This window comes from Podarcis muralis, chromosome 10 (genome assembly GCF_964188315.1).
Source record: "Podarcis muralis chromosome 10, rPodMur119.hap1.1, whole genome shotgun sequence".
Taxonomy (NCBI): domain Eukaryota; kingdom Metazoa; phylum Chordata; class Lepidosauria; order Squamata; family Lacertidae; genus Podarcis; species Podarcis muralis.
This window is the reverse complement of record NC_135664.1, coordinates 19,764,497-19,825,444: the sequence shown is the minus strand read 5'-3', so window position 1 is coordinate 19,825,444 and position 60,948 is coordinate 19,764,497. Positions and strand designations below refer to the sequence as shown.

At 42.4% G+C, this 60,948-nt stretch overlaps 1 protein-coding gene across 2 annotated transcripts; it reads right to left on the bottom strand.

Moving 5' to 3' along the window:
- Nucleotides 1-358: 358 nt before the first annotated feature.
- WASL (WASP like actin nucleation promoting factor) lies at nt 359-34,944 on the bottom strand. Of its 2 annotated transcripts, XM_028745727.2 has the most exons (12): nt 34,216-34,944; nt 20,296-20,430; nt 19,571-19,657; nt 18,988-19,084; nt 14,746-14,769; nt 12,173-12,341; nt 9,111-9,153; nt 8,628-8,781; nt 7,889-7,906; nt 4,927-5,450; nt 4,017-4,125; nt 359-3,263 (listed from the first exon to the last, which is right to left on the bottom strand). In XM_028745727.2, the coding sequence occupies exons 1-12, from the start codon at nt 34,327-34,329 to the stop codon at nt 3,202-3,204; spliced, it is 1,536 nt and encodes a 511-aa protein (XP_028601560.2). In that variant the 5' UTR covers nt 34,330-34,944; the 3' UTR covers nt 359-3,201. The 2 variants fall into 2 exon arrangements, with proteins under 2 accessions (XP_028601560.2, XP_028601561.2); XM_028745728.2 differs by lacking the exon at nt 7,889-7,906 and having other exon boundaries at nt 34,216-34,941.
- Nucleotides 34,945-60,948: the final 26,004 nt, after the last annotated feature.

The window sequence follows — 60,948 nt, the reverse complement described above, 5'->3', positions numbered from 1 at the left end:
CACCATAAAATATGTTAAGTTTTATGCAAAAGAGAGCAGGCAATACACACAGCAACTGCAAAGACAACAAGACTTTTAATGCACAGACCCCTTCCAACATTGCCTGACCTTGTAATATTAATGCATTATGCAATCTGTTGGTTTACAACAGCCATTGTTTCCATGGGAGCAGCAGGCTAGCTGTCATATTTGACCTATGGGCCAGGGCATTAGATTCCCTCCTGAAACTTATTTAAGAACACAATCCACTTTCCAATTTGAGCAAGTTATGGTAATGTTGGATTTTGCTATCCTGGCTGAAGCATAACCTGTGCATGAGTTAGCAGACAAGAAGAAAAAAAAATCACACCACACCGTGTTTTTGAGTCAAATTAATTTTATTATGCTCCATGATGAATTGCCACCAGTGCAACATCCTATTCACTGTACATTTAAAAAAAAAAGCAAAAGAGAAAGAAAATTCACATACCAAGAATTTCAGTTTGATGAAACGGAAAACTGAACGATTGAGATGCTTTCAGAGTACAAGCGGCTAGTTGATATTGTCTATGCGTAGTGCTGAGATATAGGCCTCAGGCTCATTTGCTAATTGCCAAGGCTACCAGGACAGTTAATTTAACTGGTGCATGAAGCTGCTTTGTTACAACAGTTAGCAGTAGTGATTCAATGACATGACACGTCGCCTCCAGCCCACATGGGAAAATGGGAAAATGCAGAAACATGCAGCTGTGACTTTGTAGCCTAACTGTAACTGCAGTCATGCCTTAAATTAAGACCGTACAATATGCTATTGAAAGCAAAACATCTGAACTTTTGTGCAATAATGTGGATACACTTTATAGGAAAACGAAACGAAACGAAAGCCTGTTGGGCAAGTGATTAATGGATTACACAAATATCTCAGCCATATAATATTAAATCTTTCCAAGTTCTCTCGACTCTAGAAGCATGTGCTTTGTTCATGCTAATAAGTAACATCTTTGGAGGCCACCTGAGCAAGATCTATTTGAAAAATGCCCTTTATGATTACAGAGCTGGAGAGACAGCACTAAACGCTGTCCCGAAGGCCATTAACACTCCCTCTCATGTGCACATTCTTAATCCTACTTCAGAGCATTCAAATCAGGCTTCAGCCAACCTGCCTGCAGTCCTCAAGCCATACTAGCAGCAACAGTGGCTGAAAGTCTTTCCAGCAGCAGGCAGTGCTGTGGCTACAACTGCAGGGAGAGGAGGAGACCTTTAAAATTCTCCTTTCCCAAGCCATGTGCTTAAAACAAAAGTTACCCTCATCGGAATAACGTAGCTTTGCTTCCAACACCTCCCTCTTCATCAACATAACCTTTAAAATCCTGTTTTCCTCGAGTATTAAAAATCCGGATGCTAGACATACGTTATAACTGCACTAAGATATCCAAGCCAGGTCATATTGCAGGTCCAGCCTGCCAAGATCAAGCCAACACTGGGTTTCAGCAAATACAAATTTCATCCAATATACCATGAATAGAGAAGATGGGGAGAGGGGAAAGAAGCATGTGTTAATTGTACGCCAGATATTCCTCCCTTGAAACACTGTGCATCAGCGAGGCAAGTTGATTATTCCTAGTGTTTTCTACTTCAGTGTTTCCTTGCTGCAAGTATGGGGTTAGCACTGCCAATGCCTATCTTAAATGCAGCACCCTGCATATAAAACAGGGAGATCATCCAAACGTTAAGTCCATTAGTAAATACGAAAATGAAGATGAGAACTCAACTTTCCCCGCCGTACGTCGGAACGCGATTTCCAAGCACGGAGCATCACATCCCTTGGCGTCATTTCTAAGCGTGAGGCAAATCAAACTGCAATATGCATGTTCAGTGCGTATAAAAAGCAGTGGTTTAAACCAACTTTGCAGTAGTGAGACCCTCCCAAAAGGCAAGCAGTTCAGTGAGCTCTACCTGGAGATTTAGCGTCCAAAGGAAACAGGGCAACATTAACCCATTATGCTTGAATAAACCCATAGGGGTGCATGCGAGGAGTGGATCTCTGAACATTAATAGGCTGACAGGCACAGAGCCCACCCAGTCTCAGCTTATCCAGCCAAAGGGAGTTGAAAGGAAACATCAGGGAAGAATTCATGCTCATATCCCTTCTCTCCCCCAGAAACGTTCCCCATCGCTTTAGGAAAGCCGGTCAGTCAGGAGAAGTATATATTTAAGGCATCCATCCATCCCTGTATAAATGCTTTCAATTTCTAGATCACAGATCTGGTGCCTAAACTGTGTTGGGTTTATACCGTAATCCATAAAGACTGCAGAGTGACACCACCTAAATTCATTTATTAGTATTCTCATGCCCTACACATTTTAAAATTAATTTAAACCCGCTATTATTCAGAGCAAACTTTATAACCACAGCCCTTTAGTAAAAAACAGCATATAAAAATAAATAAACGCCCGCAGCAGTTGCCATAAATGTAGACTCCTCCTCTTCATTGTGAAAGGTAGCTGGTAAAAATCAGAAGTGGCTTACATCAGAGATGTCACACTCTGAAACCAACAGGGATGTTCCTAAATTGAGCATTCAAGGTGTCAACGCTGCCCGACAGCAGGAAACACAGTGCTCCAGAATCAGGGGAAATTTTCACAACTGCTTTATTATTGTTATTATTATTTTACGATTGTTTTATGTCAGCTTAAATGCTAAATTTAAATCGCAGCGGTATGAACTGCAACGGTTCATTGTTTTATCAGCCTCACCCACGTGGCAGAGTTTCCAAGATGAAGGGGCTAAAACTAGGAGCTGCATTGCTTAAAGAATGTAGTGCTATACTAGGTTTTAATAAGAAAATTTAGATACAGAAAAAGTAGGGTATGAAAATAGTGTTTTCCTTCTTGCATTATAACTAAATACATTTAAGGTGTGTTTGTCAATCTCGCATATTACATTAAAACTCCCTTATTGATGGAATGGAAAGTGTTCACATGTACACTGAGCAACCTGGTGTAAACTTGTACACATTAATTTCGGGAGTAACTTTGTATAGGATTATGACAAACCTTTACAGATTAAATGAGGTATTGCACAGATTAATAAAAAAGCAAAAGGCAACAAAAATATACAGCAAATTGGTAGAACATTTACATGATAATTTTACAGAATCCATAGACAGAAAGTAGTTTAGTATTTCACCTTAAAAATATATATGATATATAATATACTGATCAGTCATCCCATTCATCATCATCCTCGAAATCTTCTTCATCTTCTTCATCCTCATCTTCATCTAATGATAAGAAAAAAATTAAGTTATTTTTGCAAGAACTAAACATTCAGTAAAAGCTAGTGTTGCCATTTCCGCCCCCAACCCCCATTTAGTTGGTATTGAATGGCATTTGCACAGTAAGAAATAATAACAATAATAGTAATAATATGCCTGGGCATGTATGTGAAAAATTGTGACTATTTAAGTACCCAGGTCCTAAGTCACATAGTGATTGTATATTACTTTCCTTAGGAGTACAGTGCATATTATTTATGCCTACCCCATGATTTTTGTAATAACAGCTGGCCAAAAGATGATTTTCTTGGTGGTGGCACAGTATTAAGATCTAAGTGACAGCTTCAAAATATTTGTAATATTCCTACTATTATCTATATACTTCCAAATAAATAAGCGATCTATCTGGTTCAGGAGAATAACCAAATAACCTATTCTTTTTCTAAATAAGGGGTGCTTATGGAAACAGAAACAAGCTTCCATAAATTACATCCATTGTGTGGGTTGTGACAAGCAGTTCTAGAATTGTATAAATTAGTAAACTGTTGATTAATATAATTTTTATGGTTGCTACAAGGCTATTTTTCAATACAGGTTTTTCTTAAAACTTCACACTGCTGATAAGCCTATAATCCCTTTCTGTTAAATATTATTATATCGGCAGATAGAATAGATGCCATAATCCATGTTATAAACGTGGGTATTAATTCAAAGAAACTAACTGCACATGGCCGTACAAAGACTGAGTTAATGCGCTACCTGAAGAATGAATGGCTTTGCTCCTTTTCTGCATAACTTCCATTAGCGCTCCCACAATACCCGAGGTGGGAGCAGGCGTAGGCGGTGCACTCTCTTGCCCATCAGATACCTGGGGTGGAGGAGATTGAATACAGTAATGTAGAAGCGTACATAGAACTTAGAACATTTAGCACTCAATTTCTGAGAAGCCAATGGCTAGAGCATACCTTCAAGTAAACAGAAACAAGGACAGACTGATTATTCTACACTTCGCACTTTTACTCGATCACCAAAAGTCTACTTAGACAGTTAATGAAATTCTTGTGACAAACATATATTAGTGTATTACAGAGGTTGTGGACTCTCCTTCCTTGGAGGTGTTTAATTAATTAATTAATTAATTATAATATTATTATTAATAATATTTTATTATTTATACCCCGCCCATCTGGCTGAGTTTCCCCAGCCACTCTGGGCGGCTCCCAATCAAGTGTTAAAAACAATACAGCATTAAATAGTAAAAACTTCCCTAAACAGTGCTGCCTTCAGATGTCTTTTAAAGATAGGATAGCTGCTTATTTCCTTCACATCTGAAGGGTGGGCGTTCCACTACCAAGAAGGCCCTCTGTCTGGTTCCCTGTAACCTCACTTCTCGCAGTGAAGGAACCGCCAGAAGGCCCTCGGTGCTGGATCTCTGTGTCCGGGCCGAACGATGGGGGTAAAGACGCTCCTTCAGGTATACAGGACCGAGGCCGTTTAAGCAGAGGCTGGATGGCCACCTGTCATGGATGCTTTAGTTGAGATTCCTGAACTGCAGGGGGTTGGGCAGAATGATCCTTGGGATCCCTTCCAACACGATTCTACGATACACACTACACAAAATTTTGCTAGTAACCAGAACTAAAGAACCAAAAAACCCAGTGATACTCACAGACTTCAGCTGTATACCCTGCCGTATCTGATCAAGTAGCGCGTCTCTTCCCGAGCTGGAGACCGGACGACTGCTCTGTTCTACTTTTTTCAACTGGGCCCCTTCTCTGATTTGATCTAAGAGAGCTGCTTTGTTTCCTGCAGGAACTGGAAGCTGATGGTCAACCTCGACTGGGACACTGGGCGGCGGCGGAGGACCAGGAGGGGGAGGGGGTGGGGGAGGCGGAGGAGGCACACAAGAACCACCCGAAGGTGGTGGAGGGGGAGGAGGGGGGCCGGAGGGGGCCGAGGAAGAATGAACCGGAGGAGGAGGAGGATACATCCTGTTGGGGGGCGGGGGCGGCACCGCACCGCCAGGTCTGGAAGGAGGCGGAGGGGGTGGCGCTGCGGTCGGAGCTCTTGAAGGAGGTGGCGGAGGTGCTCCCCTTCCCCTAATAGGAGGGGGAGGTGGCCCCGAGCTATGTGGTGGTGGGGGAGGAGGAGGAGGGGGAGGGCCGCCCCTGGATGGTGGAGGTGGTGGAGGAGCTGAGAACAAAAAACAAACAAGTGCTTAGTCACTTACAGAGGGATAGCTCCCCCCACTGACCAACAGCTGCACATCAAAAAGACTATTTTGATTTACAGAAGAGCTCAGTTCCTTTGCCTCCTCCCCAAGGAACCTCACTCAGTTTGTAGTCTGTCCTCCATCACAGATGTGGTAAGTTCAGGACATGCATATGCATCAATAAAGGGCAGTTCACAATGCTATATTTCTGCAGTGACAGCACAGTGGTACCTCGGTTTTCAAATGTCTCTGATGATGATGATGATGATGATGATGATGATAATAATAATAATAATAATAATAAATAAATAAATAAATAACAATAACAATAACAATAATTTATTTTTACCCCGCCCATATGGCTGGGCTTCCCCAGCCACTCTGGGCGGCTTCCAACAAAATATTAAAATACCGTAATGCATCAAACATTAAAAGCTTCCCTAAACAGGGCTGCCTTCAGATGCCTTCTAAATGTTAGGTAGTTGTTTATCTCTTTTGACATCTGATGGGAGGGCATTCCACAGGGTGGGCGCCACTACCGAGAAGGCCCTCTGCCTGGTTCCCTGTAACTTGGCTTCTCGCAGTAAGGGAACCGCCAGAAGGCCCTCGGCGCTGGACCTCAGTGTCCGGGCAGAACGATGGGGGTGGAGACGCTCCATCAGATATACTGGACAGAGGCTGATGAACATTTCGGTTTGTTGTAAACTTGTAAATGCTTAGGTTTTTGAACACGTCTCGGTTGCTGAACATGCCACGTGGATTCCGTAGAGTTTTCTGTATTGAGTTTTCGGACGTTTTGGAACTTGAACAGTCTTCCAGAACAGATTATGTTCGAAAACTGAGTTACCACTGTACTACCATTTTATCAGTTAAAAAAAATAATTGTTTCCAGTTGAGCATATCTGGTCTCTCACCCAGCTAGCATCACAACTGCAACAAACCACTCTCTGCACACCAAGCAAAAGGGAAAAAGTGGGGTGGGGGGAAGAATGCATGTTCTCAAATGTCTATACAGGTCAATGCCAATATTTACAAGTGACGGTCTATCTGCATGGCTTTCATAACACTGAAGTTTTATACTCACAGCCTTTAAGAGGATAATTTTAGCACAGAAGCAAAGCATTTCCAAAAGGAACCAACTCTCTCCATAGAAAGGTTAATACTCTGTGTTTTAGAATCACTGAAATTTGAAAATTTTCCGCCTCACACAAAGCTATTGCTCCCAATTGGCTGTGTTACCCAACTGTTACAAAAAAAATGAGTAAAACGTTTTCATACACTAGAAAGTGGGCAACATATCGTTTTGCCCAAGATAGCTCATTTGTCATTATAAAGCAAATCAAACATGGCTTTGTTGATTTAGGCACATTTTTACTGCAACAGGGAATCCAATACAGATGGCAGGCCTAATCCCCACTTCCATATAATAATCAATGGAAGGTTCTGAATAACTTTTTACCATAGCCCCACATCAAATCCAGCAAATCATCTCAATGTGGAGGCCACTGAGGCATAGGTATATGTGTAAAGGCATTCATTTTGGAAGAACTTTAAGTAGCCAAATGAACTAAGGCCTTAGCTCACCCTGATCTTGAGCACTAGCATATTTGAGTTAATCTTGACATATACATATAGGCCATCATTCTCTGTTTAAATTTCAAAATGGCAGCTCAACTCTTCCACCCATCCTTAACAGTGAGAGGAAGAAGAGGAAGGCTGGAATACGCATCACCATGCAATATTATTAAGTTCTCTCTAATATTATTTCCTGCTACTTGCAGTCACCATCGAAGAAATCACCTTGCTAGTGAATGGCCTCAGTGCTTCGCAAGATTGTGGCTGCAGTCTCATACCTATTCATCTCACAGAACTCAACTGAGCTTACTTCTGAGCGCAGACTTGCATAGGATCGCACTTTAAGACTCAAATCTTTCTCCATACACAACCTACAGAGCAGTTCATTCCCAAAACCCAATTAAGAGCTAGTAATTGGTAAAATGTGTTCTACTTAGCCATGATGAAGAAACCACTTGTAAGTACGGGGTCTCTTGTTATTAGAACAAGGAAGCCCTTTGTTCAAAATCACTAAATGAATATCTTAAAGCACACACACACACACACACACACACACACACACTTCAAACAATGATATATATTTTATAAGGCTTATTATACAATAGGTTGAAGCACCAAAGGGCAGCAGGTTAGTGACTTTAACAAAAATTAATTGCAGGGCACTGTTTACCAGTAATATCCAATGGGAAAAAAGCCACAACTTTTTACTATATAAAATGGTTACAAATTATGTATTGATGTATCCATTCCTAAATCTGGTATTTTTTCCACCCAAATGTGTAGGTATTGCGTATCACACACCACTGCAATGCAAAGAACTCTGAAGATTAGAATTCATACATACCACTCCAGAGTGGTGGACCTAGATCATAAATGTAACACATATTAACTTTCTCTGAAGCATCCTAGTCTCATTTACTTTCTTTAATCCACTGCCATGAAACTGTTGGTCTCCAGCATCTGCTGTCTACCCCATAATAATTATGCTACAGAGGCACATGCACCTATGTAGTAAATGGGTGGTACCATGTAAGTATTGAATCGTGACAGAAATTCTTGGTTCTCCAATTATGGCTGGCCATTGCAGCTACTTGCAAAAACAAACAAACCCAGAGAAGTCAATTTCTACAGAGTGATGCACTCCTGGGATACCCCCTGCTTGGGACTCAATTTTTAAACATTTTGGCTTAGATACAGGATGGTGTTTAAAACAGAAAAGTTTGTTGGCCACAGAGATTTCGTCAAAGCGAAGCGTATTCCATTTCAAATTAAGTGTGTTTAACAAAATGTGCAAATAGAAATCCATTTTAAAAAATCTGGAGAAGCACATCTCAACTTGATGTAATGGACTGGATTCATACCGTGGTCCCACCTACAGGATTATCCTGAGTTCTGCTCACGGGATGCTCCCACGGATTGGGGCAGCAGGGAGAAGAGAGTTTAGCTGATCCCCTTTCCTCAGCCCATCCTCTCAGGCCTCAGGAAGAGTGCAGAAGGTAGAACTTGGAGCTACAGTGAAGTCTGCTCAAACCCTGCATTTTTGTAGGCATTACAAAGCATGAGTGGATGGCACGAGGACTCACCTTGTCTACGCAACTCGTTTTTAACAGCTTCCACACCTCCTGTTTTTTCAATAAAATCATATATAACCTTGGATGTTTCTTTGTCTTTCAGCTGAGCCTCTGAAATTCCACACATGTCAAACAGGTTTTTCAGCTCTGGATCCAAATTGTTAACCTAATGGAAACATTAGAGCCATTAGAAGCTACTTTTTTTTGTTTTGTTCAGCAAACACAGATCCTTTTATTTGAAAAGTTTCTCCACACAAAACCTTGGGCTGTGTGGCAATGATGTAGCATAGTTTCTGGGAAGATTTCTGTTTTCAGGCATGAAGCTCAAAGCATTCTTAGTTAAATCGGCTTGCATGGCAAATTTAAAAACCTTCATGACAAAAAAAAGTATGAATTACAATTGCCCTCCTTTCAATTTTTGTTTCACATAAATATAGAATGACTGTAGAACGCTTGGGAGTTTTGGAACAGTTAACCACCCTCATTCTTGCTTACATCAAAACCTGTGTTCGGGTCCCAACCAACATGTCCAATGTGCCTAGAGGGGAAAAACGAAACGCAAAATTAGAATATATAAGGAGGATTACATATTTCAATATGTAATCTTCACAGTGATAAACTATTACATTAGAATTGATCAACTTATACAAATGGAAAATGGTTCGGATGAGACACAGCTGCATTCTGTGTCTAAATGATTCCACAGATTCCGCATACTCTCTGAAATAGCTGGTGCCAAGAGATCTACTGATAGCATTTTAATTTTAAACAGTATCAATCTCAACTAAGAGAGCTTTAGAGCATTTCAAAAACAGAGTCCCTGAAGTCTAGAAAATGGCCATACTATACTGATTAAGTCCATTTTTATTTTCAGTAGTTAAGATAATAATGGAGACAGCTTTTATTAAATAAGGAGCCGGGTTTTCATTAAATTGCATTTGCCAAGTACAAGTTTCACTACTGTGTTATTTCGTATTCCTATTCAGTAGTAAAAGATAAAAGGTAAAGGACCCCTGGACGGTTAAGCCCAGTCAATGGCGACTATGGGGTTGCTGTGTTCATCTCGCTTTCAGGCCAAGGGAGCCGGCATTTGTCCACAGACAGCTTTCCGGGTCATGTGACCAGAATGAATAAACCGCTTCTGGTGCAATGGAACACCATGACGGAAACCAGAGCGCACAGAAATGCCGTTTAGCTTCCCATCGCAGTGGTACATATTTATCTACGTGCACTGGTGTGCTTTAAACTACTAGGTTGGCAGGAGTTGGGACAGAGCAACGGGAACTCACCCTGTCGCAGGGATTCGAACCACCAACCTTCTGATCGGCAAACCCAAGAGGCTCAGTGGTTTAGACCACAGCACCACCCCTGTGTCCTTTACCATTTACCTTTACCATTCAGTAGTATAGCACTGTTAGAAATCATGTTTGCCACTGGATGCTCATCATCCTTCAGTGGCAATATAACAGTGGGCTTCAAACTTTCTACATGGAAAGGTGCTTCACCTTCTACACCAAAGTGTATGTCAAGGAATATTCAGCATTTTTTCGTGAATGCCCTGCATGGTGAAAACGGACTGAGATACTTTCTAGATGCACACTTGGGACAGCAGTAGGATTTCACTGTCATGTCATGAAAATCAAGAACGTGCCCAGTGCAGCCCTGTGTAACTGCAGGATAAGCTTAATAGTGGCAGAAAAGCTGATTGCCATGGAAGTCTGCCCACTGAGATATCTAAATAAAGGATCTCAGTGGAAACTTAATTACTCAGTATAAAAAGTCTGCTTGCATGCGACAACAAAAGCTAAGACACCATGCATACATGATGGAATACATAATGAAAGTTGCTTCTGTTATTAGTATTATGATTGGTTAAGGTCTTTAACCTAACCCGTATGTATTTTATTGAGACATCTGAAGTCCATGTACAATGAAACATGATCTGGCGCTTGTTTGTTTATTGCTGTTTTAACCATCACAGTCATATTAACCATTGAGGGAAAAACATTATACAATTTACAATATATACATAGATACAACATCAAAACATTGAGACACCAACACACACAAATACAAATCGATCTGGTACCTATCAATTGCAGTCACTAAATAAATCTTGGTGTTATTTTTCTAGAAAAAGAGGTGCTGAAACTCACTACTAACGCCTCTCTTAGAATGGCAATGGCACCCACCAGAGGTGACAGAACTGAGTTCTGACAAGTTCCATCTGAGAAAAAGCCCTGGTGCCTCTAATTTTCCAGTGCTAAAAAACACCTAGATCTTACCCTCAATGGCAACAATTATCTGTATTTGCTAATCCTTACCATAGAGGGTCCAATGAGATATTGGGAGATTTTTGATAGGCTTGAGAAGGTAGATGACCCACCCTGTAAGGTCAACCAACATCCACTTCAGAGAAGATGTTTTGATTGTTGGGAGCTAACCAAATACACAACTGAGAACTAGTGCCAGAGCGTGTCTTTTTCCTTCTCTCTCCCAACCTGTAAGTCTTTATCTGTATGGCTGAGGGAAGGGACTGTCTTGCAATTCTTCTTTGGAAGTCACTCAGCGAACTCTTTTCATCAGGGTAAAAATGCTTTACACAACCAAATGTCTAGATCAGATTCCTGCACATAGGCCAATACTTTTCACAAGTGCCAGTTAGTTAGCAGAAAACATAGCTAGGTTACTTAGAGGGAACACCATGGTGTTCGTGCAACTACACTGGGCTGTTGGTTCATTTTGGGACCAATTCAGAGTGCCCTAAATGGTTAGGGACCATGTATCTCAAGGACCACACCTTCTACCACGAGTGCCCAGCTACGCTCAGAAGCCATCCTCAAGAGTACTCCTACCCTTTGGGAGATCTATAGATCTCCTTTCCTAGGTTGGCTTGCTAGGTGACGTTTCAGTATCAGACTAAGACATGCTCGCTCACACTTTCCAGCATGCCACAGCTGCCAATTTTAACTGATGGTTTTGTTGGCTCTGCTGGATTTCATCATCCTACTTTGCTTCTCCTGCTTTTGGAGGATTTACATACTGAGTTTTACTGTATTGTTGTTTTATTGTGTAAGCCACCCTGGGCCTTTAAAAACACACACACAAAACCTAAAGGGTGGTCCATCTTAAACTAACTTAACTGAATACTGCCATTTCCAAAATGGCAAATTACCACGGAGAAAATATTTAAAAGGGCACCTATTTAGTATTACTCGTAAGCTGATTTTCTTCCCAAATGTAGTACCGTATTTTTTGCTCTATAAGGCTCACTTTTTCCCTCCTAAAAAGTAAGGGGAAATGTGTGTGCGTCTTATGGAGCAAATGCAGGCTGCACAGCTATTCCAGAAGCCAGAACAGCAAGAGGGATTGCTGCTTTCACTGCGCAGCGATCCCTCTTGCTGTTCTGGCTTCTGAGATTCAGAATTTTTTTGCTTTGTTTTCCTCCTCCAAAAACTAGGTGCGTCTTGTGGTCTGGTGCGTCTTATAGAGTGAAAAATACGGTAATTGAATTTTTGTGCCTGTCTGTAGTTATAAAAAAGAAACGGCGCTCTTACTGGAAGTTGCTTGGAGTTCCAATATCTGCCTTTGTTAACCTCTTCTTTTTTGCTTTTGCTTTTTTCTTCTCTTTGGTATATGAAATGTTGTTGACTTGTGAGCCATAAAATCTGTTAGTGGTGATTTCTGGATTTTTGATGTCAACAGTTGCCATTGGTAGACTTGGACCTGTAGGAGTGCAAATAGATTCAAATTAATTTGGTCTGCCATCTTGTTTCCTGGACTCCAAGTATTACAGAGTAAGGAGATATTAATGTTTTAAAAGCAAAATGATACCTAGGAAAACCTTTGTTGTTTTTTCACACAATACAGAGGGCCAGAAGATTTCAATCAGTATCAATTATTATTATCTCAAAACGGTTCATTTAAGCGTAGAAAAAGTAAATACATTTTCCCACTAGATTCTTTTTTTTTAACCCAATAGTACTCCCCCGCCATCTCAATCCAATATTCCCATCCCCCAATCTCATTTCAAAAACTGTTGCTTAACAGATTTCTAACAGTGACAGCTCTAGCTCTAAAATATTAAGACAAATCTTTCTATACCATTTTACAACAGAAATAAGTGGCTACATTTTAAGTGTCAAGATGTTTGAGAAGAATTTCTTACTCTTATAATTTCTTGAGAAATTGAGTAATTTCTTACTCAATATTTCTTACTCTTCTAAATATGTGAGCCTATCAGTATAATTATTTCTTATGTGCAAGAAATCTTTTAAAAATTCATGGTGCAAGTTGAATAATGTACATAAGTACATCTTCCATGGTGAGGCAGCTCTATGTAGCAGAAGGTCTTAGGGGACCACATATTTTAAAGACACTGTAATAGAGGTAAGCATTGGGTTATGCCTTTCTAGAGCGTTGCTAAGAAAGCAAGCTGCTGTCTTAACTGTATTCCACAAAGTTGCTACTAGAATACATGTTGGTAGTAAATCCATGTGTACCTGTCATGCACACCTGATGTTTGCCTATTTCTAGTAGCAAATATAATTAATATAAATATAATCAAACTAATTCTTGGAAATGTCACAATAAAATAAGAGTCTAATAATTTTGCTATTCTTGGTTACCATAATCTGCAAATTAGATTTTGATCTTTTGGTATCGTATCGAGGCAGCTAAAAATTGATGGTTTCCACAAGTAAAATTAAACAGAAATAAAAATAAAAACCACTGTTACAAAATATTCATAATGAGGTCTATATTTTCAGTGCTATAGATGGAGGATAATGCCTACTAGTTTGATTTGTAGAAGAAATAATCTTTTTCCATGTTGCATAAAAACCACTCAGTTTGTACATATATTTTTAATGCTGTTTTTTCCCCTTTAGCAGTGCCATCAAAAGCATGTTTGCTCAGAAATAAGTACCACCAGCCAATGAAAAGCATGCTTACCACTCTCATTAGGCTTGGGTTGTCCACGAGGAACACATGACTCTAAGGGACTTCCATTTTCTTCTAACACTGCCATATTTATATCCAACAAAATTTTCCCCATCATAACACAAGCACCTTCCCCATCAGCTGTCGAGAGCTCAATCAGTGAAGACGAAAGCGGCCTATAAAGTTCGTCATTTGGAAGAACTTGACAATATAGTGGTCTTAAGCATCCACTAATGTTGATATCTTTCACATCCTCAGAAGCGTTTTCCGAAAAGGTGGTACAAAACATGGCAATGTTTTGTGGAAATCCTTTATATTCCTCAGTTGCTGCCTGCTGGAGGGCAGCTTCCTGCAGACTAAATCAGATTCCAGCTCATGTGCTAAAATGAAAGTGGGCCACATGATTCCTGGCAAGCCTTTTTAAAACTAATTCTGATAAATCCCCATTTTCATCCTAACCATTATGATGGAAGGTCAGTAAATCTACAGCTCACTGCCTCAACATTGAATAGACTTTTCCATTACCAACATGAATAAAAACACAAATCCCAGGAAATTACAGGCTAATGCATTTTACATAACCAGCAATGCCAATTTGTTTAATCCTACAATTTTTATTCTGCGATGTTAACCAAGCCCTTCAACAATAGGGTGGTTTTTAGCTACTTTAAAACAAATCATATATTGCACCTTTGTGCAAATATTCTACAACTGTCGAGGTTTGTACCAATAAAGGAAGAACACTATTTCTAATCCCCCCTCAAAAATTAAAATGATTCTGGCTCATGACTTAGCAGCTAAAACATCTGAGTGAATTCTGCAGATGAAAAGCTAATGTCAGTATGTCAAATGGTTTAAAGCTGACTTCCTAAGTCATTCCCACATAATCAGCATTTGCTAAGAAGAGGAGTTTGCCACTACAACATCCACAGTTGTCAGTGGTCTTTATTCTCAGGCCTTCCTGCTTTCGCCTTCTACTGTACTGTTTGTATTGCAATTTTAAAGTACCACTAAGCAATCCCACAGCTAATCAAAGCATAACTGTCCACTTACAATTTTAAAAGATGCACTGATGTTCAGATAGGCAATTGCATTCATGAGTGATAAGCTAGGAGTAAGTGAGCTACGTTGAAACAATCAAACAATTTCATGGTTACTGCAAGCAAAAACAAACAAACAAACCACTTACCATTTGGTAGATCTCTCCTTTTCTCTGTTAAAAAGGAAAAAAAACACACACACTTTATACTATTTATGCACAAAATAGAATATTAGAACATTTTTCTTACCCTCCTGAGATTTATTATCCGTGAATTGTTTGCCTATTATTATTTCAAACTCTACTTCAGAAGGTTTATTGTCAGGAGAGAAAAAAGCTAACTAAACTTCCATTCATTTTAATAAACGGTTCACATTTCCCTCAAATGGCCTGGGGATGACCTTGAATCTCTCAAATACTCTTTCAGCAGGGCTGCCATTGCTCCACCTTGAAAAGAGGCTTAGAAAGTCCGGTTCTCTATTTAAATCACAATTAAAAGTGCTATTTCATAGACATGTCTTCAATCTTTTTTCAAAATCTCAGTGATCTAAGACAGATTGCTTATCCTCCAATACCACCCTGTCTGATCTTAGATATGCTCTCTCAGTATTTCAAGTGGACAAAAATAAAACCTGATCTTACATAATTATGACCAAGTATATAAAATGTCACTGAACTGGCACTGGCAAAAAAATTAGAGCTGAAAATTATACCTACAATTACCTAATCATCTAACTTAACATCTCAGCATTTTTAGACCTACTAAAGCTTACACATCTCTGTGTTAAAGGAGGCGAGAGTAAAATCTGTGAGGGTTTGTGATTAATCGAAAAGTGCTTTAAAATACAATTGATGCATTAAAAAAACCCAAGCTGAGATTCTGAAAAAAGCAAGCTGACCCAAAAGCAGTGATACTAACATAGTAATGCATGTGTTGTTGTGTTTAAATTTAAGTCTGGTATCATTACAGCACAAAAATGCATATATTGAATGTGTAGCAAAAATGTACAAGTAGTAACTGGTAACCAATAATGATTCTCAGCTGTTAAAAATACCTCCATAACTAGAATATGGAGATCAGTGATTTCTGCCCCCCCAACATTAGATCCAGAGGGTGGGAGGATCTTCCAGAGCAGATTACTTTTTTGAGGGGTGGAATAGCTGAAAATTGCTGAATACAGCCCACCACAATCTGTTTTCCTCTAACAAAAATGGTAAGATAAGCTTCCACAGGGTATAGTGCATGTGCATTTTTTAAAAAAATAAAAGGCATTAAACCTGAAAACCTAATTTGAATAAACTAAATTTTAAGAGGTTTTGTTTAAAAATAAAAAACTTGTTTAAATTGAGCACTGCAAGCACAGCAATCCTTCCACAAATTTTTAACTATAGAAAAGAGAAGCATCAGTTGTGCAACAAACTAGAAGTCATGGCTCACAACCGTTTGGTTTTCATTTCAGTTTGGCAACTATGCATTCCTGCCTTAAGTTCGAATCCCTCACTTTCAGAAAATGATATGCTAACATTGTTTTATACTTCTTGAAACATTTATGTCCCTTATTCAGTTATTTCCAACCAATTCTACAAACCCAAATTGTAAATCTGTTTGTGTGTGCTTTTAAAGTTGATGCATTTATTCACATTGTTATTGTCTTGTTTTTATTTCTTGCTGCCTCAATAGTTTTCATGCTTAAAGCTGGGGTATAGTACTTAATTATGACAGACGAAAGGCTGTCCTTCCTTGTTTACATTTAATAAGGTATTCTGGAGGTAAAAGGTTTGTGCTATTTAGAACTCTGTACAAAAGCTCCTGACATCCCCCAAGCACAACAGCAACGTGAAAGGGGAAAAATAGCTATGCCAGTTTCTGCTTTATTCTTGTTTCAGAACCCTTTCGCTCAAAAATCTACTGGGCCCAATTAAAGTGAAAAGTTGCATACAGGTCCTATATGTTCCCATCATAGAGGGAAGTAAGCAAGCAGAGAAGAAGGAGCTATTTTTGGACCTAGTTACTGAAAAAACAGGCTATGAGGCTATTTCTGGGCTATAACCACCTCCCATGATGGAATACTCTTTCCACACAAAAAACCTTCTGGCACTTTTTTTATTAAAAACCCCCCAGCATATTTAGAAGGTTTGTCTAGACAGGGGACAGCAAACCTTTTCAGCAGGGGGCTAGTCCACTGTCCCTCAGACCTTGTGGGGGGCCGGACTATATTTTGGAAAAAATAAAAAATGAATGAATTCCTATGCCCCACAAAAAACCCAGAGGTGCATTTTAAATAAAAGGGCACATTCTACTCATGTAAAAACATGCTGATTCCCGGACCGTCCACGGGCCGGATTTAGAAGGTGATTGGGCCGGATCCGGCCCCGGGCCTTAGTTTGCCTACCCACGTTCTAGAACCATTAGGGAGTCTGGAGGGTTTTTTGCACAGAGAAGCATCCAACATGGCAGTCCCCACCTGCAATCTGAAGTAGTTACAGCCCAGATGCAGGCATTACCTCCTTATCTGCTTTCTGTGAGACGTAAGCCGTAGTGCAATACAGCAGCTTGGAAAAGACACAGGAAGCAGTGTCCTATTTCTCGGATTTAACTCCAAGCAAGGCTCCCAGAATGTCTGCCTGTCAGCAAACTTTCAGGGTTATAGAACCAGCTGCACTGTACATTCCACTGCAAATAAAATGATACATTCTTGTCTGCCTTGTGAGATTGTCGCTGTGACTCCTCAATTTATTATAGAACAAAAATTACATCCAGTGGTATAGGATAGTCTTAGGACTCCATCTGGTGGCTTAACAGAGAAACCATTTCTGACCAGCAGGGGGGAAGCCCTGAAATCAAAGGGAAGTCTAACTACAGACACACAAAATCTGATTATAAACCAATGCACTGATTTTAAGAGAAACATTTGAGTCATATATCAGGCATAGAATAAGAAGTGAAGAGCTCCCTGCATCAGGATTCACCAAACAAAAAGCCACTAAGTCAAATGGCCTGGTTATATATATTTTTCTTATTCTATGAACCAAGTTTAAGCAGGAAAGGATTAACATGGAAAGATTCTGCACATGCACCATAGCAGTTTGCTTTGGCTACCTGGTCTGCTGAACACTCTCCATACATGTGCAGAACCCTGCTTTACATTCTAAGCCAGAGAGCAAAATCTGGGGACTTCAGTGGGAAGTGGCACTTAATAACGCAGCCCATTATTATGAACTGGACAAATTCAGGTAATTGCAAGCTCCAGCAATATCTTGACTATAACACAGATAAAAATTACATGTAAACTGGAAGCTCAGAGAGCCAGCAGGGATTCCAGCTGCTGAGTGGCAATTTTAACCACCTGCCAACATCACAAAAATCACTGCGGACCATATCTGCGACCCTGCCTATCTGCCCATTAGATACACTGCGGGAAGGTTGCCTGTATTTCTAAATATATAATGTGCAAAATGTCACCGAGATACTATTTTATTCAGCCAACAGCAATAAGCACTTCACTGAATTAACAATACCACTGGGACTTACAATGAAGTGCTGCGGTGCGTTCTCACCTTTAATAGGAATGCTTCTGCGCTTCAGGATTTTATGACCTGGTCATTTGACGTTCCCTCCCAACCCCCGTTTTCTTTTATAACTAACACTTAACATTGCGCAGCTGCTGAGTGTGTGTGCTGCTCATTGGGCTGTTGTTTTTTGTTTTGTTTTTTTAAGGGGTTTTCCCCATGTTTTCCTCTCCCTTAGAATATTTGTAATTCAGCAATCCTTGGGATTCCCCCAACTATGGTGATACTCCCCCTCTTATTTCCCAGTTGTCCTGTTTTGGCTCCATTTCCATTGGCACTCACCACTCAAGTTCACTATCAGAAAAAGAAATAGTATTGGGGATTTCAATACGGTTTCTCAAATTTGGGTCCCCAGCTGTTGATGGCCTACAACTCCCATCATCCCTAGCTAGCAGGACCAGTGACCAAGGATGAAGTCCAACAACAGCTAGGGAACCAAATTTGAGAAGCACTGCTGTATTGTAAAAGACTAGGCACTGCTGAATCTTATTGTGTAACAGGAACCTGTGATCCTCCAGTTAATGGTCTACAACTCTGATCACTGACTACGTTGGGTGGGACTCATGGGAGCTGGAAACCAACAACCACAGGTTCCCAAATTCTATTTTATGACATCCTGCTAGCATTAACTGTAGACTGTACAAAGGTCCAGTTTATACATATTTATTGGTAACAACTATGTGTGCATGCCTCCCCTTCAATCTCTAACCTATTTCTTGAATCCAGAGAAGCTTAAAACTAAGGAGGACAGTTTCTGCCTTAAGAACGTTTTCTTCTAAGTTCTATACAAAGCAAAAATGTGTTGAAAAACTATATATCTACCAGATTTTCGTTGCCGTCGTCCAATTAAGTCCGTCACTGTCTTCTGGAATTTTTTAGCTTCTTCTTCATTAGCAAAATTAAGACCCACCTGACATGCCTGAAAAACAATTATTTTATTATGAACATAACTTTTCTAAGAAACTATATTAAGACATGCAGGTTTTTTGCAATCTTAAATTAGTTTTTTTAAAATCTTAGATTTGAGAAATTAGGTACTGAGCAACTAACAAATGTAATAAATAATAATAAACACTAGATGTACCAAGGGGATTTCAGTTTGTCGCTGACAACTGCTACTGACTTCAATATGTATAAGGTGTGCCTATCTGTTCCCCTGAATTTTACTCATATGGTTATAAGATGAAGGAAAACAAATCTGTAAAAAATAATGAATTCATCTGACATTAACTTCTTAATACAAATTATCAGGAAAGCTGCAGAGTTCTTTATATTACTTGATTGAGAGAATAAAAGAGAGACTGTGCAGGTGTAAATATACCTGGCAGCACAAACTGACAGGACTCTTTTATTCCTTTTAATGTTGTTATAGAGATAACTATGCAAAATACAGCGAAATACTTACGTCTCCAGCAAAGGTATGAAAATATGGTCTAGGACTATTATATACAAAATTATTATACAATTCTTGTTCCCACAACTGTTTTCCATCCTAAAGAAAAATGGAAGGGGGAAAGAGACACTGAGAAAAGTGACTGCAGACACATACTTATATGACTTCTGCATGCTGGCAAACTTTCTGCTTCCTATCAATTGACTACATCCAAGATATTCTTAGGAGAGGACTCCATGCCATCTTCTTGAAAAGCAAAGAGCCAACACTATGCTGAGGACAAAGCCATCAAGTTGCATTGCTTCTTGGCTACCTGCACTTTGCCATCATTTATATATCATGGATTTAGATATATGCTTAAGTTGTTCTATACATTAAAATATTAATTTTCAGATTGACCTTTTATTCAGCAGTTCTTGTTGCCAAACTGTCAGACTACAGCTCAACAGCTTGCTTATTGAGCTACGAGAACTTCTGCAGCAAGATCAGGAAGCAAAGGTCTGGCTTCCACATGGTTCTCCTCCCAAGTACATTTATTTCTTTAGACCCATGTGTTCCTACTTTTTAAGTGTGACCAACATGCGCCACAAAGCTCAAACATATCACACATTCATTTCTGTTTCTACAGTTTAACAATTCGTTAATACATAAATCAGAGGCATGCCATTCAACACATTTTGACAAATTAAGACAAGCACAAGCATATTTTAGAGATGGCAAAAGGAGGAGAATCTCACCTTAATATCATATATTCTGATAAAATAAGACCTTTGTGGATTGTCTTTTACAAGGCAAGCTACGCCGCAGCACTTCTTCGACCACATAGCATTGCGATCTGCTGCATAAATCTGAACAATTGCAGAAGACATTGTCTAAAAAAGAAGAAAGCTTTTGTTAAGACTTGAGAGCTCATCATCATCATGCGACCTTCATATGTACAAACATGTAATTGTTTATGAAGCTGTGTAGAGCTTCATAAAAAATGGTGCATGTTCTGGTTAGCACTGCTGGAAATCTAACCAAACATTACCTATAAAAATATACAGTAAGGATGCTGTTTTTGCCTGAGCGATATTTTAAACAGATACAGTCCTGTCAATAGTAGAGTGCCAACCTTTGTTCAAAGGCACTATAAAATCCCACATGGATTGTTACTACTGGGTAGCAAAGTTTCACAGAAACTTAGCACACACAGGTTTTAATTCATTCAACGATGAATAGTCCAACACTGAACAAGAATATTCAACAAAAGAATTTCTTGTTTAGACAGCAAGTTATTAAGTTCCTCCATAGTCCTTAGGACAGTGAACCAAGTATTTTGTGGAAGTGTAAAAAAACTTGGGAACAATGGTTTAGAGTTCATTATTCAGTAATGCATTTAAAACTGGAAACTGCATTAGTTTTATAATCATCACAGGCTCAAAGGAGGTGAAAAATAGCAAATGTGATAATATCTAGCTTCTCATTTGCTGGCTATAGGGATGTAAGTTAAGTTAGATAATACAGTACAGAAGTGACTTTTCTTATGAGCTTCTGGAACCCGTTTCCCCTCAAACTTTTTCTCATATTGACCAGTTGCATGTTGAACTACTTTTATCTGTACACCGTGCAAGGTACCAGGAAACTACTGAAAATAAAATTTTACAAAGTTCTGTACAGAACAACATAACAGCAATAAAAATGAAATATCAGAATACACCATGACAAAGAGCTACAAGCCCTTAAGTCAATAAATCTATCTTTGTGGGTTTTAAAAAATATATATTCATTATCAGGGGCACAAAAATATCTTCAACATTTGGAAGCCAACGAAGAACAAGGGGACACACCTGAGAGCATCAGTAAGGGGAAATGCTTTGCTAGCATCCTAATTGTTCTTTTCTTTCTTCCTTCTCTCTCCCCACAGAGCAGAGCTTTCCAAACTGTGTTGCGACAGGTTAGTGTGTTGGCTGCAGTGTGTAGGTGTGTCACACAAATGGTCCCCGCGTGCCTCCTGGGGCTGGAGAGGGGTTAGTTTAACCTCTGGTTTGCTAGTAAAACTGAATTACTGTGTCACGAATTGATGCATGCCTAAAAAGTGTGTCACCAACATAAAAAGTTTTGAAAGCTCTGGCTTAAAGTCAGGGCTCCACCCTACCTGAAGATTATAACCTTGGACTTGAGAGCCCTTCCACCACCAAGTGGTTGCTTAGTTATGATTAGTAACTAAGGAAACGAAGCTGTGGAAGGGGATGGAGGCAGCCGGTCCCACAAACAGTAGTGCTGAAGGATGGAAAAAACTTGCTCCCAGCACCAGGGACTAATTTCTCAGGTGCCGGGGATGATCAGATAACTGGACTTTTATAACCCTTCTGCAAATATCAAACATTTACCTACACTGCAGTTTACAGACTTCATTGCAACTCTGGTTCTGCAAGACTGGATAGCATATGCTATTTGCACTCTCTCCTTTCAAGGTTCATTGAAGTCTAGACACGACTGGCAGAATTTGAGATTTATTCAGAACAGGCTTTCCCTCTCAAGGGAACATGAATCCAAGGCAGCCTTTAAGAACAGGTATCTTGCAAATTCCGACTACCTAATACAAAGTTGGTTATTACTAACATTGCTTAAATGACAATCCTTTCCTAATATTGAAAGATCCATGGTCCTTTGAATGATCTACTCTAAGAGATGGATTCTAATGCAGCACTTCAAAGCAGCCGGCATAACTTGTACGTCGCTTTTCTGCAAAATTGTGGCCGAAGCAGTCCAAAGCACATCAAATGAACAAATGTAACAGTTAAAATAAAAATAAAAATAGAGACAACAAGAAATAATTGCAATGCTATTAATACCAAAAAAACCCATCTATCCACAGAATGTTGTATAAAACAATACAGATACACTAACCTAACAGCTTAAAATTAAACAGAAAAAATAATGTCTAGTACAGTGATAAAATTGGGGGTGAAGGGATTACCATTCTAAAAAGACATTTCTCAGAAGCTCACATTAACTATCTTACATTCATTGGAGGGTAGCCACACTTACCACTTGAGGAACCCTTCACTCCACCCAAGGCTGCTACCTCTGCGAGGCCAATTTCTTATATAAGCAGTGGAACAATACCTGCAATTCCACCCACAAGCATTCCTGGGAGTTGTTTCACAGAGGAATGCCCTTGAGATGCCTTTAGACAGGGCTCTAGGCAGAGACAGGTAGAGCTCACCCTGCTCAGGCCCATGTCACAGAGGGGTGGACTTGCCCACAGGTGACCTCTGGGATGGGGCGAGCATTTGTGGGGCAGTGGATGAAGTGCACGACTGCCAGGGGAACAATGCACACCCCACCTGTGGCCACAGAAGAAGTGACCCCAAACATAAGGATGTAGAGGTGGCCCATCTGCCACTCCCCTCCCCATCATTCTTGTACTTTGGGTTAGAATCTAGCTAACTTGAACAAGATACCGGTAGTTCCTGAATCCTTTTGACCATTGTTTGAATAGAAAAGCAGTTGCCACCTGGTAAACTAGCAAGATGTATTGATTTAAACCTAAACAAGTGCAAACGAAAGCTCTCTTCATGTAACAGGGTTATTCTGTCTCCTCCTCGCTGCTGCAGCACTTCATAAAAAAGCCACTCTCTGTAGATCAGGAAGCCAGAATTGTGTAAGCTGTGTTGCTGGGGGTTTTAACTAGAGGGAAACCGGCAGGAAACAGGGGCACTCCTACCTTTGCATCAGCGAGGTGCTGTGTTGTGTTGGAAATATTTCAGTACCTTAAAGAAAGGCAGTCAAGCCATAAAATACTGTATTTTGACAAAAGTTTGACAAAAACTACCTGATGCTATTTATACTGTATTAGAAAGACCTAACTGACTTTGAAAGGCACAAGTCTGAAAATAAGCTACCGTAACTCCAGTGTCTACCAATTTGGACCACCTAAACCAGAGGTACTCAACATGGTGTCTTCCATCCCTGCCCATACCTGCATGGGGCTGATGGCAGTTGCAGTTCCAGTATCTGGAGGCATTGGCTACCTCTGATTTTAGCTTACCCTGCATTTGATAGAATCAAATAATCAATATTCTGCTCTTTGCTATATTGTTTAAGTGTTGTATAATAAAAAGCTAGTGGTTCAATAAAGACAGCAAAAACAAGTAGTGACTCAGGACACTTGTTTCTAGTACTTTAAAAAAATTAATGTGTATATGTTGCATATCATTACATTATTTTTGATCACGGACTGGAAATATTCAGCAGTGACTGATAATTGAAAGTCTTTTATGTGTGTAGTATAATTTCTCTACCCAATCAAAAGCCTTTTCAGCCTTAAGAATTAAAGACTAAGCAAATTAACACCTTTATGAAGATATACAAGTCTTAGTATGGCTAATTTTATATAAAGTTCCAACTTTCTTCAAAGTGGTTTATGAAGTTTATAGTGATTCAAAAATAAATTTATCATATTTTTTGTAGTGGGAGAATGGTCCTGTGACTGATCTTCACTTGGGGTTGCAACTACCATTAGTTTGGCAGGGCTTCGGGGTATGGCATTTCCTAGCAATTAAAAAATAGCATCTTACATTTCCTAACAATTAAAAATATTAGTCATCATTTGACCAATTTTATCTAGGTCTTAGAGAGACCTGTTCAACAGAACAGGTGTTAAAGAAATACAAAATCATATGGACAGCTGGTATTTCACATTATCTACATGTATAAAGGCTCATCAACATTTCCAGTTACAGGACTTTAGCTAGCACAGCTGGAGAAGACTTTTGTCATAAAACCTCGTTGTGCGCAAAACAAAAACGTGATCCTACTGAATTTTAAAGTGAACTAGAATACACCACTATTTGAAGAACTTCTTCTCTAGATTTCCCGCTACCCCCATGCTGGGTCTTGGATGCGATGTCCAAGTGGGGAGGAAGGAATGGCAACTCTGATAAGTTTTTCACCTCCCCGCACCCCTCAGGAAGAGGTTGTGGCTGAGTTTACAGAAACCAGCAAACCAATTCCTACAGACCACAACCCTCTTCCTCTTAAAGTCCAAGGAAGTTCCTTGTAGATAAAGCAGAAGTAATCACTCAAAGTGGCAAAGTCTCTCACACACTATGAGTACAGGCTATTGCCAAGCTGCAAAGAAAAAGGAAGTTAATTTGTGGTATTTCACCCAAAGCCACAATACTACAGAATGATTCTGGCCCTTGCAATTTAAACCACAGAACAGGCATTGCAGATCCTCCGTTTCTGCAGCAATACATCTTTCTGACCTTGAAAACATCAGCAAGCAATTTCAAATTGATTTTGCTCAATGAGTGGACCAAAACTTAGATTAAGAATATTTTGAGACTCTCCCAAATTAATATTTTTCATGAGCTATGCTCCAAGTTTTCAGAAATATTTAACATGTACTCCCCATTCCTTACATACTGAAACACAATAATACCCCAGCACGTAGAAGAACCTCAAGCTGAGGTTCTTCCGGTAACCTCAAGCTGAGGTTCTTCCCGTTCATCAGGCCTCTCTATCTGCCCCTTGGGACTCTTTCCAGGTCATGCCTCTCAACAGCCCTGCTCCACATTTTCTATCCTCAAGCGCTTTTAAATGAATGGAAGAGTTTCCTGAACTATGATAATGCTTCTTGCTTGCCTGGATAGGAGAATGGAGAGATGTGTGTAAGTATGGGGGGGGGGGGGGAGGACAACTACTTTTGCATAGCTGAGACACAGCCCACAGTACAAGTTTAAGGGCCACATCTATAGTTCCACACACTTTTACCTCTGTCCCCATCTACCTCTGGCATTCAGCCCATGGAGGACTGCCTACTGTATTGATTGGTAAAAGCAAAAAGCTCCCAACGGATCTCTCCAAAATGGATAAATGGTCAAAAGTGGTTCAATGTAAGCATGCATTAAGTGGTGCAACCTTTCAGGCAAAAATAAATTCTAACACACACATAAGTTGATGGGCTCTCAGGCGGTGCTGACTTGACAGAAAGGATCTTGGGGTTGTGGCAGATAATGCAATGTAAGTGCAGACTTAATATGTGGCGGCTGCGGAAAGCGGTGAATGCCATGTCAAGGATTAGTAGGAAAGGGATTGAAAATACGGTATGGTTCTAGTCGCTACATCTATCGGCAGTGACAAGCACAATCCCCACAGTCAGTGTTGAGTTGTGAATGGTTCTAAAACTCAATGCAACTAGGGGGAAGAGTCACACCCATCTCTGCTGGAGCTGATTATCTGGGCAGTGGGTGACAGTAGGTGTTTCAACGCGTGTGTTTGCTGTCTACTGCCCCCAAAAGCCTAATCTCTATCTAGCTCCAAAGTGAAAGGATGGAACCAGGCTGTGGCAGTCAAGGTACTCAGAGCACTATGTTGCCCCAAACAGTCCTTGCTACCCTTCCCCAGCTAGAGAGGGTGGGCACAAGTAGGGTTCTGCTGAATATCTGAGGCCCTACAAGGACAGCACAACTACGTATTGTTATTCACTTCCAAGTAGAAATGAATAGGTCTGTAGTAAAGGAAGGGGGGCAAGGTCATGGAATCCAGAAACTTTTGTCTTCACTATTAAGAATACGCAAAACTTGTGGATCCCTGCTGGTAAGTGAATTTAGAACTGCTGGAGTTCTACAAGATCCCCTCCTCCTCAGATTCCTCATGATTTACATCAAGCTGCACCTGGCTGCTACAAATGCTGTAGCAGAACACACAAAAGGACAATAGATTTAACCAAAAAACAAAACAAGAAAAGGTGGGGTAGACCTTGAGATGCATCATCTGTGCTTACAGAAAAATCCACTTTACTGTGATGCAATAAAGTTACTCTAAATAACTGTAATCAGTTATTTTTAACTTTGCAATTTTAGGCAAATCAATGCAGCAAGCTATATACAAGACAGTGACTACAGTAGTTTCTTATTTTAAGAACTCGAAGAAAAATGCAGCAGCAAAACTTTGTAAAAGTAAAAACAAGCAGTACTATAAACAACAAGTCCATTCTATGTCTGGTTTATTACAAGCTTTATTCCCGGCTTTGCTTTTAAGTCAAACAGAGACCAGGGCTGCCACTTACATAAAGGCACTCAGCTTTACAGAATTGCCAGGCCATGATCAAACTGGTAGACGATCAGGACCACAGACACAGGACAGAGGAGTCTTTGACCCTTTGCAGTTATTCCAGAACCCTACACCCAACTTCCAGTATTCATCTTTAAAGCTTTAAACTTTCTCACCTTTGGGAGAAGAAAACCATACTGGCAGGATTGTAGGCAACTGCTGGGGGCAGGGGGAGGAAGGGAGGGAGGAGAGAAATAGATTGTGGCTTCCAGTTGTGACAAACACAATTGTTTAACTGATCAACAGACAGGTATTCCAAAACTAGCACAGACAGTTACCTTTACTTCTTTTCTAAATAAATCATGTTTTACAAAGGGTATTTCTTTTTTGTTGTTTTCTTTTTTAAAAAAATATTGTTGCATTATTAGCCCAATGAAGTTTTGAAGCTGCTTTACAGTACAATCCTGTACTGTCCATACTCAAGACAATGCTGTCCTGCAGGCCAATCCTTCAGGGTGCTAGGGTAACTATACCCCAGCTTTGTTGTTCACAAGTGCCCTTTGTCAGGAAGTCTCATACAAAATATGCAGAGGACTAATACCAATTGCAAACAATTTCAAAATGCAATCCTATCATGGGCCAAAGCAATACACAGCAAAATAAAGAGTTTTCCAGGCCTCCTGGTATCTTAAGTCCTTGGACTGATTATATCAGTCTCATCAAAGATCTCTGTAAGCTGGCCTTTTCAGCTAAAGAGCAAGGTAAAAACGTTTCAAATTATAACTCTTTTTTAACAAATGAAGATCGGCAATAAAAGCAGTTGCATGCCCTCTCTCTAGGCTTCCAAAAAACGAGACAACCTGTTCAATCTTTTAACAGCACAAAATCATCTCATCACTCTTTTATTCACAGTATGGAAGGGGAAGGAGGCGGCAAATGGCAAGCATGCCGAAAGCAATGCAAACCCACGCGCTAGAGAACACTGAAAAGGAGTACATAATAGAAGCCCCTTGCTAAGCTACAACCACCACGAATTTATACATAAAGCCAGAACATAAAGGTATTTTTAAAAACCTACTGGAATGGCTTATTTAACACCAAGGCCACATGATGTTCGTGCTCAGTTTTCTGAAAGTACTGCCCTTAATTCCACAAGGCTGCTCTTACAAAAGTCTAGATGAAACAGAACAGTTGTTGCTACTTTCGCACACACTTAATAAAATGCAGGAATCGCACATGAACCCTGCTTCAAGCACCTTCCTCTCACAGAAAATGGGGATTCCGCATACGCACTTGTATAGCTCAACTGTTACTGCTAAATCGCAGACAGAAAATTGAGATGGGTATTTAGCAAGAACTCACACTACCTTTCCTGGTGCTCAGGTCTGTGTGGTGCTACTGTTTAAAAAAATCCCATGACTGAAGACAATGCAAATCCCACTTTTTCCTTCCCCAATGAGTGTCCAAGACAAACTGGGAAAGAATGGCAAAAATTTAACTGCAGCCTCCTCGTCTAAGAATGAACAATGCCTACTACTTCTGTTTTATCTGAAAGTGTGTCTTAAAGACCAACTTTCCATAGTACAATCCAGTCAACAGAACAGTAACAGCAGAATCCTGATATCATTGATTGTATTGTATTTCCGCAGCATAGCTGGATGCCAGAAGTAAGGGGGAGGACGAGGAACAAAGTGAAAGTGTGAAGAGTTAAGCATCTGGAAAAGGAACAAGTACAGATGCAAAAAAATTACAAAACAATGTTGCAAGTCATAAATCCTGGCTACCGCTGGAAACTAGGGCTCATTAAGGCGACTCAGGGGAGGTCACAGATAGATCTGTCAATATTAGACAAATGAAGGTATTATATAGTATGACACTGTTTCTCTGAAGATCATTTAGACAAACTAGCATATTGCATGCATATTCTGCAGACATGTATTTCATGCAACCTGCAGTGTGAGCTAATCAATATTATTTTTCTAAAGCCTTCTGATGCCTTTCAACTGCTGAAGTGGACATACTGAACCAGGGCCTCATTTAACTGTTTCAGTTACAAAACAAAAATGGCATAGGTTATAGCAATGTACTGGGCTAGCAATAAATGAATTTTTTAAAAAAGAAAAGAATGGAATGTGAACCACCTAGGATACTAGCTTTTGCTTTCATAAAGCCAAGACAATCATACAATTGATTGCATGGTTGTAAATATATCTGCAGCATGTTTTTGTGTGAGCAGCAGCATGGGAGGAGCCCCAAGTTAACAAAAATGAAACCAAAATTGGAATAGTGACATCTGTCTGAAGCTGGTGCAGGACCCGATGGTGAAAGGTGTTCAGCGATTGCAGTACAGTGGTACCTCGCAAGACGAATGCCTCGCAAGACAAAAAACTCGCTAGACGAAAGGTTTTTCCGTTTGCGAGTTGCCTCGCAAGACGAATTTCCCTATGGGCTTGCTTCGCAAGACGAAAACGTCTCGCGACTTTGTTTCCTTTGTCTAAATAAGAATTCGCAAGACGAAAAATTCGCTAGACGACAAAACTTGCGGAACGAATTAATTTCGTCTTGCGGGGCACCACTGTACTGAGCTTGAGAATCAATTTGCCTTTCTGCAGTAACAGGCTAATGTCTTTTTTCTCCATATATATTTCTTACATAAGCAGAAGATGGAGTGGCAATTTCTGTGTGATATTCCTCGTTCGGAACATAGGATGCTGCCAGACTATTTGTCCATCTAGACCAGGTGTGGGCAGTCTTTGGCCCCCCACATGGAAATTACAGCTCCCATCCCTGGCCATTGACCTAGCTTGCTGGGGGCTGATGGGAGTTGTTCAACATCTGGAGGCCCAAAGGTTCCCCACACCTGATCTAAACTAGACTAATACTGCCTGATTCTAGACTAATACTGCCTACCCTGAAGAGTAGCAGCTCCAGGGATTCACAAAAAAGGGCATTTCCATTCCTTCTCCCTGATCCTTTTAACCAGAGATCCAGCCTGGGATTTCCCTGCACACCAAGCATGTACACTTAGTGTTACATATGCATTACAGTTCTAACAGTTGGAAAGGTGAAGAGAAAATTCACTCTGTCTTTTTCAGAATTGTAAGATTCTCATCAACATATAAATAATAATTTTATTATTTATACCCCGCCCATCTGGCTGGGTTTCCCCAGCCACTCTGGGGAAGTCTGCAAATAAATCACTTTCAAAGAAAATTTTAGCAACCTCATCAATAGGATGTCCCAAATACTGTGCCCCCCAGATGCCTAGAGTTTGAAATATGTTTGCAGCGCCGAAGAACTGGCACCTAGTATTTTATTTATTTTCTCCTAATCTGACACACATTCAACTTCCTATAATACTATAAGGGTATACCACCTAATTTTCATAACAAACTGCTAACTTGCTCTAAAATTGCTCACACGTTTGTGGGGAGTCTTCAGGTAGCCTAAATATTTATTCGCTGCAGTTAGCAACACATTTTACTCAGGCTTCCTGCAGTGTTGACACCTAATTGACTAAGACTTCCATCGTTTATAAACTATATGAATAACATGGTGGTTTTTTTATTTAGCATGCTTTTATTTTCTTTTGGGGCTTTTTGATAACTCATGCACATTCTCAGAAGAGGCATTTCTTTGTGTGCAATTAAAGCTGCCTTAAACCAATTCAGTTCAGTAGTTAATCTAGCTCAGTACTGTCTAGTACTACCGGGACACGGGTGGTGCTGTGGGTTAAACCACAGAGACTGGGGCTTGCTGATCAGGTCAGCGGTTCGAATCCCCGCGACAGGGTGAGCTCTCGTTGTTCAGTCCCAGCTCCTGCCAACCTAGCACGTCAAAGTGCAAGTAGATAAATAGGTACCGCTCTGGCGGGAAGGTAAACGGTGTTTCTGTGCGCTGCTCTGATTCGCCAGAAGCGGCTTAAGTCATGCTGGCCATATGACCTGGAAGCTGTCTGCAGACAAACGCCGGTTCCCTTAGCCTGTAAAGCGAGATGAGCGCCACAACCCCAGTCATCCGCAACTGGACTTAACGGTCAGGGGTCCCTTTACCTTTACCGTCTAGAAAGGCTGGCAGTGATTTTCAGGATTTCAAACAGTCTTTCCCAGATCTACCTGGAGATGCCAGGAATGAATGTGAAACCCTTGGCACACGAAGCTTGTGCTCTTCTTCCCAAGGGAGAAGGAGCGGATCCTTTTAACATATGCCTACCACCTACACTATTTTCTTGAATTTTTTTAAAAAAAAATTTAAATGGATACTTTAAGAAATATGACAGATTAAATCAGGCTACTTTTTTAAGACGGTGCAATGGTTTTTAGACAATCAAAAGCACAGCCCTATCCTTAATGAAGAAGTAAGCTCCACTGGATTCAATGGAGTTTACTCCAAGGTAAAGATTTAAGTTTGCTAAACACTGCAGCCCTTGCAGGTATCCTTTTACCACTAGAATCTAATGAAACAATTACTGCATGCTTTTACCAAAAGTTCCAAATTTTATAACTTTGAAAGTCAGAAAAATGCCTGCTCAATCTTAGCAATTGTTTCAGCTGCCTAGTCCTCAATCTAATGTAGTGACTGTGCAAAAAAAGGGGGGGAGGGCTGCTAATGGCACTATTAACATTGAGGGTGGGGCACACTCTCCTGCATTGCACCAACTGGCAAGGGAGCTGGCATTAAGCCACTCAGCCCAGTTAAGGTAAATAGTACTTCAACGTACCCTAGAGGAATTTACACCCTCCCTGGCAAGTCTCAGCATCCCCAGGGAATAGCATAATGCCACTGCCAGCATCCTTTCGACAGTATTGACACTCTTTTGGCATTACATTTTGCTTTTAGCATTATATTTTGCCTATGTGCAGAAGCCCTTTATGTAATACCAGTGTGCAAAAGTCATTAGAGTCACTATGGCGGAGTGGACAATTAGGCAGGGCTCAGGGGAAGAGTAAGAAGAATTACAGTAGTTCAGAAGAAGGGTGCCTAAAGTGACTTACTACTGGCGTTGTGGTGAACCTTTAATGTGGAGACTCCAGCTCCCATCAACCCAAGCCAAGCACTGCCAATAGGAGGAGATGATGGGAACTGTAGTCCCCCCCCTTGTAGTAGCATTTACTACCATTAGTCTAAATGGTCTCAATAAATAACTAATAACCTCAGACTCTGAATACTTCCTACTGCAAGGGAAATAATGGAAGAGTATGGTCAGAATTCACTGATTCCTACTGACATTTGAGATAGATCTATAATATAAGCCAGTTTTCACTGAGGCATAGCTGGAGGCAATGATCTGTAGTGTGCCTCATCTACCCAAGTAATTCTAGAGCTAAAAAATAAATAAATCAAGCCTTCCACAGATGCTAGTAAATTACTGCAATCTTTACTGGACCTTCTATCTCTCCCTAACATGTCTTACTTTTGTTGGTTTTCTACAATCCAGTGCTGGGTTGTTAATCCCTGTTCTAATGCCCTAACTTCTTGCTGTGATATACCTAGTTATTATAATTTTTTATCTGTGCTGTTTCTCTCCTGGTAAGCTTACATTACAACTCAATTAAATCAGAACAAGTCTTTAGTAGCTCGCTCACAAGAAGATTTACTATTTATATTTACGTTTTAGAAAATAAAACAATGGCCCAGAAGAATAGATTAATTCAGACAATGACATGGGCCCAAACATTACATAATGGTGATGGTGATGTATTACTGCCCTTCATCGTAAGATCTCAGGGCAGTTCACAGAATAAAATACAAGGCAAAAACAGGATGATACTGTATTTCTTGGGATTTACTTTGTCTATGAAATTGGAAAAAGAGCAAAAAGTTTCAGTGCAAAGGCTTTGAACAGTATTAGTAACAATGCTGGGTGCCCAATAACAATAAAAGCACATGTCAGAATTCTTAAGCTTGCAAATATCTACAGGATACTAATAATTAGGACTAAAAAAAAGAAATCTACGAAGGATTTCCAGTCTTTTTAAAAGATCCCTCAGTGAAGTGTATTTACATGGGTGCATCTGCCATGTCAGCCTATTGTTTAAAGGGAAACAAAACAGAGTACATTCTGGTTTTGCCTGGCCCAGATCATACCACCTTGTTTCCTGAAAGTTCACGAAATCCTACAGGTACAATCCAGGCAGACCGATTCAGGCCTGCTCTAACCTGCTGAACTTTTCCACGAAGCGTTGCAACAGCTCTATGACTGACACACTCATACCGCACAGCATTACTGGGACTGCCCTTTTCAAAATATACCTGTCAAGAGAGAAGCATAGAGGAAGTGGGAGAGCAAGTAACCAGTAGGAACCAGCTAACAGCAGCCGAGCAGTATCATTGCAGCTCACACCTGTGCAAAACAAGCAAAGTGCTGTGACTGTACACCTGTGAAAGACGTGTCCCTGGAGTCCCCTGCCAGATCTATTTCCTCCTGCAAGCACAGAGCAGTGCCAAAGTGCAACCCAACTAAGGGGGCACCTGGAAGGGAACACAGAGAGGCGGGGCAGTGATAGCACCGACTATTTTTCCTGGCACAGTGTTGCTTGCGGCTGTACTCACCTGCGCCCCACATTCCCCCCACTCACCGGACCAAAAAGAGGAAACGCTGCTGAACGCCTCACCCGAATGGAAGGAAAGGAACACACCTCCACCCCACACACCTTGCTTATTTCCCACTACGACAGCCGGGCAGGGCAGGTTGAGAAAAAAGGAAGCAAGCAGCTGTTATAATAGGCCTGGCAAGCCGTGTTCCTGTTCTCCTAACCCCAGAAAGACCAGCAAGGCATCTGCCCACCCCCCAATCTTGACCCAAAGAGGCAGCAATCCCCATGGGAGTAGATGGGGGGCCCGGGCAGCAGCTGCCGACCCCCCCCCCCCCGAATCAAGTAAACAAACAGAAACACTTAGCTAAAAGTAGAAAATGTAGAAAGATTTGGATTTTTCTGAGCACTTGGGTTCAAAAGAAAGTAATTTAATCGTTGAGACATTTCATTCCGAATCTGCTAGAGTCAGAGGACGATGACAGGTGGGTGTCCAGCCCCCTCTAACATAAACCTTGGCTACTTGCCCTCCCCCCCAAAACATAAATCCTGACTACTTGTTCCAACATCAATCCTGGCTACTTATCCCAACAAAATCCTGACTACCTGCCCCCCACCATAAATCCTGCCTACCTGCTCTCCCCCAATAAGCCCTGGCTACCTGCCCCCCCCTAAATCCTGACTACTTGTTCCAATATAAATCCTTGCTCTCTGTCCCCCAACACTTGGCTATCTGCCCCCCAACATAAAATTCTGGTTACTTGCCCCCCGTAAAACAAATCCTGGCTATGTCTATGGGGCCCACCCCCCATTCTAAACCCTTTGCTCTCCACCCAAATGCAGCACCCCCCCCCCAGTCGCAGGCATATTTTCCCCACAGCAAGGCCCTCAGAGGTCAACGGGGCTCTGCTGGCCGAGCGTCCCGGAGCCCCAAGCCACCTACCCTCCCCGAAGCCGCGTTCACACGCACACGCGTCCTGTACACATCCCCCCACGCCCAGCCCGGGGTGGTGGTGGTGGTAAACAGGGGCCACTTCGGGTTGTTTTTCCCCCAGGCCCGGCCCTCCTCTCCTCACTCACCACACATTTCTTGCCCAGGAAGCCGAAGAGGCTCTCGTTCTCCTGCGGGGTGAGCAGCATGGAGCCCACATTGGTGATCCGCCGCGGCGGCGGAGGCTGCTGGTTGTTGCTCATCGCGCCGCTCCGAGATGCCGGCCGGCCGCTTCTGCTTCGGGGCTCCGGGCTCTCGTGGCGGCCCCCCGGCTCTCGACCAGCAGCGGCAGCCGCTTCCGCCCCGCTGGCTACTGCGGCGGCGGCGGCAGCATCGGGGCGGCGACCGGAGACGGCGCTGAGGGGGCTGGGCGAGCTCTAGGCCGGAGCCCTTCCTCCTCCTCCTCGGCCTCTCGCTTCACTCCTTCCCCCCCTCAAACGCCCCGCTTCGCCCCGGCTCGGGCCGAGCGATCCAACATGGCAGCAGGGGGGCGAGGCGGCGAGAGAGCGGGCGGCGTGAGGGGAAAGAACTCGGCCGCCGGGCCAGGGGAGCAGCGGCGGCGGAGGAGAGAGGCCCGTCCTTCCTCCTCGCCCTCCCTTTCCTGTTCCTTCTTCCCCGCCGGCCTGAGGAGGAGGGGACTGAGTGGCGGCGGCTGCTCTGCTGCTTCTCGCCGCTGTTCTGCGCGGCCCGGTTAGTGGCGCGGCCCGCGGCCTGCGCCGCTTAAATACCGGCCGGGCTGGTCGAGCCTGACTCTCGCCGGGGGAAAGAGGCGGCGGCGGCCGGGAGATGGAGAGGCGAGGCCGCCGCTCGTGGGTTGTTGGCCGGGGTGGGAGGAAGAGGATGGGTGGAAGTTCTTCTGCTGGATGGGGAGCAAACTGTGGATGATAAGGATAACAGTAACAACAACATTGTAAATAAATGAATAAACCTCACAATAACAATATTCTAAATAAATGAATAAATCTCATAATCAACAACATTGTAAATAAATGAATAAATCTCACAACAACAATAACAATATTCTAAATAAATGAATGAATATCATCAACAGCAACATTGTAAATAAATGAATAACTCTCACAACAACAATATTCTAAATAAATGAATGGATATCATCAACGGCAACATTGTAAATAAATGAATAAATCTCACAACAACAACAATATTCTAAATAAATGAATGAGTATCATCAACACCAACATTGTAAATAAATGAGTAAACCTCACAGCAACAGCAACAATATTACAAATAAATGAATAAATCTCATTGCATTGAAAAACCGAAAAACCCCATAATAATTAATAATAATAATAGTTAATTTATACGCCACCCAGCCACTCTGGGCGGCTTCCAACAAATCATTTATTCAATTTATATTCCACCCTATACCTGCCCAATAAATGGTTTTATTATAAATCATATAGTAAAGCCACTATACGTTGTATAGTCCAACGTATAGACTATAGAACATCATAATAAAACGTTAGAAAACTTTCTTGAGCCTTTAGATGTCTTCTAAAAGGTCGTCCTGATTTGTCATGTCTTTGTTATTATTGTTTCTTCAGTTGATATACCAACCTTTATCCAAAGAGGAGAAAGAGAGTGAAAGGGTAACATAAAATTTCCTAGTGGGTAAGCTGAATAAAGCAGTGTATTCTTCATAAAGGGATGCACTCTGAGTTTTAGGAATCTGAATAGAGGTTACGAGGGCAAAAAGGAAGTGCCACCTCTGACATCATTAGTCTTCATTACATACCTATGGTTGTGGGGAGTATAAAGGTATTCCCTTGCATACTATTAAAAACAAATGGATTTTTAAAAATCCTAAAGTATAACACATCCCAGTGAGACGAGGGAAATTTTAGAGACTACCTGTGATCTGCATTCAAAACAAAAGTGAATCTGCAGTGTACTTTCTTCTGCTTGAACTACAATGTTATCTGAGCATATGAGGATGACCTTAAACGGGTTGGATCTCAGAGTCCTGTTTTGGGCATCACATCATCTGGATTTTCCCTGTTTTTGTGCAATGCCTGCAATATATAAGTCATACAAATATAAAACAAATGAGAGAGTGGGCAGGGGGAATAGAGAGATGGTTTAATGCAACCAGCAAAAGTTGTGATAAAAATAGTGATGGAGGCTGTGCACATCAGTCGGGGGCATGTTTACTTATCCATAACATAGAGCTCTCCACCACGGCCACCACCATGTGGGTAAAGGGTGAAGCCCCCTGGCTCCAGCAGAGCTTGGCTTGGTGGGATAGCAGTGGAGTTGGGGCAACTGCATGTCAACAAGGCACAAAGCAGAGGCTGATGGACCCTGATAGATTCCGTCAAGCCTTGCGGGACCTTTCTCCCCCTGGCGACTCATTGACTGAGCTTGTTGAGGGCTGGAATACCCATCTCCTGGCAGCCATCAATGAGATCGCACCTAAGCGCCCTCTGCGACCCCGCAGAAACCGGGCTCCCTGGTTTACCGAGGAGCTCCGGAAAATGAAGCGGGACCTCAGACGGCTAGAGCGAGTATGGCGGCGTGCCCGTGACGGAGCTTCAAGAACATCTTATAGGGTTTTTATGAAAACCTACGAGATGGCTGTGAAGGCCGCTAAGAAGTCCTACTTCTCGGCCTCCATTGCATCCGCTAGCTCTCGCCCGGCACAATTATTTAGTATAATTCGGTCTTTAACGTCCCTCGAAGGACAGCCAAATTTAAATAACAATTTGACACACAGCTGTGAGGCATTTGCGAGCTTTTTTGCGGAGAAGGTCTTGTTGCTCCGCCATGACCTCCCTGCCAATTTGGATACAATAAAGGAACTGGAGGCCCCTCGACTGTCCTCGGGTCCAGTATTGGACCACTTCGACCGGATATCCCCAGCCGATGTGGACAGACTCCTCCGAGCTGGAAAGCCCACCACCTGTCCTCTTGACCCGTGCCCGTCTTGGCTGATTAGAGCGTGTCCAGACGAGGTGCGGGCTCTCCTGGGGGATATCATCAATTTGTCCCTTGGCACGGGGACATTCCCAGGGGAACTGAAGGAGGCAGTGGTGCGCCCGCTCTTAAAGAAAACATCATTAGATCCTTTAGATCTATCCAATTACCGCCCGGTTTCGAATCTTCCGTTCCTGGGTAAGGTGATTGAGAGAGCGGTTGCTGAACAGCTTGGTGGGTTTCTGGATGAAACATCGGCTCTGGATCCATTCCAGTCCGGCTTCCGCGCTGGTCATGGGACCGAGACGGCTCTGGTTGCCCTAACAGATGATCTTCGTAGACAGCTGGATCGAGGCGGGTCGGGGCTGCTGATTCTTCTAGACTTGTCAGCAGCTTTTGACATGGTCGATCACGAACTTCTGGACCACCGCCTTGCCGACGTGGGGATCCAGGGCACAGTCCTTCAATGGCTGCGCTCGTTTCTCTCTGGTCGGGGACAGAGGGTGGCGCTTGGGGGGGAATTGTCATCGCGCCACTCCTTGGTGTGTGGAGTGCCTCAGGGTGCGATTCTCTCCCCGATGCTTTTTAACATCTTTATGCGCCCCCTCGCCCAGCTTGTCCGGAGTTTTGGGCTGGGCTGCCATCAGTATGCTGATGACACCCAACTCTATCTGCTGATGGATGGCCATCCTGACTCGGCCCAGACACACTGATCAGATGCTTGGAAGCTGTGGCTGGATGGTTACGTGGGAGCCGGTTGAAGTTAAATCCTTCGAAGACAGAGGTCCTCTGGCTGGGACGGGATGATATGGGAATGAGGGGGCAACTCCCATCTCTTGTGGGGGTGCAATTAGTGCCAGCACCGTCCGTTAAGAGTTTGGGTGTAATCTTCGATACCTCCCTCTCCATGGAGGCGCAGATTGCAGCTATTACAAAGGCGGCATTTTTTCATCTCCGCCAAGCTAAGCAGTTGGCTCCTTACCTCTCTCGCCCTGACCTAGCTACTGTGATCCACGTGACGGTCACCTCCAGACTGGATTATTGTAACTCGCTCTACGTGGGGCTGCCCTTGAGACTGACCCAAAAACTCCAGCGGGTGCAGAATGCCGCAGCGAGACTCCTTACGGGGTCTTCGCTTAGAGATCACATTCATCCGGTGCTATACCAGTTGCACTGGCTCCCGGTGGAGTACAGGATCAGGTTTAAGGTGCTGGTTTTAACCTTCAAAGCCCTATACGGCCTAGGGCCCTCGTACCTACGGGACCGCCTCTCCTGGTATGCCCCACAGAGGAACTTACGGTCTTCAAACAAAAACACCTTGAAGGTCCCAGGCCACAGAGAGGTTAGGCTGGCCTCAACTAGAGCCAGGGCCTTTTCGGCTGCGGCTCCAACCTGGTGGAATGCTCTGTCACAAGAGACAAGGGCCCTGCAGGACTTGACATCTTTCCGTAGGGCCTGCAAGACAGAGTTGTTCCGCCAGGCATTTGGTTAGGGCGCAGCCTGACTCCCTCCTTTGGCAACCTTTACAAAACTTTATGGCTGCCATCAATCTTGATTTTAATTAATTTTTATAATGTTTTTATAATGTCGCACTATTTGGTGTTGTTAGCCGCCCTGAGCCCGGCTTCGGCTGGGGAGGGCGGGATATAAATAAAATTTATTATTATTATTATTATTATTAAAGATGTTCTCCAGTGCTTCAGACTCCGTTATCATGAGTAAGGCTCTATTGCTAGAAGAAGCATGCCATCCTTGTTTTATCTCACTTGTTTATGGAGAGACCTGCCAGATTGATAGCAGACCCTCCAAGTGTCCCGATTTTCCGGAGACAGTCCCGGATTTAGAGGAGCAGCCCTGGTTTCTGATTTGATCCTGGAATGTCCCACTTTTCCCATTTTCACCAGACAAACATTGGAGGGAATGGAGTTATCAGATCCCTGAGCCATCTGAAGGCAAGCCCCTGTATAGGGCAGTTTTTAAAATGTTTCATTGTGTTTTTATATATGTTGGAAGGTATATATACATACAAACAACTATACGAATTTCAGAAGACACCTGAAGGCAGCCCTGTATCGGGAAGTTTTTAATGTTCGATGTTTCATATTATATATATTATATACAGGTATTTGCTTTCGTAGATTTTCACGGGTATAGGTATGCAGGTTTTGGTGTCCTCGGGTGTCTTCCCGTGTAAAAGTTGGGGTGTCTAGGCGACGTTTCGACGAGGTCTCACTCGTCATCTTCAGGCTGGTGCTTTCGGCTTCTTGTTACTGGAACAGAGCAGGATCTCAGTGTTTGAGTTCCTATAAATACTGTTGAGGGGTGTGGTGTATAGCCTCCAATGTTCTGGGCCGAGAGGAAGTTCCCAGGCTAGTGTGCCTTTTCTTCTTTTGTTCCTTAGTTGCTTGAGGGATATCTTGAGTGATTTCTTGAGTGATATCCTGAGTACCACTTAGGTGGGTCATTAGGTGTGGATTAGTTGCTAAAGCCTTTGTGTCTTGACCTCTTGAACTTTGTGAAGAGTTTTTCTGAGAAGATGGCTGTAGTTGTGCTCTGGCTTGGCTTCGTGTATAGGGGCGAGCTGTGGTTTTGTGGCGTCGAAACGTCGCCTAGACACCCCAACTTTTACACGGGAAGACACCCGAGGACACCAAAACCTATATACAGGTATGTATATATGCATATGGGACGCGGGTGGCGCTGTGGGTTAAACCACAGAGCCTAGGACTTGCCGATCAGAAGGTCGGTGGTTCGAATCCCTGCGACGGGGTGAGCTCCTGTTGCTCTGTCCCAGCTCCTGCCAACCTAGCAGTTTGAAAGCACATCAAAGTGCAAGTAGAGAAATAGGTACCGCTCCGGCGGGAAGGTAAACGGCGTTTCCGTGCGCTGCGCTGGTTCTCCAGAAGCGGGTTAGTCATGCTGGCCACATGACCCAGAAGCTGTACGCCAGCTCCCTCGGCCAATAAAGCGAGATGAGCGCCGCAACCCCAGTCGGCCACGACTGGACCTAATGGTCAGGGGTCCCTTTACCTTTTATATGTGTGTGTGTGTGTGTGTGTGTGTGTGTGTTCAGTTGGAAGCAACCCAGAATAGCTGGGGTACCAAAGTCTGATGGATGGGGTATAAATAGTGTTGTCTCCTATTTTCATCGGAGAAATGTTGGAGGGTATGTGATGGCTGGTAGCATTGTTATGGAATCCAGAGTCTAGGTTGAGCTGCAGTGCTGACACATTTCCCAGATCTTCATCTTTCACATCACAAAACAGAGAGAGATTAATAGACCTACTTTACAGGCAACTGTAGCTTTATACAAATAATGAGCAATTTTGCAGCTGAATGTTAAGTCGGCTTACGTACCTGGAGATCCCGCTGCATCATGCTTTGTGCAACTCAGCTGGAATTTGGACGGGCTGCCAACTCTCAGACCCTGGCACATCAGAAACATTGGCATAATGCGACTGGAAAAGAGCATTTTTGTTAGAAAAAGGAATTTTGACTACCGTCTGTTTTCACAGCTGACCAGATTCAACACATATCAGTGCCAAATACACCCAAAGAATTCTGAAAAGCTTGCAGAGAAACCTCACTTTGTTTAAAAAAATAGCTTTGCTTTAACATTCCTGGTACTGATTTGAATAATCAGAGTTGGTACTTTTAATGTGCTTGGTGCTTTTGTTTTAACCACAAAGCTCCATCTTTAGGAACTGTATTAAAGTTGAATTGTTCATTCGAATTGCTTCGAGATGATTATGTCATCACTTTTAGGCCCAGAGTGGGAGTATTTGGCCTATAGCATGGGTAGGCAAACTAAGGCTTGGGGGCCGGATCCAGCCCAATCACCTTCTAAATCTTTATGCCCTTTTATTTAAAATGCATCTCTGGGTTATCTGTGGGGCCTGCCTAGTGTTTTTACATGAGTAGAATGTGTGCCTTTATTTAAAACACATCTCTGGGTTATTTGTGAGGCATAGGAATTTGTTCATTTCGCCCCCCCCCCCAAACAAATGGGGCCCCCACAAGATCTGAGGGATAGTGGACTGGCCCCCTGCTGAAAAAGTTTGCTGACCCCTGGCCTATAGGATGTTACTGAACTACAACTTCCATCAGTTCCAGCAAACATGGCAAATCTACACTTGTGGCTGAAAACAGATTAACATCAGAGCTAGTCATAACTCAGAAAGGAGGGGGGCAGATCCAAAGTCGGGTGCCACCACTAAGAAGGCCTCCAACATTTCTCTGATGAAAATAGGGAAGTCCTATTTAATAATAATCATTTAATAATTATATTATTTATACCCTGCCCATCATACTGGGTTGTCCCAGCCACTCTGGGCCGTTCCCGACATATATAAAATAGAATAAAACATTAAACATTTTTTAAAAAAAACTTCTCTAAACAGGTCTGCCTTCAGATGTCTTCTAAAGGTTGTATAGTTACTTATCTCCTTGGTTCAGGGGTTGCATAATTCCACACCCTCCAACATTTCTCCAATGAAAATAGGGACATCCTGCCATACCCTCCAACATTTTTCCAATGAAAAGTGGAACATTCTGGGATCAAATCAGAAACCGGGACAGATTCCCTGGAAAATAGAGGTTCTGCTTTTGCCCATTTTGATACCCAAGCAAATCTCCTTACAGGCATTCTCTCAGGTAACCACCTCTCAAGTTGTTTTAGGGCTATATATACCATTACTACAACCTTGAAAGAATACTAACCACCACCCTCTTTTCAGAGCAGAGCACTGGTTAATGAGAACCGCAGAGATTTATTATGGGGAAGTTCCTCTTCAGCATGGAGACCTTCAGCCTAACCGTCTGCCTAATGATAGACTCCCTGAAGCTCCCGCTTCTTCAGAATCAATCTCTCAGAATTCCCCCTGAATGCTGTTAGCAAACATAAGCTTTGAAGACTGACAGCCAGCAGTTACGCAGCCCACCCAGGGGCATTGAATAGCCAGAAGTCTCAGGAACAGCTTAACAATAGAAGAAGAAGAAGAAGAAGAAGAAGAAGAAGAAGAAGAAGAAGAAGAAGAGGAAGAAGAAGAAGAAGAGGTGAGATTTCAGCATGACTTTCCAAGTCTCAAACAAGCTAAAAAGACATTGGTATGGAACAGCAAGTCTCCTAATATTGGTTACTCAATTTTGATTTCAGCCATAAGCTAGTATCCCTGTCTCCTCAGATAATGAAGGAAGGCTCTTCATTCCTGTGTGCTTTCTACCCACCTCACCAGAGGATGTTACCAAGGTATTGAACCAGGAGATGGGGGTGGAATTGTTGCTGACTTCAGGGTATGCTAGTGAAGGACACCGTCAGAAAAGAATATCGATTTGACCGTGACATTCCCGACCAATAGAGGGCTTTTATTTCACCTCAGAAGCGTATGCCAATCTTACCTACTTACGATACAATACAATACAATACGATACAATAATCTTTATTGTCATTGTCCCATACAGAGCAACGAAATTTAATATATATATATATACATACATACATATATATATATATATATATACATAGGACATTCAAAACCAACAAGCCTGTTATCCCAGCTATCCCAACCTGGTTAGCCCCCTAAAAACTCTGATAACCCATTTTTAAAATACAATATACAGTGGTACCTCGGGTTAAGTACTTAATTCATTCTGGAGGTCCGTTCTTAACCTGAAACTGTTCTTAACCTGAAGCACCACCTTTAGCTAATGGGGCCTCCCGCTGCCACCCCGCTGCCGCCGCGCGATTTCTGTTCTCATCCTGAAGCAAAGTTCTTAACCCGAGGTACTATTTCTGGGTTAGCAGAGTCTGTAACCTGAAGCGTATGTAACCTGAAGTGTATGTAACCCGAGGTACCACTGTACTCCCATAGAGATTCCTTACACTGCGTTTAAAACCAAAATCGCATTTGGTAGAAACTGTTTCTCAGGCGGCTAGTCCTAGTCTTTATAACCCTGTACCGTCTTCCAGAAGGCAGAAGCTGAAAGAGATCATTTCCCAGGTGTGCACTATCCTGAGCTATCTCTACAGCTTTCTTATGGCACCTGGAAGCATAGATTTGATCCAAGGTGGGAAGAGTGCACCCAATTATTCTCTCCGCAGTCTTTACAACCCTGGACAGCATTGTTTTTTCCCTGACCGTGCAGATCCCAAACCACACACACAGACCATAAGTTAATACACTCTCAACAGTACAATGGTAAAATGCCATCAATAGGTCCTTGAGGATATTCTGGCTACAATCCTGGGAGTAAGTCACATGGAATGCAATGGGACTTATTTCGAAGAAGGCATTCATAGGGCTGTGCTATCGGTTATTTAAAACAATCAATGCAAAACATTTTTTTCATTGCTTATTCCTAAGAAAATACTGCATGAATGTGTTGGCTTTCCCCCTCCTCTAATACTGTCGCCTTCCTTCCATCGTTTCTGTTGGGTAGAGAAATTTTCAGGACAGAGAACAGAATACTGACCCTGTTGTTACATTTTTGCAGACCCTCCAAATGTCCCTATTTTTCCAGGGACAGTCCCAGATTTACAGAAGCTTTTCCTGGTTTCTGATTTGATCCCTGAATGTCCCGCTTTTCCTTAGGACGTCCCAATTTTGATTGGAGAAATGTTGGAGGGTATGGTAGGCAGTCTCTATCGAAGAAATGCTAGAGGGTGTGTATGGTAGGATATCTCTATTTTCATCAGAGAAATGTTAGAGGATATGGAATTGTGAGACCCGCCAAGCCAAGGAAATAAGTAACTATGCAACCTTTAAAAGAAATCTGAAGGCAGCCCTGTATAGGGAAGTTTTTTTAAAAAAATGTTTTTATTGTTTTATTAGGCTTTTATATATGTAGGAAGCCGCCCAGAGTGGCTGGGGCAATCCATTCAGGTGGCTGGGGTGTAAATAATAAAATGATGTTGGTGATGATGGAATAGGACGTCCCCATTTTCATTAGAGAAATGTTGGAGGCTATGCTAACACACTTGCCCATCAAGAAGGGCACCAAATTGATTTACTCACTTTATATAAACATTGGATGAACAGCTGTCAGGTGATGATACTGTTTTTGTGGTCTTCATTAATCGCATGGCTTCATTTCAGTGCTGTAGTCCCAAAGTGGATTCGAGTGGCCTATGCTGAAACTTCATACTGAAATGCGGAGGGCAATCTGCTACCTCTTTCTGGCCTGAGCACATTGTTCTATAATATGCTTCAGTGGGTGCTTAATGGCCTGGATTAGGAGGAAACATAATGTGGTAGTGTGTGCTGGATTTTGCCTCTGACGTGGATTCAAGACAGAAGCTCCAGGAAGCCACAAGCCACTCCTATACTATAAGATCCACTATCCTGTAATATTACATATGAGCCTGTTCTACTGATGAAGCCTAGGATGGCGAAACAAGGCTAATATTCCGGAAATAGACTATGTGAAAGGATTCTGTGGAACTGTAACACCCCTTCATGTGGATTATTCCACTCTGTGAACAGACAGGTGGAATAGATACTTATACATGTATGGACCTTATACATGAACTGACTAGAGAATGAACTGATCCACTGGGTCTTCTGCTTTTTCCGTTGAACTTTATGAGACTTCCGCTGAAATCTACAATTTGATACAATGAACAGTATACTTTATTTATTCAAAAGTACAGCCTGTTACGTCTTGTGTGTTTACTTCATGTAGACCAGGCTTGGCCAAACTTGGCCCTCCAGCTGTTTTGGACCTCTGGTCCTGTTTAGCTAGGTATGATGGGAGTTGTAGTCCCAAAATAGCTGGAGGGCCAAGTTTGGCCATGCCTGATGTAGACCAATGTGTAAAAATGCCCCTTTTAACAACCAGTGTGGGAGTACTAAAGTTGCTTATATCTGATCAGTTCACTTACACAAGAGGCAACGTTTCCTGTGTCTACATGATAACAGCATTTGTCTTCACAGATAGCATCTTGTACAGTATTCAGCAGCAGCTATATTTTAATATATGATAGTTCACAGCTTTACATAGGTGCCAAACAAGCTAATGCTATTCTAGACTGCATCAACCGAAGTATAGTGTCCAGATCAAAAGAAGTAATAGTACCACTCTATTCTGTCTTGGTCAGACCACACCTGGAATACTGAGTCCCAAGATGATCAAGGATTCTGGAAACCAAGCCTTATGAGGAACGGCTGAAGGAGCTGGGTATGAGGAGATATGGTAGCCATCTTCAAATCTCTTAAGGATGTCATATGGAGGAGGGAGCATGCTTGTTTTCTCCTGCTCAGGAGAAATGGCTTTGAGTTACAAGAAAGAGGATTGCAACTAAACATCAGGAAGAACTTTCTGACAGTAAGACCTATTTGACAGTGGAATAGTTTCCCTGGGGAGGTTGTGGACTCTCCTTCCCTGGAATGGGGGTTTTTAAGCAGAGCTCAGATGGCCATCGGTCATGTATAATCTTGTCGAGATTCCTGCATTGCAGTGGGTGGACTAGATGACCCTCAGGGTCCCTTTCAGTTCTATGATTCTGTATTAGTCAACAATGGACCATACCAGTCCAGTAGGGCAAGTGGAGCACTGTCCGGCCAACCTTAGTCTGCCCTCAGCCAGCTTCCACCTGCCCACTTTTTGACTTACAACCAGTCTACAGGGGGTCGACTCTCAATTACCTCCTCCTCCTCCTTAGTCTCAGCATTGTCTTCGTAGTGGAGAGGAGGAGGACAAAACCAGAATTAGTAGGCTCCGTCTTTCATTGACATAGCTTCACCAGCCATGTGCTTTGGCCCCACCTACTGTTCTGCCTTCCCGGTCTCATTGGGCAGCAGCCTCCATTGGATAATACCACATATATAAATAAGCCAGTATCTGTTCAAAGCAACAGGAAACATTATAGTCACTAGAAGCTAGTGCAGGAGTCAGACTCAAGAGGACCCACCTTTAATCCAAACATGTATTTGGGGACCCATTTCCTGTTTCCCCCATCTAAAGATAATGATAATAAATTTATTACTTATAATAACTGGGTTGCCCCAGCCACTCTGGGCAGCTTCCAACTGAAATATGTGTGTGTGTATGTGTGTGTGTGTGTGTGTGTGTGTGTGTATGAGAGATTAAAAACTTCCTGAAACATAGCTGCCTTCAGGTGTCTTCTGAAATTTGTACAGTTGTTTATATGAAGGAGCATCTCCACCCCCCATTGTTCAGCCTGGACGCTGAGATCCAGCTCTGAGGGCCTTCTGGCAGTTTCCTCATGGCAAGAAGTGACGTTATAAGGAACCAGGCAGAGGGCCTTCTCAGTAGTGGTGCCCACCCTGTGGAACGCCCTCCCATCAAATGTCAAGGAAATAAACAACTACCTGACTTTTAGAATGTATGTATGTATTTTAGAAGACAGCCCTGTATAGGGAAGTTTTTATTGTTTGAAGTTTCACTGTGTTTGATGTTTTAATTTGTCGGAAGCTGCACAGAGTGTCTGGGGCAACCCAGTCAGATGGGCGGAAGAAGAGGAAGAAGAAGAAGCTGAAGAAGCTAAGGCTGAAGAAGAAGAAGAATACTCCCACCTTAGATCAGGTTGTGGGTCCCAATAGATCAATGATCTAGTATGTGCTGTGTGTGTATGTATGTATGTATGCATGCATGCTTGCTTGTATGTGTGTGGTTTCTCTGTGTGGCCATGGCTACATACACTGTGGGCCATCTCAGCTATTTACATGTGCCTCCAAGAAGGTTGATCAGGGGTGGGGAATCTTTGCCCTCCATAGTCATGTTAATGGGAGTTGTAGTCCAGAAACACCTGTAAGTCCAGAAGTTCCCCATACCTGACATGGCTTTGCTTCACTTGGTCAGCTTTCCATATCACAATTTCCAGAATTGCATGTTGGAGCCACTGTATTTGAAATTAAAAGAAAGTTATCCCAAATTACAAAGAAACCTCATTGTATGTGCTTAACAAACGTCTACAAGAAAATTAGCAAGGCCAAGCTATTCTAATTGGCATTTTCATCAATGCCTTCTTACTAATTTTAATTAACTTGTCACGTCTGTTGTAAACACTTGATAGATGACACATTACAAGCACACGTGTTACTTATGCAGCTGATTTACATCCCTTTGGGTGCTTGCCATTTAATTTATTCTGACTTGGAGGTGCACTTAGAAATTTCTAGATATTTAGTGGCATTTTATTTCACCATCTGAAGCTGGTCTAGATGCTGAACTTGTTTATCACATGAACATTAATACTTATTTCAATATAAGAACATGGCTGTTTCCAGATAGGGATAGGTTGGCCATGGTTACTCATTCTCTGGTGAAGCTGGACTACTGTAATGCACTTTATGTGGGCCTTCCCTTGAAGACTGTATGGGAATTCAGAGGTAAAAGTGGACAGAAGAAATATAAATTTTCCCTTTTGAACAATAGGCTATTTCACAAATGGGAAGCCACTCTAGAAAAGGCCTGGTCTCGTGTCTCCACCTTTCGGACCTCTTGTAGAGGAGGCACAGGAAGAAGGACCTCAGAAGATGATCTCAGGGTCTGGGTAGGTTCATATAGAGCATTATCAGAGTTGAATAACTCATTCCAGTCAGGCTAAAACAGTTAAGGTGCAAAACAGGGGAGAATCCTTTTTTTTTTTTTTTTATAAATTTTTTATTGCGTTTCTTTCCATAGTTTTATAGGTTACAAACAAATAAAATAATTACAAGAAACTAATTTTCCCTTTTTTTAACAACAAAAACAAACAAAAACAACTTAGACTTCCCCACCCCTTCCGGTTCTGCGTTCTTTGGATTAACAATGTCAGCATTTTGTTACCTTATTTCATACCTTATTGTAACTTTCAAATGTTATGTACCCAGATTCAATATATTGTATCTCAATTTCAATACCTTTAAAATAAACATAACATGTTCGATTCAAATTGTCTCCTTTTCTCTTTTGTCACTTATTTTACAATTTACTTAATCATAATTACTAAAGCATAACATTTCCTAATCATGCACTGTCTTAAGATTCATACAGCTTGTAATATTTTTGCAAATAGTCTTTAAATTTTTTCCAGTCCTCCTCAATTGTTTCTTTATCCAGATCTCGGATTCTGCCGGTCAGTTCAGCTATCTCCATGTAGTCCATCAACTGCGTCTGCCATTCCTCCAGCGTGGGCAAATCTTGTGTCTTCCAGCTCTTTGCAATGAGTATTCTTGCTGCTGTGCTAGCATACATAAACAAAGTTCTGTCTTTCTTTGGCATTTTCTGGTCCACCATGCCCAGCAGGAAGGCCTCTGGTTTCTTAGGAAAGGTATACCTAAATACCTTTTTCAATTCATTATAAATCATTTCCCAGAAGGCCTTCACTTTTGGGCAGGTCCACCAGAGATGGAAGAAAGTCCCCTCTGCTTCCTTACACTTCCAACATTTGTTGTCAGACAGGTGATGTATCTTAGCTAGCTTGACTGGGGTCATGTACCACCGGTATATCATTTTCATAATGTTTTCCTTCAAGGCACTACATGCCGTGAATTTCATTCCGGTGTTCCATAACCTTTCCCAGTCTTCAAACATAATATTATGTCCAACATCCTGTGCCCATTTTATCATAGCAGATTTAACTATCTCGTCCTGTGTGTTCCACATAAGCAGCAAGTTATACATTCTAGATAAAATCTTGGTCTTTGGTTCTAACAATTCTGTCTCTAGTTTCGATTTCTCCTCCTGGAAACCAACTTTTTTATCCATTTTAAAAACCTCTTGAATTTGAGCATAATGTAGCCAATCTCGCACCTTGTTTTTTAGTTTATCCTGGCTCTGCAACTTCCAACTGTCTCCAATTTTTTCAGTTAATTCCCAATATTTCGGCCAGTAGGCCTCCATATTGGGTCTTTTTCGAGCCTTGGCCTCCATCGGTGATAGCCACCTCGGTGTTTTACTCTCTAATAAGTCTTTGTATTTCGTCCAGACTGCAAAAATTGCTTTTCTGACAATATGGCTTTTAAACAATTTGTGAACTTTAACCTTGTCATACCATAGGTATGCGTGCCAGCCAAAAGCATTATCAAAACCTTCCAGATCTAGGACATCGGTGTTTTCTAGCAAAAACCAATCTTTCAACCAGCAGAAGGCTGCAGCTTCATAGTACAACCTCAAATCCGGCAGGGCAAACCCCCCTCTTTCTTTTGAGTCTGTTAATATTTTATACTTTATTCGGGGCTTTTTGCCCTGCCAGACAAACCTAGATATATCCTTCTGCCATTTTCCAAAACATTCCACTCTGTCCACGATCTGTAGGGTTTGAAACAAAAATAACATTTTCGGCAACACATTCATTTTTATTGCTGCAATTCTGCCCAACAAGGAAAGTTTCAATTTTGACCAAATTTCCAAATCCTTCTTAATTTCCGACCAACATTTTTCATAGTTATCCTTAAATAAATTTTTGGAAGACAAATAGATCCCTAGGTACTTCACTTTTTTTACCACATTTAGTTCTGTTTCTCTCTGAAACCCCTCTGTTTCTGTAAGTGTCAAATTCTTGGTCAAAACCTTGGTTTTTTGTTTGTTCAACTTAAATCCCGCCACCCGACCAAACTCAGATATAAGTTCAAGAACTCTTTTTGTACTGGATTCTGGCTCCTGCAGTGTCAAAACTAGATCATCTGCAAAAGCTTTCAGTTTATATTGTTTCACTCCGACCTCTATCCCTTGTACCAGCCGGTCCTTCCTTATCATATTCAATAGCACCTCCAGGACTGAAATAAATAAAAGAGGGGATAGAGGGCACCCTTGTCGTGTCCCTTTTTCAATTTTGAACTCCTCCGTCACCACATTGTTCACTATTAATTTAGCCTTTTGCTCTGAGTAAATTGCTCGTAACCCATTTTCAAACCCCCGCCCCACTCCCATCCCTTCCAAGTTTTTCTTCATAAACCTCCAAGATATATTGTCAAATGCTTTCTCCGCATCAATAAAGATTAACACCGCCCTTGTGTTCCTGTTAGTTTGTAAAAGTTCCAAAATATCAATGATGTTTCTGGTATTCTCATCTAAATGTCTACCAGGGAGAAAGCCTGCTTGGTCTTTGTGAATTACTTCATTTAAAACTTTTTTAAGTCTACTTGCCAAAATGTCTGCAAATATTTTATAATCCACATTCAGGAGTGAGATGGGACGGTAGTTCTTGAGCTGAGTCTTTTCAGATTCTGTCTTAGGTATCAATGTGATGAAAGCTTCTTTCCACGTTTCTGGTGCCCTCTTCCCATCCAAGATCTGGTTACATACCTCCAACAACGGTTGTGATAAGTAGTCTTTCAAAGTCTTATAGTATTTGGAGGTAAGCCCATCCGGGCCTGGAGATTTGCCTAGTTGCATGTTCTGAATGGCACCTTCAATTTCCTGAGTAGTTATTGTAGAGTTCAAGATTGATCTTTTATCTTGAGTTATTTTTGATAGTCCATTTGTCTTTAAAAATTGATCTATCTCAGATTCTTTCTGAGGCCCCTGTGCATAAAGTTCTTTGAAATATCTGTGGAAGCACTTCCTGATTTCTTCTGGTTTCTGTACCATCCTTCCTTCGATCTCTAGATTTGTTATCGTATTTAACTTTTGTCTTTTTTTCAGCTGCCAGGCTAGCAGCTTTCCACATTTATTTGCTGATTCAAAGGATCTTTGCTTCATCTGTTTTATTTTCCATTCAATCTCCTGGTTAATCAATTTTGAATATTCTGCTTGATGGAATTTAATTTCTCTCAGCAGCTCCTTTGACTTTGGTTTGGTTCTCAATTTTTTCTCTCCTTGGTGTATTTTCTCCAATATTTTATCTTTCTTTCCATTCCAGAGCTTCTTCTTAATTGTATTCTGTTGTATCAGAAACCCTCTCATAACGGCTTTGCTTGCGTCCCAGATCGTTCTTTTTTCTACTGTAGTGTTCAGGTTTATCTCAAAATAGTCCTTTAGTGTTTTTTGGGCCTTTTTCACAATCTCTTGATCTCTTAATAATGTGTCATTCATTCTCCATCTGAAGGAACCGGATTGAGTTAGTCTGAGTTCTATTTTCAAGGCGTTGTGGTCGGAGCATGTTTTTGGGCAGATTTCCACCTTTTTGGTCTTGGGTGCCAGCCCCCTGGAGGTCCAGATTTGGTCGATCCTTGACCAGGACAGGTGGGCCTCAGAGAAGAAAGTTCATTCCAGTCAGGCTAAAACAGTTAAGGTGCAAAACAGGGGAGAATCCTAAGGAACAGACAGAGGAGTTTGGTGGTCCAGATTTGGCCGGCAGACCTGAGGTTGCCCATCCTTATTCTTGAGCTTCCTAGAGCTTCTTCATTCTCTGTGATTGCGTTCAAAAAGGTTAATAATTTAGGGCACAATCCAAACTGCAGTCTCTATGCAGCAGTGGGAGCACACAAACTTTGTGTGCAAAAGTGTTGCTGAATGAGGGTGGGGATTGGGGGTAAGAGAGCGCAGTTCAGACGGCAGCATGTACAGAGGGTGCAGTAAGTCTGCAGCTGGGTTCCAGATTCACCAGTCAGTACATGTGTTCTTGACTGACTTGCTCAGAATGGAAATCACAGAGTTAATTTGATTTTTTGCCTCTCCATTTTGGACTCTTGCGAGGAGGGGTAAAGTGATTCTGTGATCGCGAGCCCCCAGGAATACAGATTGCAATACAAGAACACAGTGAAATAAATACTCTGAGACAGGAGACAATTTGCTAAAACTAAAGAACAAAGAATCCTCGCCGTGAAATTATAAGGGAGGTATTCTTAGACCGAGGGCGTTTGAAACGTTCCCTCGAGAAACAAAAGGCTCAGAGAACTGAAAAGCTAGGCATAAAAACACAGTGCTTAAGAACTAATTTTAACATGTAGGAATAAATGGAGCAAGGTACAAACTGTAATGGGAAACCATCTAGGCCAGTGAGCAAATGCATTATCAGACGAGTCAAACTAGGAAAGGAATTAGAAGTGATGTGTTTTACTGGCCTTGTGCAGGTGGGCATTGTTGGGAGGGTCAAAAAATCAACATCAAAAGTTGTCCCAGGCTCTGCTGCTATCTAGTACAGAGAAAGCATTCCTCTTTGCTTATTTTTAGTTAGTTGCTGCTTCCTGTCTTCCATAAAGGTAAAGGTAAAGGGACCCCTGACCATTATGTCTAGTCGTGACTGACTCTGGGGTTGCGGCGCTCATCTCGCTTTATTGGCCGAGGGAGCCGGCGTACAGCTTCCAGGTCATGAGGGTAGCATGACTAAGCCAATTCTGGTGAACCAGAGCAGCGCATGGAAACGCTGTTTACCTTCCCGCCGGAGTGGTACCTATTTATTCTCTTGCACTTTGATGTGCTTTCGAACTGCTAGGTTGGCAGGAGAAGAAGAAGAAGAAGAAGAAGAAGAAGAAGAAGAGGAGGAGGAGGAGGAGGAGGAGTAGTAGTAGTAGTTTGGATTTGATATCCCGCCTTTCACTCCCTTTAAGGAGTCTCAAAGCGGCTAACATTCTCCTTTCCCCTCCTCCCCCACAACAAACACTCTGTGAGGTGAGTGGGGCTGAGAGACTTCAAAGAAGTGTGACTAGCCCAAGGTCACCCAGCAGCTGCATGTGGAGGAGCGGAGACGCAAACCCGGTTCCCCAGATTATGAGACTACTGCTCTTAACCACTACACCACACTGGCTCTCAGTGTGCTGGGACCGAGCAACGGGAGCTCACCCCGTCGCAGGGATTTGAACAGCCGACCTTCTGATCAGCAAGTCCCAGGCTCTGTGGTTTAACCCACAGCGCCACCCGCGTCCCTCCTGTCTTCCATAGCCTACACTAATACACTAATACAACAAACAAACAAACAAACAAATGCATTTTCTCAATTTATTCTAAATTATTACAGGCAATGGTGGGACGTGGGTGGCGCTGTGGGTTAAAGCCTCAGCGCCTAGGACTTGCCGATCGAAAGGTCGGTGGTTCGAATCCCCGCGGCGGGGTGCGCTCCCGTTGCTCGGTCCCAGCGCCTGCCAACCTAGCAGTTCGAAAGCACCCCCGGGTGCAAGTAGATAAATAGGGACCGCTCTGGCGGGAAGGTAAACGGCATTCCGTGTGCTGCGCTGGCTCGCCAGATGCAGCTTGTCATGCTGGCCACGTGACCCGGAAGTGTCTGCGGACAGCGCTGGCCCTCGGCCTATAGAGTGAGATGAGCGCACAACCCTAGAGTCTGGCAAGACTGGCCCGTACGGGCAGGGGTACCTTTACCTTTACCTTTACCTATTACAGGCAATAGCATCTTTACTGAAAGAGCCACTAACACAGTGCTTTCCAAACTTGAGTCTCCAGCTGTTTTTGGACTACAATTCCCATCATCCCTGACCATTGGTCCTAGTAGCTAGGGATGATGGGAATTGTAGTCTAAAAACAGCTGGAGACCCAAGTTTGGAAAGCACTGCACTAAGTGATCATTTGCTTCCCATTCAATTATATCATTTGGGCATTTTGCTTCCCTAGTCAATGTATTTCAACCTCTGCATGACAATGCTGCTATTTTAATGAGAGCATGAGGTCATCTTAGCATGTGAGCCATCTAATTTTGCAATGTGATGTTTGGGCTGTCTTTAGGCGCTGTGTCACGGCTGTGTTTCTCCTTTAGGATTTTCTGCTCTTTGGCAGATGCAGTAATAAAAATAGCACACATTTGCCACATGGAAGGAATTGAAAGGAGACTAAAATACTAACAATTGGACGTTATTGGTGGTAGAGAAATCAATAATTCCATAGTATGTTACTGAATTGTAGGGCATTTTTTTCAGCCGGAACTCACCAGAACTCAGTTCTGGCACCTCTCTGGTGGGCGCCATTTAAATTATAAGAGACCAAAGGAGGTGTTCATGGTGAGTTCTGGCACCTCTTTTTTCTGAAAAATAGCACTGCCAAATGGCGGTGATAAAACAGAGCATTAATAATTTCTTCCCTTTGAGATTGGGTAGGGTGGACTAGTCTGCTTGACTCGTTCTCTGTTTATGAGTCATTTTGTTTATGGGCTCCACCAGGAATGCAGCACACATTGAGATTGCCTGCAGTGTTATTTTGGCACTGTGGTATTTGGGGAATACTTTTCCATGGCCACTATAGTTCCACTTAAGTCACATTTTGGAAAGGGTTGAATCAAGCAACTAGTCCGTGTCAACTTATCTGAAGGAGCGTCTCCACCCCCATCGTTCAGCCTGGACACTGAGGTCCAGCGCTGAGGGCCTTCTGGCGGTTCCCTCACTGCAAGAAGCCAAGTTACAGGGAACCAGGCAGAGGGCCTTCTCGGTAGTGGTGGCCGCCCTGTGGAACACCCTCCCACCAGATGTCAAAGAGAACAACTACCAGACTTTTAGAAGACATCTGAAGGCAGCCCTGTTTAGGGAAGTTTTTAATGTTTGATGCATTACTGTATTTTAATATTTTGTTGGAAGCTGCCCAGAGTTGCTGGGGAAGCCCAGCCAGATGGGTGGGCTATAAATAATAAATTATTATTATATTATTATTATATCTCTAATTGAGAGCATGGGCTGTTTTGTGTGCTTTCAACCCTCTCAGTTCAAATGCGTAAAGTGCTTCAGTCTGGTCCATACTAGCCTCTGAGAACTGTGTGGATCAGCTTGGAAGCAGTCTTCCTTTAGGGATGTGGAAACTGGCTCTTCAGAAGTTGTCGGATTACAATTTCCATCATCCCTGACCATCGGCCATGCTGGAAGAGGCTGACTGGAGTTGGAGTTGTGCAGGATGCTGCTTTTTCTTCTCATCAGGATCATTCCATAGATTGTGCTAATAAAAGCTTGCACTGGTGAAACAACCTGCCTAGTGCAGTGATGGCCAAACTTGGCCCTCCAGCTGTTTTGGGACTACAGTTCCCATCATCCCTGACCACTGGTCCTGTTAGCTAGGGATGGTGGGAGTTGTAGTCCCAAAACAGCTGGAGACCCAAGTTTGGCCATCACTGGCCTAGTGCTATGTTGAATTCCATCCTGTATGTCATGCATATCCAACTCCCAAGAGACTGTGATCTACTCTCAGTATAAAAAAACTGGCAGTGATCTACTCATTGTCATTGGAGGGAGGAGGAGCGTGCATGGGATGGGTAGATTGCCCAGAATTGCTGAGGTTTTTCTTCAGAGGGAAGTGCCCCCAGAGTTGTTCTTCACAGAACTCTAGCCCAATGGTTGCCATTAATTTGATTTGAACTGATTTTATAATGAATTGATTTTAGAATGCTGTATTATTTTACTGTTGTCAGCTGCTCTGAGCCCGGCTTTGGCTGGGGAGGGCAGGATATAAATAAAAATTTATTATTATTATTATTATTATTATTATTATTATTATTATTTATTGTCGAGCTTTTTGGGGGAGGATTGCACAGAGTTTTTTTAGCTTTCCCCCCATAACTTTTTGTACATGATAAGGATCCCGTGATCTACCAGGATCAGCTGGGGATCTACCGGTAGATCACAATGTTTGCTGTATGTTTACAGCACACCCGATCTTCCCATGATTCAGGGGCATTTTCTTAAGCTCAAAAATCAAATGCAATTGTCTCAAAAAAATACTTTGAACCTCAAATTCCTCCCTCCCACCTCTGTTTAATTCTAATGATTGATGAGATGTTGAGAGTACAAAACGGCTTGCTGGCTGGGGCAGAGCTGCTGCACTAGCATCATGGCAAGTGGGTCGCTGTTGCTTACTGTGAGGCAGTGGGGAGGTCAGTGTAGTGCAAACACAGTGGCTCTGCTGGCGCATTTGCCCCACACTGACCTCCTCGCCGACTCACCCTTTCCCAGCTGGTAAGCAACAGTGATCCATCCACCCAGCAAGCCACTTCTGATGCAAAGACAAAGGTATCAGTGAGGGGCCAGAAGAGACAGTTTTCACAGAACTTTAGTGTTAAATCATAGGGGCAATTCCAAGCTATAACAATTTTTAAGTGGGATTAAATCACATATGGGAAATTCAGGTATTGCAATAAAAGTTGATTTGATGCTCTTGTGCAATATACCTGTTCCCACCCATCTGGACTTTTTTTTTCTTCCAATGAGAGATAAGAAAATGCACTGAATCATATGACCTGCCTGCAAACAAATCAGGAGCGATGCTCTACAGACAGGTCCTCTGGAAGTGACCAAAGCAGAAATGGAAGTAGGGAACATGCATTTTAAAGAGGGTGGGAATCTCCACCCCCCCCCTTAAAATAACTATCTTCCAACTGTACTTTCCAGTACTTAATATTTAAGCAGAACAGAAACTCCACGGAAGATGCTTCTTAAACTCATCATTTTCTGACTAACTCGGACCTCTTTCATGACAAGCTCAGACAGGAAACAATATGAGAAAGGGTTTTTGTGGAAGATTTCCTCTTACTTCATATTTGCGGTTGGGCAAGAAATACTTCAATCGCATCCATCTGTTTCGACTCTTCTTTGGCACTAGGAAAGATTGAGTTGCTCATAAGCTGGGGTGGTGTCAGAGGGCATCAATAAGCACATCAAAGCGGAACTTGAAGCGTTGGTACCCTACCTGGATTAATTGAGGGGTGTGCCCATCCCTAAATTAGAAAGCAATTAGAAATATAGCAAGCAAGAGAGCAGTTTCTGGTGAGATCATGCAAAAGTTCATCGAGATCTCACGAGATCTTGCTGAAAACTGCGGCTGCAAGTGTGCAACCCCTGTGGCGGCAGGGTTGGAGTGCCTGCAGGGGGTGCTGCCCCATGGGATTCCACCACCCAAGGCTGCTGCTTCAACCCGCCTTTGGGGCGGGCCCTGCTAATGGGTCTGACCTCATACAATGCCTTGGGCACATTATGTTAGGTTTCTGTTATGCCACTGTGCAGTTCTTGGAGTTACAAGACTCTGTTGACATTCCAGACTGTTGGAAGTCTCACGGAAGATGGATGTTGAAGTTACTGGTTTCCTGTTTCTTTGCTCTGTTGTTTTCTGTCTCTCACAGAGAGCAGACGCATATTCTTTTCTGTCTTGCGTAGTTAGAAATAAAGTAGCAATGTAGCATATATTTCTGGCTCCTTCTGCTGCTGTCTGAGTACTCTGCGCAATGGAGAGCATGCCTGAAGTCTCATTCAAAGGCTTAGGTTGTTAATCACCATCGGAGGAGAGCCTGGATGGGGTGCCGAAGATACGGCCGGAGGAGTAGCCATTACAGCTCGGTCATACGGAGGCGCCGACATTTTGGTTATGGGCACCAGACCATGCAGCTTATCTTCTCTGCGTGTCAAGAAGGAGGCAAAGCAGTAGGAGGGAAAGAGAGGATTTGGGGGTGAAGAATGAGCAGGTGAAGAAACGGTTAAGCACCACAGCTCTGCTCCAAAATCTGCCTTCTCAAAACTTCTTTTGAAGAAGAAGAAGAATAGAATGGGACTCTGTGGTGGATGTTTGTGTGCAACATGCAGTTAGTCTTTGAAGCTGTAGTTCTATGCTCACTTTTGAGAACGTCTAGCGGGTGGCGCTGTGGGTTAAACCACAGAGCCTAGGACTTGCTGATCAGAAGATCAGCGGTTCGAATCCCTGCAACGGGGTGAGCTCCCGTTGCTCGGTCCCTGCTCCTGCCAACCTAGCAGTTCAAAAGCACGTCAAAGTGCAAGTAGATAAATAGGTACCGCTCCGGCGGGAAGGTAAACGGCGTTTCCGTGCGCTGCTCTGGTTTGCCAGAAGAGGCTTAGTCATGCTGGCCACATGACCCGGAAGCTGTACGCCGGCTCCCTTGGCCAATAAAGCGAGATTAGCGCCACAACCCCAGAGTCAGTCACGACTGGACCTAATGGTCAGGGGTCCCTTTACCTTTACCTTCGCAGGTTTCACCCCTGAGTAGACAGGATCGCATCACAAGCATTCTCCGGAAAGCAGCCATAAATTGGAGCATCGACTCATTTTCTGCAAGTTTATCATGGCAAATGCGCCTTAACTTTTAACAACCACTTTGCGAGTGTATTAACGGAAGGACAGAAGGACCATAAAACGCTTTGAAACTGCTGGCGCTATGATATCAGTTTACTACCCACATAGGCACAGTTTTTCATAAGACCATTTCCTCTGTGCTGCAGTGTGGACTTCTTGTTGCAGAAAGGAAGACATGTCCCTCCTTCAGGGCTAGAACCAGGTTTGAAAATTCGCAAGCACTTTTAGCGCAAATTTCTTCTAATACACACAGTTTTGTGTGCAATTCTGCCTAACACCTGCATTTTTGCAAAGCAATTTCCCCTCATATAATGCATTTTTGTATGTTATTTTCACTGGCATATCATTTTTCACACGCACCACCCAGTATATGCATTTTTGTGCACGTTAGTTGACTGGAAAAGTGCATTGCAAAATTTGGAGAAGTGCAAATTTTTGAAGAATGGCTATGCTTCAGTTCACATATTGTTTCAGAAAGAGCAACATAGGTAAATTTGCCTGTAAATGTGAATTGGATTGACTTGCTCTTCATGCCTACCTAGTGATAGAATGAATTTTGTGTTGCTACACAGCGGAGCCTAAGATAAAACTTCAATTGTTTTTTTTTAGGCTGGAGTTTGAACGGTACGTGTTCTCATTTCTTTGAACTCTCAACCGCCTTGAAGTCGAGAAATGGGTGAAGAAAAGTACAATGACTGGCTTTTTCCAAAAAGAGGAACAAAGCTTTCATTATCACCCAGCAGATGGTGCCACTTCCTCGATTTAAAATGCAGGCATAGTCTGAAAAAACAAGCAAAATGGCATCTTAATGAATCCAGCCGCTCTGGAAAGGTCTATTCTGAGAGCTATAAACTATTTTAAGCCTGTTTAAAACGTCAAAAGACAATAAGAAGATTTAAGTGATGTCGTCTGCACACAATTAAAACACATCATGTGCAATGATTGCCAACAAATTTCAGGTACCGTATTGGCCCGAATATAAGCTGCACCCAAATATAAGCGACACCTTTCAAATTGGAGGGAGGGTGAGAAAAAAGAAAAAATACCCGAATATAAGCTGCTCCATTCCTCGCTGCTCCTGGCTGCATATGGGGGGGGGGGGGAGAGCCACACTGCCTTGCTGGTGGCTTTCCCCCTTCCTCACTCTCTCCCTTCCTGGCCTTGGGGGAGAGGACGAGGGACTACATCTGGGGCAGGTGCCGCTTTGCTGCACTCCTGGCGCTGTTTGCCTCGTGCTCCTGGCTGCATATCGTAAGGTAGCGAACATAAGCCGCATTTTAACTTTTCATGTTTTGAATTTGGGGGGGAAAGTGAGGCTTATATTCAGGCCAATACGGTGATTTTCTCCCCCATTTGCTTGACCCAAGCGAGTACAGTGGCTTGGGTCACGATTCTGCGGGTCACGATTCGCCGCTTCTGCGCATGTGCATGATGTCATTTTGCAGGTCTGCGCATGAGTGAGCGCTAAAACCCAGAAGTAACCCTTTTGGGTACTTCCGGATCGCCGCGGGACACAACCTGAAGCAAACGTAACAGGAGGTATGACTGTATTCCCCAGACATGCATTATGTACTCTTTCCCCAGTTATGTTAATCAATCTAATGGGTTCCCCTTTTGAATTTTATTGGGCGTTAACTTTGCAAGCCTATGCATGTCCGTTCGGAAGTAAGTCCCACTGGACTCAATAGTGTTTAGCCCCAGGCAAGTGGATATAGGATTGTGGCCTTAAAAAATTATTTAAAGGCCTTGACGACTACTTTAAGATGTCTTAGGATGAGGATGGGCAGGACCCTATCATGTGAACAGGGCTGACCCTATCACGAAGCAGAGTGAGTTAACTGCCTCAGGAGGCATATACTAGAGGAGCAGTGATGGCAGCCCCACTTCCTCACCTGATTGAGGCCAGAACTCTGTGTGCTCTGCAGCCTGCCCTGCGTTTCCTTCAGGTGTGGTGGACATTGCTGCACCATCGCCAGTATTGAAATAAGATTAAATGTTCAGTCCAGTTGGTTTCTGTATGTGGAATGGGGTGCCGCCGCCATCTTGTTTCTTTACCTCAAGAACCAATATGTCTTGGGGTAGCTCTGTTGCTGACACCCATTTGTTGATGCTAGCATTAAAACCAATTGGATAAAGTGGTTAGAGTGGGCTGGTCTTGGACTGGGGAGACCTGGATTCAAACCCCTCCCCCCCCCACATTTTTAAATAAAATGATCCATAATGAAATGGAAAAAAAATGTTTAAAAGTACTTTCCCAGAAAAACCAGAGTCCTTTCTGTTGGGGATAATTCAGATTGAAATTTCCAGGTGTCAAAAAAGGTTATTCGTGTATGCCACTACTGCGGCCCGTGTTTCGTTAGCCCCCAAATGGAGAACAAGAGAGGTCCCAACCAAAGAAGAATGGCAACTTAAGTTGACAGAATATGCGCAGCTTGCAGACATAACATATAGAATACGAGAACAAGAAAAACATACTTTTAGAGAAGTTTGGAAAACGTTTATTGAATATATGGGAAATAACTGTGTACAGCTGTAAACGTTGGCAGCATTAAGATAAATTCAGCAGTGTAAATACGTTTTGATGGATGTAATAATGGAATACTGAATGGTATAGTTTTTGTAAAATATGCAGGGATTTTTGATATGTCAAATGAACCATGGAAAGAGAAGAAGGGAAGTCACTGATATCCTAAGGATGTAAAAATGAGTACTTTAAATTGCAAAACAGAAAATTTAATTAAAAAATTATATACAAAAACAAAAAATAAAAAACACCAACCATATAGTGCAGTTTTGAAAGGGTCAGTTGCTTCAAGATGGTGTCCAGTTATATCCAAATATAGATTGAAACCTGTTCCTTGATCTCATGAACCACCGTAAAATTTTTTGATCATGACGTTTTACAAAGCGTCCAAATGCATGCCTACAGGGGTGGGCTTTGGTAATCTTTTGTAATATGGCGCCCTGCGCAAGGCCAAAATTTGGCACCCCAAAATGCC

Bases quoted from the DNA above. Each gene is read 5' to 3' on its own strand.
- WASL (XM_028745727.2), bottom strand. From the start codon at position 34,329: ATGAGCAACAACCAGCAGCCTCCGCCGCCGCGGCGGATCACCAATGTG. The intron at 20,431-34,215 runs GTGAGTGAGGAG...CTTCTTTTTTAG, and splicing joins TCCTGGGCAAGAAATGTGTG to ACAATGTCTTCTGCAATTGT. The intron at 4,126-4,926 runs GTGAGTATCACT...CCTCCACCCCAG, and splicing joins AGGGTATACAGCTGAAGTCT to GTATCTGATGGGCAAGAGAG.